This window comes from Furipterus horrens, unplaced genomic scaffold, assembly GCF_987537825.1.
Source record: "Furipterus horrens unplaced genomic scaffold, mFurHor1.1.pri manual_scaffold_7, whole genome shotgun sequence".
Classification (NCBI taxonomy): Eukaryota; Metazoa; Chordata; class Mammalia; order Chiroptera; family Furipteridae; genus Furipterus; species Furipterus horrens.
Window position 1 is genome coordinate 2798332 of NW_028327177.1, and position 70081 is coordinate 2868412.

At 55.2% G+C, this 70081-nt stretch overlaps 1 protein-coding gene across 1 annotated transcript; it reads left to right on the forward strand.

Moving 5' to 3' along the window:
* The first annotated feature begins 25096 nt into the window (after window positions 1-25096).
* Window positions 25097-58202, forward strand: FAM135B (family with sequence similarity 135 member B). The gene is made up of 14 exons (XM_090283113.1): window positions 25097-25228; window positions 32799-32955; window positions 33684-33766; window positions 35857-36012; window positions 36743-36816; window positions 42822-42976; window positions 47845-49753; window positions 51552-51763; window positions 52590-52681; window positions 55166-55263; window positions 56364-56515; window positions 56846-56956; window positions 57702-57815; window positions 57997-58202. Exons 1-14 carry the CDS (start codon window positions 25097-25099, stop codon window positions 58200-58202), a joined length of 3651 nt encoding a protein of 1216 aa, XP_090139239.1.
* Window positions 58203-70081: the final 11879 nt, after the last annotated feature.

The following is a 70081-nucleotide window of genomic DNA, read 5'->3' on the forward strand; positions in this document are numbered from 1 at the left end:
CTCTGTGGCTTGAGTTTTCTTGGGGCGTCGGTGAGGAGTGAGACACCCGGGGCTCTCCAACCACCCCTCACGTCGGGAAGCGTCCCCAAGCCCTCGCCCTCCTCCCTGCACTCATCCCTGCTTCATGAATGGCTGGGTGGAGTGAAGTCGGAGTGACCATAATATGCATAACCAGCTGAGTCATCATTCCAGAACTGAAGTTTTTTTTCCGTGGAACAGAAGTGATGGAGTCACATGGCAGCAGTGAGGAGGGGACCAAGGTGGGAACTACTGACTCCTTGTCACTGTCGTGCCACCACTGGGGACGAGCGTTGCGCCCGACCCGCTGCCGGTGCGGTTGTTTAGGGACATAATAACCGAGCAAACACACAGGCTGGGGGGTGAGAGGGTGAAGAGAGGGACACAGGCTCGAAGCCACCGTCCGGTCCCTGCCGTGTTTGACGCGGAAGCCGGGCCTCGCCTCGGCAGGTCCCGAGTTTCCTCGTGAGTGAGGTGAAGGCTCTTAAACCCAAGGCCAAGTGCAACGAGGAGTGGGAAGTACCAGCACTCAGGCTAGTTTCTGTAGAGCAGTTAGAGAAGGACAAAGCCGTTCTGTATGACTCCCATGTCACAGAGAGATGGGTTTTCTGCATCGTAGCGCTAACAAGTAACATCACCTGCGCGCAAACCCAGTTCGTGGGACGTGGTCTGCCACGCCAGTTACAACAGTTAAAGTAGGCCGCCTCGGGTGTAGCAAATGATGCAGCGGATTTAGAGGGAGGAGGGACTCGTTCATGCACGGACGTCTGTGGGGATAGAGAGCAGAGGGACCACCAGGCCGTGGACAGGTGTGGGGGACAGCCCCCACAGGGACCCCTGTGACCGTTCATTACTGAATCCCAGGCTTCTGCCCAGGACCAGATGCATAAGATGATTAATAAGAACTTAATAAATGTATTTTATGGCAAAAATCATAGAAACATATCCACGTGGGACTGTGGGCAAGGCATGAACTCATATCCGCAGGCATTACAGCGAAGCATTTAACATTCCGTGCGCCGCAGCGCGCTCCAAGTAGAAAGCGCCGGAACGTTTGATGTGCTTTCAAAAGACAATGAGAACGATGAGTAAAAGGCAGCCCCTTCCTGCCCAGTCACCCGCAGGATGTGTGTTCACCCCCTTCCCGATTCTCCCCGCCAGTGCTGGTGCATCGAACGGCCCCAGGGGGCAGAGAGGCTGCCCCGATTTCCCGTCAGGGGCATCTGAGAAGCTCGGAGGTTTCCCAGGGACGTGGGCTCCTCCAAATGCCACCGCGGAGGGAGCGCGGTCTGACCGCCCCCAGCCGTGGGGCCTCGGAGGGCCACCCAGGGCCACCCGGGTCCCTCATCCCGGCTCCACTTCCTGTGCTTTCCTTTGCCTGCAGCAACCAGGGCTCCACATATTGAATGGAGAGCTCCAGAAAGAGACAGTTCGCACCTTTTGAAGAAGGCGCCATTCTGCACAGCATGGTGAACGGCGCGCTATCGCCCGGGAGGGGACTCATCCCTTTGTCCAGTGTGTCTGCCCGCTGGTCACGCTGTGGCCTCTGGGTCATCGGATGGACTGTTGCAGCCCCACAGAGCTTATGTCCAGGTCACCCTTGGTTTAACTAAAAACGCCACCATCGGCTCTGGCCGGTGTGGCTCAGTGGCTTGGGGCATCGTGCCGTAATCGGAAGGTCGCGGGTTCGATTCCCATCAGGGCACGCTCCTAGGGTGCGGCTTCCATCCCTGGTCTGGGCACATATAGGAGACAACTGAGCGATGTTTTTTTCTCTCTGTCTCTCTCAAATCAATAAACATGTCCTCGGGGGAGGAGAAATAGGCCACAATCGTGTAACTTTTATTATAGTGCGCTGTCATGATTGTTCTGTTTTATTATTAGTTATTGTTGTTAGTCCCTTACTGTGACTAATTTATAAATTAAACTTTTTTATAGGAAAAAGCAGGATATACAGGTGTGGGCAAAAGTGGGCTTACGGTCGCATTGTGACATTCTTTTGACTTAATAAAGCTATTGTAATAAAATTATAACCTGCATGTTGTTTTCCATACAGGCAACTGTAGCCCTCCTTTTGCCCACCCTGTAGAGGATTAGGGATGACCCGAGGTTTCAGGCATCCACAGGGGTCTTGGAACACATGCCCCACAGGTCAGGGAGACCACTGTACCCTCCAGTGAACTCCCTGCTGGGCCAGGTGTCTGCACGGGCCTCGAGGGCCCACACCTTGGGGCCGCAGGCTTTAACTCGTTAGGCAACATTCACACTTCCCACCGCTGCTCTTCAAAGCTCTACCTTTGTGGCAGGTGAGACTTGTCCCGGCCACAGTGCAGCCCAACCAGTCTCTGACTCATGAACTCTCGGGCCGTTGGGAGCACCCAGCTTCGGTCAGGGCACCGTGCTGTTATTTCTGGAAACAGCTATCCGTGCCGGGGCCACACAGTATACTAACACCTGCTGAGCGGGAAAGTCAGTCCCAACTTCCGAACCCCAGACAGTCATCAGGAGGCTGTCCCCTTCTCTCCCAGGGGCCTCCTTTCTCCCTGTACTCCTTGTTCCACGGGCATTGCAGGGACGAGGTCTCCAGGAGAAGTGGCTGCCTTCTTGGAGTCACAGAAGGTTCTAGCTCTTGACCCTGGTGATGTGCTCACTGGCCCTGCCTGACATAAAACGCTTATATGTCAGAGGGAACCTTGCCGGTCACATCCTGGAGAAACTGTGAGCATCCCCTTCAAGGCCGCTTTCTCTCCTGCCTGTTCTCTGGAAGGCATAGAAAGAATGATAAAGCTCAGCTTCAAGGTGTCTTTCTGTTCTTCCTGTTCCTAGTAGTAGCCAGAAAACTGTCTGGTGTAAAGAGTCATTGTCGTTACCGTCTTCAGCTTACCAGGAAATGGTCAAAACCTCCTCAGGTTTTGAGAATTATACAGTTAAACACATACTTCTTTGCTCCTCATTTCATCGGACGCTCATGTTCATTATGAAAATCAGGTGGGGCATGACTCCTCCTCATCTAAGCTCAGACTTAATGGCCTGTCCAAGGCCACAGAGGGAGAAAGTGGGGGGCAAGACGAGAATGCATGCTTGCCTCACCGAGGGAGGTCCTGTTCTGAACCACAAGAAAGTCAAGGTCCTGGCCTTTGAGTTGCTTGTAATCTAACTTGGCTTTTCCACTTCTGTGCGCGCCAGCGTGTTGGAGGATTCTCCCATGTGAACGTGGCCTGGGGTGGGAGAAGTCGGGGCGGCTCCTCAGCGTTGCCTTTTGTGACAGCCCAGACCTCACCCGGCTGCCCTCACACCTGGAGGTTGGGGCTCGCCCAGAGCTCTGACTGTTGAGCACAACCCTGGTTCTCTGGGGAGCTCCTCTGTGCATGGTCGCGTCCTCAGAATGGGAGAGGGTTCCAGCCGAAATTCAAGGCCCACGGGAGCGCCGTGGGCTTGGCCCCTGGGGCAGAGAGTTCTTGTGCATGAAAAACACCTAAACTTTGTGACCGGCCCTCACGGAGACCTGGAGGGCTGGTGAGGACACTCCGCCAAGGGAAGGTCGTCATTCATTCAAGCTGCAAACACGTAGAGAGACATAAATATGCCAGGCATGGGTAGTACCCATTTTATTGTGAAAAGAACATGAGAACCAAAGGCTTTCCTCTCGCCTTCCGGCCTGAAATCCCAGATGCAGCCGTTCGAAGTGGGTTCTCTAGATGGTGGGAGCCATTGACTGGCTTCTCCTCCACCGCCTCGTTCTCTTTCCTCTACCCATCCCTCTCCTTTTCCTTTGTGCCCCCTCTCTTCCTCCTCTCACCTCCTGTCCAGCTGTCTGTCCCCCTGGTACGTGTGTGTGGTACCAACCCCGACACAAGAAGACAGGCATTTCGGAAGGTGATATTCTGTACCTTCCCATTGGACCACTTGAGTAGAAATCCGGTCGCTAAACAATAGATAAGGGGAAAAGTGGCCCTTTCCCACAGCTAGAAAGGGGCAGCCCCCCGAAGTATGAGTGAGGTGCTCTAGGGCGCAGGAAGCCGGCCCTTCCCGCATCTCTGGGTGCCCAGGCCTGGGGGTGACGGGAGGGTGAGCCGCACAGGAGCTGACTGGCGCCCTCCGTCTGCCAAGCCCAGCTCAGCAAAATGAGCAGGAGAGCCGGTCCAGAACATTCCAGGGAGTGGCTTGCCCAGGAGCAGAAAGTAGCATTTCCTTCCCAGTGTCAGGAAGGGGGCAGGGCAGGCTAGAGGGCACGGTGTCCCAAGGGTGTGTCATCATTTAAGAAGGGAGAGTTCCGTGGGAACAAAGCCGGCAGGTGCTGTCTCCGTAATGCCCACGGTCCCACGGGGCTTCTCATGATGAGCGAGCCTCCTCCTTTTAGAAGACGCCCGTTTATATCCTTAACAGTGATGAGAGAGTTCCATCAGGTGTACGTGATGCCTCTCCTGGGCTCCCTGGGGCACCCTGCGGTGTGGTGACCTTCTGCAGATGCTGCCGAGCCCTGTGGTCTAGTGTATCGATCTCCCAATCAGAGGAGTTGAATCCGCCATGGAAGTGCGGCCAGTGAAAGGCGGTCACCCGGAAGTCCTCGGGCCTTTGTCTAAATTGCATTAAAAAGTCATTCTGCTGCGCTCTCCATGTCCAGGACGTGCCTGGTCCGAGGATCTTGATTTATATCCTCCTCTTTGAGTCCACGCCGGTCACAAGAGGTCAATGGGGACATGCCCACTTGTCACAGGGAAAGCCGCTGTTACAGGGGTGATGTCACTTGCCCAAGAAGACAAGTGATCGGACGGTCGTGCCGGCTGTTGCTCCTGGTACCAGACGGCGCATGTTGCTCTGACCTTCTGTCTTTGGTCCCGGTGTCCGTCTGGCTGATGGATGAACTGGAGCTTGGCCGTGATAAAGGGCTGGTGCAGCCAATGAGAACAGAGAGGCGATTGCATGCCAGGGTCACGGCTACCTGAGGCCACGGCACTTTGAACCCAACGGGCCTAAATGGGCGGCAGGAGGCCGTTTGCTTCACGTCCTTTGTGATGAAATTCCAATCAGAGCAGCTACGTCTGAGCAGCCTTGGAAATGACCGGGGGTTGTACATGTTTCTGCTTCCTACTCTGCAGCTACAAGGCAGGTGTTGGTTTAGATGTCATTGTGCACTGGGAGGTGACAGGGACGTTTTGTCCTTGTTCCCAGGGACTCTAAGCCATCTGGGAACAGTACATAAGGCACCTGAGCAGTTTTTCCTTTGCTGTTTGGACTAATTTTTCTTATTCTCTTGGCTTCCTTAGCAACCATGCTATTTCATTTTCCAGTAGTGTTTTATAGCGTACCAGCCTTCTGCTAAGCGAGGGGTGCTTTCCATTTTATTTTATTTGTATTTATTGGAGACGGTTTTTTCGGGTGTGAAATAGATACAGGTGAGGATGAAGGCACATGGTGCCTTGTTGCACAGCAGATAGGACACCTGCCTCTTCTCAGAACCCGGGTCTTTCCATTTGTAGCCCAACTTTCTCCAGCGCTTTCCCGCGAGGATTAAAGCCGGTAGCACATCTGAAGGCACTTAGGACGCTGTGAAGTACCAGCAGGTGGTCATTCCGTGGGGTCACTGCCTTATATAAACATGAGCATTGATTCTTTTAGAGTCACCCTGTATTTTCCAGATGGTGCAGTGTCTGCGTTAGGTGATATGAAGGCGCCCGCCCTCTGCTCTCCACGACACCCCTGGCCAGTGGTTCAGATCCTTATCAGTTGGCTGTGTCGTCCGGAAGTTCTACTGAACTCTGAAATGGTCTTGAGGGATTAGGATAGATCTGGAACGTCCTGGAGAACATGAAGGCAAACAAGTTCCCTAAGAAAAACATTGGTCTCTGATGCAATTAGAATGAGCACACTTACCTAAAACTCAAGACAAAGTGCTCTTCATACTACAAATGCCACTTCCAAGAGGGTGCTTCTGCGGGGACTAGGATGTCCTTCTAGACAAAGGGCAGTTTCTGTCCTCAGCTCCCTGTTCTCCTCCATGTTTCTGGGGGAGGAGGTCACAGAGGGCTTCGCGGAGGAGGGGACTTGTCAGGAGGTAAGAAACTTGGCACGGCCGACAGCATAACAAGTGATTTGGCCAAGGTCATATGACTTGTCAGGGATTGAACCAGCTTCTCTGAGATGCCAGCCCATTCAGCGAACAGAAGTCATTATATGATGGGGTCTCCTTCTTCCATGGTTTTAACCTTTGGGCATGGAATGCAGTTTGGGGCCATTACTTTCCTTGAGCTGGACAGACACCTGAGGAGGCTGCAGGTCCGGGATGGTGCTGGAGTTCATGGGCGCCCTCGGATTCTTGTCTTGCAGACGGCAGCAGCCTGCACTCGGCCTGCATCCACGAGGGTGCCCTGCACAGCCGGGTCTTCCAGATCCTGTACAGGAACGAGGAGGTACCCATCGGCGACGCTGCCGTCTTCCAGGCCCATCTGCTCCTGGACGGCGAACGGGTGAGTTGTGGGAGCCACTGGCAGCCGCACGCTGTCCCCTCCCCGTGCCTTGCGTCTCCCTGGAGGGGTGAATGGTCACCGGAGCTGTCGACCGGCTGTGCAGGCTGACCCACGGGGCGTCGTGATGACGGGGCATGCCTGCACCTGCTCACCTCCCACGCCGACGCGTGCGCGTGTCCTGTTCCGGGAAGCTCCCGCTGACGGGCTTGCTGAGTTCCTTACGTTTCCGTGGCCACTCTGTGCGTCTGTCCGGGCACGCTGTCCGTGAGCCAGTCAGGGGAAGTGTGTGCGCCCCTGCTTTGTGCGGGGCGTGGGGCCCAGCCTCTGGGTGAGGGGCGATCCTGGCGTTGCTGGCGACCTGGAGAGCAGTGTGTAAACACATACGTGACCGATGGTGTCCGCTGTGTGGGCAAAGCAGCAGAGGGACCCCGAGGACGGGCAGGAGGGCTCTGGGTGGGGTTAGGGTTTCTGGAAGGAGCCGCTTTGAGATGCACACGCTAGAAGGTCATCAGACTGAGAGAGGGAGGAAGGGCGTCTCAGCAGCGGGAACAGTGGGAGCCTCATTCCTGGGGGCAGAGGCCTTGTTCACCAGATGAACGCCCTTCAGAGGAGCAGGTGACGTCTATACCACTGCAGCCGCCCCAGCCACACCTCCGCTCCCTGTTGCCACATTCCAGCACGGATTTCCCACTGGACCTCCTTGAATGAGGCGGAAGTGTGCTCCTAGTTGGGGACAGCTAGCGACAGGCATGCTTCCTGCTCACAGTCCCCGGGTGGTGCACACAAGGACGTGTCCTGGCCATTTGACATCCTCCTCTCGTCCCCGTGGCATCTGTGGTCTCAGTAGTGACCACATTCCCCTGTGTGGCTGGAAGTGGAATGTTCTCACTCAGGCTTCTTCCATTCACCCATCCTCCCATCAAAGATTTATTGAGCACCCGTTAAGCACCCCTATGATGGGCTAAAGATAAAACAGCAAACAAGAAAATGTCCCCGGTGCCTCGGGGCTGATAGTCCAGTGTTGGAGCGACATGTCACAGTGCAACCAGGTACAGAAATCACGGGCGCTCTGTCCCTGGGCCTAGCCTTCCCCTGCCGTGGGCTCCGCTCTCTTGTCTCTGAGATACACGAGCGGGGGCATTACAAGGAGGAGCCCGCTCCTCACTGGAGGGTCTGGGGGAGCAAACTCCCGGCCAGCCCACTCTGCAGGGCCCGCTGCTGCCTCGTGGGAGGTACTCCGATCATGAGATGGCCCAGCGTTCAGCTCCCACGCCACCTCCACAGGGGTGGAGGTCACTCCTCGGAGGACAGGTGACAGGCAGGAGGGGCCTCCCTGAGAGGCCAGCATCGGGCTGAGACCCGAACGCTGGGTAGGAGCCTGGCGTGCTGAGACCGCAGGGGGCGGGCCCCCCTGGAGGGGCCACAGCAGGGACAGGGGCCCTGAGGTGGGGATGAGGCTGGTGGTTGCAGGACAAGCCATAGAGCCAAGGCGACCTGCCCAGTGAGTGCGGGGACTAGAGCGGGAGATGAGGCTGGGAGGAAGCTGGGGCCCCGAGGCCGTGGGACGAGGAGGGAAGGCCACGGGAAGGAGTGTGGAGCATGTTCTCAGGCACGGGAAGGCCACCGATTTTGTCAGAAAGGTGCAGGGGCATGACATTTTTTTTTGAATGGGGCCACCCTCCTGCCATTCCACACGCCTGTCAAGGCTGGAGTCTCTGGTCTCTCTTTTCATCCCCATAGCCTGCCATAGGCCTGCACTGGAGAGTCTCAGCAAATAACGAGGGGATAACTTCGCTGGTAAAAGAAAAAATTAAATTTCGAGTCCCTTCTTTTGGGGCCTTTGTAAGCTCTTCTTTCCAAACAGAAAGGACTGTCCGCGGTGGGCCTGTTTGCCTGATCCCTGTCTGCCTCATGCCATAGCAGTGACCGCAGACACTTGGTCTGTCGTGGAAGCCGCAGGGCCAGAATGAACCCCGATTAGTGCTGCTCCCTGTCTTCTCACTGCTCTTCTGCCTCCCCGTGGACCTTCCCACCTGCTTCGGACCCTGCAGGCTGACTGCATGCTCTGGGCAGCGGTATCCTCACCTTCTGGGTTCTGTTTGGGCTCGGCCCGCGACAGACCCTGCAGGTGATTGGAGGAAGAGCGGAGAACGGGGCCAGGGTCTCCCTGCCGGGCGCCGTAAGTGTGGGGCGTTGCTGGTTTGTCTTCCCGGCCCCCAGGGTTGGCTCGTGCCTGCTGCCACCAGCCTGAGTTCTGAGGTTGAACAGGGCACCTGTCGGTCAGCGTGGATGGTTTTCTCCTGCAGATGGTCTCACATGTCACTCCAAGCTCATAACGTGTTCCTGTGTACATGTGTGACCCAAAGTACTGCTTATCGCCGGCCGGCCGGAGCGCACGGTCACACATGTACATGGGCATCGCTGTGGACAGACGCTGAGACACCCCCTGCGTCAAGCGTGCTGTTCCACGTGCCACAGGAAACGCAGGCGGGAAGATTCCGTCTGCTCAGTGAGGGCACATGTCAGTTAGGGCACGAGATGACCGGGGACAGGACCCATCAAAGCCAACGGCCTAGAGGGGGCCTCAGAGGGGGTGCTGCGGTGACGGCCCCGAGGAGCGGGAGTGAGGAGGGAGGGTGGGTGTTTTCCTTTAAACACTCCGTGTAGCCCCGCCCCCGCTGAAGATTTGGGAGAGCTTACAGGACACCTAGACTAGAAAAAGGAAATAAAACAGCAACAGGACGAGCCAGAGCACAGGAAAACCAGAGGAAGGTGACAAGCCCAGCGTCCATGTGGCAGGAATGCAGACAGGGCTGGGCGTTTGCTCGTGCGGGCCGGCACGCGCGGTGCTGAGCATCCCACAGCCGAGGCGGAGAGGGTACAGTCACTGACCCGCTGCTCCCAGGAGGAAGAGGGGCCGGTGACAGCGGACCCGCTGCGCTTTGGAGAGCGGCTTTACCACACCAGCCTCCATTTCCTTGTGTAAAAATGGGGACAACACTTCTTAATTCGTAGTTTTATCGTATTCAGTGAGATAGTATATGGAGGTGGGAGCTCCGTGCCCGCTACGGAGTGAGTCTTAAACACTGGATACTGTTATTTCCACTGCTACCTGCAAAACTGCTTCCTGAGGCTAAGAAAATGGCCCTTGAAGGCAGGTGATGTCTCTGACCAAGACCCATGTGCATGTACATGTGTGTGTGTGTGCACATGTGTGCGTGCACAAGTATGCATGCATTGTGCGTGTGCGAGCGTGTGCATTGTGCGTGTGCGAGCATGTGCGTGTGCGAGTGTGTGCATTGTGCATGTGCGAGCGTGTGCATTGTGCGTGTGCAAGTGTGTGCATTGTGCGTGTGCGAGTGTGTGCATTGTGCGTGTGCAAGTGTGTGCATTGTGCGTGTGCGAGTGTGTGCATTGTGCGTGTGCAAGTGTGTGCATTGTGCGTGTGCGAGTGTGTGCATTGTGCATGTGCGAGCGTGTGCATTGTGAGTGTGCGAGCGTGTGCATTGTGCGTGTGCGAGCGTGTGCATTGTGCGTGTGCGAGTGTGTGCATTTGCATGTGCGAGCGTGTGCATTGTGCGTGTGCGAGTGTGCATTGTGCGTGTGCATTGTGCGTGTGCGAGCATGTGCATTGTGCGTGTGCGAGCGTGTGCATTGTGAGTGTGCGAGCGTGTGCATTGTGCGTGTGCGAGCGTGTGCATTGTGCGTGTGCGAGTGTGTGCATTTGCATGTGCGAGCGTGTGCATTGTGCGTGTGCGAGTGTGCATTGTGCGTGTGCATTGTGCGTGTGCGAGCGTGTGCATTGTGCGTGTGCGAGCGTGTGCATTGTGCGTGTGCGAGTGTGTGCATTGTGCGTGTGCGAGCGTGTGCATTGTGCGTGTGTGAGCATGCGTGTTTGGAGGGTGGAGCAGGACGCCAACAGGCAACTAGGGAACGAATGTTCAGAGAAGCCGGTGACTTCATTCTGGAGCACCTTGAAGTGAAGTCTTTGGGGGGACATCGGTGATGTCATAGCCAGGCTCAGTGGAGCCCCAGGTCTTGCTGGCCCAGGACTTCTCCCTGGTCCCAGCGGAGGGCGGGCCCGTTTGGAGCTGGAGCGCACGTGCTCTGGGTCACCAGGCGAACGCGTGCTGGGCAGGCGGCGAGGAGGGCCCGCGCGGCCAGGCCTCTCCCCTGGAGGGTGCGTCGCCTGGGTTGTGTGTACAAAGCGCGGTTCCTGCTTATGCAAAGCAAAGCTGGGAGACACAGTTATTCGTAGCGCCTGGATCCCGCAAAATGTGAACTTCTAAATGCTTCTTATTTTTTTCAACAAGTTTTAAAACACCAGGGACCTAAAGATAAATTCCATCCATATGTCTCTGCCTGAGTTACACTTAACCAGGCCCTTGTTTCCAAAGCGGCCTTTGGGTGAGAGATTTCCATCCCTGTGGGTGAGGACATTCTGGCAAAGAAACAAACCCAGGAGGGGTGGCGGTAGAGAAGAGCTTATTTATTCCTCCAGATGCGTTAATACTTTCGGTGTGGCAGGCTCTATTCCTGGAGCTGGGGACCCAGAAGGAATTAGGATGAGCTTCTCCCTTAATGACTCCTGCTGGCTGGGGACGCTGGGCCGCAGGCTGAGTGGGTGTTGTCAGTGGCCCAGGACCACGGGGGGCCTGGCCGGCAAGGAGCTTCCCAGTGCAGGCCAGGTCCAGGAAGCTGTTGCTGTCCCCCGCCGTCCCCCTTCTGCTCCCCCCCCTTCCCCTCTCCTCCTCTTCCTTTTTTTCCACAAGCTGAAACCTAAGATAGAAATGTGAAATTGCTTGATTTTTAAATGTCTGCAATTTTGTAGGAACTAAAAAACACGTGTCTCCAGATGAAATTGGGCTCCCAGGCCTCCAGGTTATAAACCCGAAACAAACAAATTTAATAGGAAGCCCTGAATGCAAAGAATGAAACCCAATGGTTTTTCCCCTCGCAGGGGAGACAGTTCTGCCCGCCTGGGAGTCTGCGGAGGCAGCACTGAATGAACTGGGCTCCTGCTCCGCAGCGGCAGCTGAGAGGTCTGGCCTTCAGCAAGCAGCTCCCTTTGGGGGGGAGGGGGCAGTGATGGTGTTTCCGTGGGGGCCGGGGAGCACCTTTCGAAGGCGTGTGAGAATCTGACAGGTACAACAGACAGACAGATGGATTCCCGTGCTAATTAACGAAGACAGATTTTGTCAGAAGGTAAGAATGGGGGCAGCCATGGGCAGGATGTAAAAGGCTAAAGTGACTTAAAGAATAAGCGGTGACGCGGACTGGGTCGCAGGACCAAGGATGGGCTTTCTTAGGACGCGGAGCCGCCTTGGGAAATGACTGCCCTGTCCTGAGCATCCGCTCTCTGTGCCCCGGACAGCAGTGCCCATCGGGTGAGCGTGCCAGAGGGCAGAGGTGATCATGCCATCGATGTTACCACCACGGCCTGCCATCGATGTTACCACCATGGCCGACCGAGTGGGTTCCTCTGCTCCATTGTCCCCCCACGGGGCTGTGCTGGGACACTGTGCCCTGCTTGAAACAACTCCAGGTCCAATCTGTTTGCGAAGGAGGCTCTCAAAAGTCCTGCAACATCAAACATGCTTGAACTAGCGTTGTGTCGGCAAGTTGGTTTTCCCCCAAATTTGACTGCATCGGTAATATGCACAGACCCCATTTCAATTAGAATTCCATGCGACACATGTGGAAATTCTGCTTTAATCATAAGTCATCGGCTTCGTGGTGAGGTGCCTTTTCTGAAACGTGGGAAAGGGACCGGCTGGATTTTCCGTCCGGGCCGGACCTGACCCCTGACTTCCCTGCCCGTCGCGTCTCTCGTAGGTGGAAGAGGCACTAAGTGAGGCTGATTTTCAGCTCAAGGTGGACCTGCACTTTACGGACAGCGAACAACAGTGAGTGTCCTGAAAACCCTTGACTTGGGGTCCAGCACCCCGGCCCCAGCCCGTCCCTAGCCCTTGCCCACCCCGGCCATCCTCGTGGTCCTGAGCCTCAGGACGTCCTCAGAGATGTTCCCGTCAGCTGCCCTGCCCCTTCCGCGCTGACAGCTTCACCAGCAGCGTGCGCTCATGCGCCTGCGTGGTTGACCCAAACCCTGCACTTGAGGCACAGGACAGGCTGACTGCCCGGGCTCAGTGACCAGCGCCTTCTCCTGCCTGCCCCGCTGTGCGCTTTCAGTGTGGAATTCACTAGGTTTCTAGATTCAGGACTCTACGAGGTGGCAAACCTCAAGGCCTCTTCTGAATCAAAGGAGGGTCCCCTGGGATCCCACAGCATGTCACAAATCTCTGCTATTGGGTTCTAGCCGTCGGACACTGAATATTCATTAATGTGTAACCTGCTGATTGCATGTGCAGGAGGTGATCCTCCCCTTTCTCATAAATGCTTCCTCTAAGCTGCTTCCGTGGCCTCCTCCGGCCACCCCGGGATCCACTGGCATGTCACGGAGCCTCTCTGGGATATGGGGGGTGGGTAATACACAAATAGTCCTTATTTTCAGGCATTGAAAAACCTGGTCAAGTGTATGGCCAGATCTCTCACCTCTTATCAAGTTCATAGCTTCTTTTCTTTCTTTCCTTTTTCTTTTCTTTAAGTATAGGTTTTTCAAAAAGATTTAAAAAATTTATTTTTATAGAGAGGGGAAGGGATGGAGAAAGAGAGGGAAAGAAACATCAATGTGTGGTTGCCTCTCGTGGTCCCCTGACTGGGGACCTGGCCCGCAACCCGGGCCTGTGCCCTGACGGGGAATCCAACCGGTGACCCTTTGGTTCACAGGCTGGTGCTCAACCCACTGAATCATACCAGCCAGGCCTCATAGCTTCTTTTCATGGTCATTGTGCCCTTGCTTCGCCCACCCATCCCCAGGCTTTGTCAGAAGAGGGCGGGCCTTGCAGGCCGGGCACAGCAAGGGTAGGAGACCGCACAGGGGACAGCGTCAGGGCTGACAGGTGCCCTTGCAAACGGGCTCGTCACATGCTGCCTAGGGGATCGCCGCTTCCTGGGCACTTGTGGAATTCTTGGCCATGCCTTGGCGTCGTAACCGTCAGGCAGCCCCCCCACCCCATCCCCGCAGTTCTGTGATACGGCGAGGCCTCCGATGGTTGGCTCACTCACCCTGGCAGGAAGCTCTCAGAGGGCTCTTCTCAAGAGAACCCACATCTGCCCCTTGGGAAATGAACCCGGACACTTGAACCCTCGTCACACACCGGCGGGGACCCCTCCCTGGCTGTGGGGCTCAGTCGTCCTTTGGCCAGTCCAGCCGCCCTCAGCTTCTCTCCTGAGGACTTCTGCAGGATCAGCAGGCACCCAGGCTTATACCCCCCATTTCTAGGGGACACAGGCGAGCTCACATGAAGATCCCTCTCATTAGGCTTAAGGTTACGGGGGGAAGGGCACCCTTCTTCCCTCTGTTCTGGTGGCAGAGTCGCCCTGCTGACCTCTACAACACGGTTTATCCCGTGGGGAAGGGGGAGTCGGGGGGCCACTGGGCTGGAGCAGGGACAACAGTCCCCCAATCCCTGCCAAGTTCTGACTCCCTAGCAGAACTCCCCCCACTTCTCAAGGACTGTCCCAGACCTGAGATGAGTTGTTACAGGAGTGTCCAGGGACTTGAGTTAGGGGGTCTGAGTCCCAGGCCGGCCACTGCTGAGACATCAGAGACCCGATGGTGTTGCCCATTGAGGACAGACACCTGCGGTGCGGAGATGCCATGTCCCCTCTCTGGGCTGTCGGAGCATCTGTCTGTGGTCCTGCCGCGCTGTCTAGGCCTGAGGGCACAGGCTCCTGGGTCTTGTCTGGGCCCCAGGCCCCTCCGGCCCCCGGCTTTTCTCATCACTTCTGTTTGCCCCTTTGTGGGAGGGTGGCCACTTGGGAAATCTCACGTTTCTCACACTGGAGTTTGTCGTTCTAGCACCGGGTGGGGCTCAGAGGCCCTCCAAGATGGTGGCCTTGTTCCTAACCTATAAGCTCAGAAGCAAAGCCCCCGCCTCCATGGCAGTCATGTCCCCACTCAGCCCTCTGGGATTTCTACCTCTACGGACTGCATTCACTCTCCCCTGCGCTATCATATGCCCCTTCCTTCAGAGAGAGCCGTAGCTCCACGGAGACATTCCCAGCGGACCACAGAACCCGTGGCGCTGTTATACAGACGGAGGGACAAAGCACTGTCTTCAGCTCATTCTAAGGCCTCCATCACGGTTGTCAGGATTAAAGCGACTCTCAGTGTTAGTAGCTTTCTGAGACGGGGGGCCACAGTTCACTCCTGCTCCCCATCAGGTTTCTTCTTGGTAAGAGGAGGCCATTACTTGTGGTCTCTTGTTGGGGTCACACAGTCTCCAGTGACTTAGTTGGCTCTGTCATGGGCCAGCTCCAAGCAACCGGGATTTGCAGAAGCCAAGCTGTTGGGCTGCCCTCCCCACCTCTCTCTCTGTCCCACTGCCTCATCCGTGGAGGAGGAAGAGACCTGTCCCCTGATACTCTCTCTGAGCTCCCTGTCCCACTGATGGAAGACCCTCCATCCGGGTTTCCTGAGTGTCTGCCTCGGAGAAGCTTGGAGGCCTGAGGGGTTGGTTCCCAGAGCTGAGATTAGCACTGGGTGGCTTTATTTACAGGAAACTCAACCCCGTTTTTATAACCAAAGACATTTGGGCCCTGCCTCCTGGTTGGGCTGTCCCTTAGGAATCAGACTCATCCCAGTTACAAAATGTACAGGAGAAGGCAGGGGGCGGGGCTTCATGAAACTGGCAGACGCCCTGACCCTTGTGCTTGGGAGGCAGGCAGGCAGGCAGTCATTCCTTTGGCCTCTTTAAAAAAAATTTGTTTCAATTGCAGTTGCCATTCAGTGTAATTTTGTATTCGTTTCAGGTGTCCAGCCCAGTGGTTAGATAATCACGTGCTTTACAAAGTGTCCCCCCCAATGTTCCCGGTGCCCCCGTGGCCTCCCACATAGTTATCACGCTGTCACTGACTGTATTCCCCCCGCTGGGCTTTCCGAGCCATGACTGTTCTGTGGCTGCCCATTGGGGCTTCGTAACCCCGCCCCCTTCCTCCCCGCCCCCCCCCCCCCCCCGGCTGGCACCCGTCCGTCTGTCTCCGTATCTGCGAGTCTGTTTCTGCTTCATTTGTTGACTTCCATTGTTCGTAAGAGTTCACGGCTTTCCGTGGCCGAGCAGCGCTCTATGGCGCACGTGCGCCCCCGCGTGCTGCTCGGCTCCGCTACGGACTTAGGGTGCTTCCGCCCCGCGGCTACTGTACATAAGGCTGCAGGGAACCCAGGGGTGCATGCGGTCTTCCAGGCACCCCTTTTAGTAAGCAAACACCGGACCAGCTCCTGCAGTTTGCCGTGTGCTGTCCTGGGCGTTGGAACATGAAGATGAATTGGTCACCTTCCCTGATGTCAAGAGGTCAGAGGCGACCGGAAAGGACAGACTCCCGCAGGCAGCGCGGGCGGGGCCCCTGCCGGGAGAGACGACGCGTGCGGAAGGCGGACCCGGCAGGGGCGCTGCGGAGATGGGCCCCGAAGGGGTCTGGGCTCCCTCCCGTCGGTGCGGGGCTGCGGTGTCGCGGACTGGAGAGCCTGGGTCCCGGCCCTGCCAGGGAGCAGCTAGGATGTCTGTCTGCCCTTCTCCGAGTCTCAGTTTCTCCACCTGCCAGTCACGGCAAACACAGCTTCTGCCAGACTGTATTTCCAAGGGTTGGGGAGGGTGACGCGTGTGCAGCAGGTGGCCGGGGCGGGGCTGCCCTGCAGACCTGCCTGGATGGAGGCAGAAGGCGCCTGTTGTCACTCACGTGCGCCCCCTTGCTTGCCTTCCAGGCTGAGGGACGTGGCGGGGGCCCCCGTGATCAGCAGCCGGACGCTCGGCTTACACTTCCACCCCCTCAGAGGCTTGCACCACCAGGTCCCCGTCATGTTTGACTATTTCCACCTGTCGGTGATCTCCGTGACCGTCCACGCCGCGCTGGTGACTCTGCAGCAGCCCCTGATCAGGTATGACGTCATGGGCCCAGAGGTGGCCGGCGCTCGTCAGCACAGACCTGAGCAGCCTGTCCCGGGCTGAGGCTCCGGCTCTGAGCCTCAGTGAGCGCAGGGGGCAGGCGGGCGGGGGAGCTAAGCATCCCAGGAGCCGAGGGGTCACAGGCAGGTAGCCCAGGACTGTGACCAGCAAGTACAGATCCGCCCTGGAGAACTGGATTCTGTACCTGGCTTGGCTTTGTTCTCACCTGAGATGTCACCTAATGCCTGGGGACACCACCTTCCTCTCTAAGACGGGAAGGCTAATGGGTCCTGTCCACTTATGGTTTTAGTGGCCAGGCGGGGTCGGGCTTGCCTCCCTCCCCACCTGGCTGGGGATAGGAATTCACCATCAGCATTCAGCTCCTCCGGGAATGGGCTAAAAATAGAGCTGTCTTCTGTTCTCACCTCTTTGCAGGAAGCATTTCTGTTCGTCAGCTCACTGCGGCTGGGAACAAAGGGAAGCCTGCAAAGTTATGGGGAATACCTGTCAAATAGGAAAAGCGCTAGTTTTTCTAGAAAAGCCATTTTCAAGGCCTCAGTTAAACCCAACCAGAAGGAAGCAGGTGTGAAATTAAAACTTAACCTCGAAAGACCCTAACCTTCCCTGAAGCAGACTCAAGAGAAGAATCCAATTTTTAACCCCTCCGCCCCGGGCACAATTGGACTTCAGCTGAGGGACTCAGAGGCCCTGGAAAAGCTACTTCAAACCACACTTTGATCAAATAACGAGTCATTTTAGTTATTAATTTGCAGTCTGTCCTCCAGATGTGCCATGTGAATCGGTGCTCAAATAGATTCTATATTGCTTCTGGAATGTTCCTTCTAGCAAAGCTGGGCACTTGATTCAGATCTCAGAAACAAATCAGACTGCTTATTATATTCGACTTGATTAAATTTGTGGCATCATCAATAGCTATATAAATATAATAATGATTACATTAGGTTTTATGATGCTTGCAGTATTTTGACAACAAGTATCAGCATTTATTGAGTCATTGCTCTTTGCCAGACACAATACCTGAAGCCACCCTTCTCTGACCTCATGAAATCCTCACAGGAACCCCACAGAAACTGGGGCATCTAAAAACGATTCCAATGCCCCGGAGCTGACAGGGGCTGGTCCTGGGGTCCCGGCCTGGCTGAGGGGTGCACTGGCTGCCTCCTGACCCCAGGGCCTTACTCTCTCTGAGTAACAGCTCTGACTAGTCCTCCTTTTCATCCGGTTTGGCTCATAAAGCATTCTGTGCGCACTGGCCTGAGTTTACCTGCCTCGTGTTGCATCTGCCTCTCCCCAGGCCGAATGTGTTTGCGATGAGCGCCACGCCTCCTTCATCATCCTGCCCCTGATGCCTACTCCCTGCCTGGTGTGTGGCGTGAGCCTCATGAATATTTGAATAAATGAATTAAGCAGGAATATAATGAAGTAATCCGGTCAAGATGGGGACATGTTAGGCATGCTTCACCTCCTCGCACAACCAGAAAAAGAATTACAACTAAATCTCAAAACAACACGCTGAATTGTCAAAAAGTCAAACTGCATGGAAGTCTGACAACCAAGGATTTAACGAAGCCACATTCATCCAGATGGGGAGGAAGGGCAGATCCGCAGAGATGGGCAGAGAGGTGAGGGGATATGGGGTGGCGGAATGACATGGGTGGTCCCACATTCGTGTGTGGTAGATAAAAATTGGGAGGGATACCTTGGGAACGAGTGATCCCAGCCCCAGGTCAGACCTCACAGCCCAGAGTCCCAGGGCCGGGAAGATAAATTCCCATAACTCCTAGCTGTAAAAACCAGTGGGGGTTGGGGCAGCAAAAGAAACTGCCAGATTTCCAGGAGACTTTGCTTAAAGGGCCTGCACAGTCTTAGAACACATGCAAGTCCACCCACTCTGGGATTCAGCACCAGGGCAGCAGCTGGAAGAGCGCCTGTCACATCTGGGGAGTGGGTGAAGTGATTGGAACCAGGGCGAGTGCCAGGCAAACCTCCTGAAGCCAGACAGCGGCCCAGCCCCTCTCCGAGGCTCCCCCGACACAGGGCCACAAAGGGGTAAAGCAGATTGCCCCACCCTGGTGATGACTTAAGGCTCCACCCACACAATTTACAGGTGCCTTTTCTACAATCGGCCACGCTACAAAGGGAGTCAAAGCAGCTACTCCTAATACACAGAAACAGACACAGGGAGGCTCCCAAACTGAGGAGACAAAGAAGTATGGCCCAGATGAAAGAATAGAACAAAACCCCAGAAAAATAACTAAATGAAGTATAGACAGCCAACCTCTCAGATGCAGAGTTCAAAACACTGGTGATCAGGATGCTCAGAGAACTCAGTGAGTACAGCAACAACATAGGAAGAAATAAAAGCTACACTAAGTGAAATAAAGAAAAATCCACAGGGAACCAACAGTCATGGGAAGGAAGCTGAGATTCAAATCAATGAGTTGGAACATAAGGAAGAAATAAACATTCAACCAGAACAGAATGAAGAAACAAGAATTCAGAATAAATGAGGAAAGTATGAGAAGACTCAGGGACCTCTCCAAACGTACCAACATCTGAATCATAGGGGTGCCAGAAGGAGAAGAGGAAGAGCAAGAAATTTAAAACTTATTTGAAAAAATAACGAAAGACAACTTCCCTAATTTGACAAAGGAAATAGACATACAAGTCCAGGGAGCCTAGAGGCCCAACCAAGTTGGACTCAAAGAGGAGCACTCCAAGACACATCATAATTAAAATACCAAAGGTTAAAGATAAAGAGAGAATCTTAAAAGAAGCAAGAGAAAAGCAGAGAGTTGCCTACAAAGGTGTTCCCATAAGACTCTCAGCTGATTTCTCAAAAGAAGCTTTGCAGGCAGGAAGGGACTGGCAAGAAGTATTCAAGGTGATGAAAAGCAAGAACCTACAACCAAGAGTACTCTCTTCAGCAAAGCCATCATTTAGAATGGAAGGGCAGATGAAGTGCTTCCCAGACAAGGTAAAGCTAGAAGTATCATCACCCAGCCATTATTACATGAAATGTTGAAGGGACTTATTTAAGAAAAAGAAGATCAAAGCTATGAACAATAAAAAGGCAAATTCAGAACTATCAACAATCAAATCTAAACAAATAAACAAATTAAACAAACAAGCAGAACAGGAACAGAATCGTAGATACAGAGATCATTTGGAGGGTTATCAGCTGGGAGGGGGAGGGGGAGAAATGGGGAAATGGTGCAGGGACCAAGAAGCATAACTGGTTGGTCCAAAATAGACAGGGGGACGTTAAGAACAGTAAAGGAAATGGAGAAGCCAAAGAACTTACATGCACGACCCATGGACATGAACTAAGGGAGGGGATTGCTGGAGGGAAGGGGGGTAGCCAGTGGAGGGAGGCAAAGGAGAAAAAATCGGAACAACTGTAACAGCATAATCAATAAAACATACTTTAAAACAAAAGCTTCTGCTATAGAAAAAAATAATGGATCGAACCCTTCCACGAGAATTTCTTGGGCACCTCTGCTGGAGATGCTGCCCTCGGAGGCATTTCTTATTAAGGCCTCTTTGCCATTAGAGACTCGGAGTCCCTCTGGGGGAATGAGGCATGTCTATAAAGTAGTATTTACAATATAAAACAACGACCATCAGGGTATTTACTAGAAGAGATCGGAAGGAAAGAGGAACTGAGTACAAGCAGACTTTGTCAATGTATCGAAGGGCGAGAGTCAGAAAGGGAAAGGAGGCGGCCACGCACCCACAGGAGGTAACTTAAGGGCGTCACGCTGGCTTCCCGAACCTCCGTGGGTGCTACTTTTGATGGCTGCCATCCCGCCAGGCGAGCTGATCTCGGCGATGATTGCAGGACCGGGCGCGGGCTGTCCTGGCCTGTGGAACAGGTCACGGTACCTCCGGCCCCCGTGGACGTTGCGGACGGCAGGCTCTGACACCCGAGGTCCGCCCAGAACTACCCCCGCAAGGGCTTCTCCTGTCGGCTCCCCACCCCCGCCCCCAAGGGGCTGCCCTGGCGGTCGCATCGCTTTCTCTACACTCTCCTCCCCCCCCCTCCCGTTCTCTCCTCCCCAGTTTTACGCGTCCGGGAAGAGGCTCTTGGCTGGGGAAGGCCGGCGCAGACCCGGGAGCGGAGCAGTTTGGCCTTTCTCTGGAAAGCCTGGTCTTCGGAGCTGGATACTGCAGGCCGACCTCCTCAGAGGTAACGTCCGCGTGGGCGGGGCCGCGTCCCCACGACTCGCCAGCTCCGCGTTGCAGGCTGTGTGGGCTTCAGGAGGTGCCAACTTTTTCCCGATGTCCCACTGAGAGGTCCTTTGCTGTGTCCCTCCCGGTCATCGACCCGTCCCTCCCTTCTTGTAATCACTGCTGCGTTCTTCAGACGTAGTCCAAAGGCCAGGCCTTGGGGCAGACGCAGGGGCAGGGTCTTCTACGTGGCCCCTTGAGGGATATGGTTCTCTAAGGGTCACAGGCCTGTCCTGTGGGGCTTCCCCCTGACCATGTGGTCACCTTGAAAGCTGGTTGTACCTGTGCTGGTTTTAAAACCTGGCTCCGTGTCTTGTCTGCTGGCTTCTTAGAGCCTCAGTGTTCCCACCTGTGGAGTGGGGTTGCGGATACCCAATAGACTCATGGGGTCATGTGTGTATCCAGGGCTGTGGTGGGTGTGAAGTCTCTGTACCAGGACTCGGTACTCACTAGGTGCTCAGTAATTGCATGTCCTGTCCTTCCCCACGTTCCTTCTTCTGCAGAAACGCCCATGGCCACTCTTCTGTGAGCACAGGGCACTGGCCACACGTGGAGGCAATTTGTCCATGTTTGCCCTGAGCCAGTTGGGTGAACTTTAGTAGGGCCTTGCTCTGAAATAACTGGCCTGTATTAGTGTGGTCTCCAGAGGAGCAGAGCAAGAACACACGGGTGAATAGGTGATAGACAGTTAGATGTAGAATATATATGTAAAATATATAGAGAATATATGGATAGGAGCAGACTTTAGAGCCCAATAGAACTGCTTTGAAAGGAGACTCCAGCCCTGGCTGGTGTGGCTCAGTGGATTGAGTGCTGGCCTGCAAACCAAAGGGTCACCAGTTCGATTCCCAGTCAGGGCACAGGCCTGGGTTGCGGGCCAGGTCCCCCGTTGGGGGCACATGAGATGCAACCACACATTGATGTTTCTCTCCTTTCTTCTCCCTCCCTTCCCCTCTGCAAAAGTAAATAAATAAAATCTTAAAAAAAGAAAAAAAAACCTAAAAAAAAAAAAGAAAGTAAGAAAGGAAGAAAAATTAGACTCCAGCGACTTGTAGGTGCAGGACTGCCGGAGACCGCTGAGCCTCCAGCCACCAGTGTCCTCGGCGTGGGCACGGCACCAGGCAGACGGGAGCAGGAGTGCAGGGGGCCCGCGGGCACAGGTGCGTGTGTCTGTCCCCTCCTGTGCAGGGCAGGCCTCAGGCCTTCAGTTAGAAGGCAGGGGCTTCCTGCTTCCTCTGCTGCTCCTGAGCCAAGCACAGACCTGTCATCACGAGTGGGTGCCTGTGCACCCCTAATCGCTGCTGCCCCCCCTGCCTCCCTGCTCCAGACTCCCTGTGGTCGCGTCAGCGCCCAGCCTCCATGCCCCGCGCCCAGTCCTGCCTCTGCTGGCCCACACCTGCTGCCCCCCCGAGCCTCCCTGGTAGATCTCCCTGGAAATCTCCAGCTCAGACTCTGCTTACCAGGGAATGGGGCCTGGGACATGCGGGAATGTCAAAGTTGTAGAGCAAGTGAGAGCATTTGCAACACTTGTCCCAAGACAAGGGCCTTCGCTGGGGCCACAGGAGCATAAGCGGATAATGACACGGAGTCTGCCCCAAAGAAACTCTGACGCACAGCTCCCTGCACATCCCCAGAGGCTCGTTCATGTGACACCACCTCTGTGAAGCCCTCCCTGATTCCCTAGGCAGAAGTTCTCTCTCCAGCAGCTTCTTCTACAGTCACCTCTCGGCATCCCTGTCTCGGCCGCACTGGGCTCCGAGGAGCTGGGGGCAGAAGCCGCGGCACTTGGCTCCGCATCCCCAGGCCCCAGCCCCATGCCGGGCACGCATAGGCTGCGCTCTCGAAATGTGTGCAGAACTAATGACGGATACCGTGTCCGAGCGGTGTTCCTGCAGTAGACTGGGTGGTGACCGAGCTGAGCCACACGGACGTTCCGCTCTGTCCCCTAGACAGAAAGCGATGGAGGGACAGGACAGGGATCTCCAGTGACGTGGGGTGCTAAGGGGGGCTGCCGTTGGAGACTTTTCAGACCCCCTAGGCCTGGTGTGGGGTGGTGGGTGAGGAACCACGCCATCTCATGTGAGGCTGCTCTCATGGGGCAGAGAGAAGACCCTGCTCACAAATTCCTGCTGTGCTAAACCCTATGTGACTTGGGGGGACTTCTTCACCTTTGTCAAAACTCAGGTTCCTCAACTCTAACATGGGATAACACCTCTATTTCAGAGAGGATTTCAGGAGTTAATATGTGTAAAAACAGTACAAAAATAGACTCCTCGCAGGCATGTGAGGCAATATAGTTTTTTTAATAATTTTTTTCTAGGCTATTTTTGGGCTGTGTGCCGAAAAAGACACCCTTGCCTTTTACTGGAGTCAGATAAAAGAGCTTATTTGTGGGTGCTCAGCTGGGAACTTGCCCGCAGAGCTCAGCTCCACGGTGGATTTGCAGGATGCGGTTCTCTTCCTGCGCATCACCCACCTCACCCCATCCAGTCCTGCGGGCTCGGAGCAGCGCCCACCCCCCGCCTTCCTGCCCGGCAGGGGCTGCCAGGCAAAGAATGAAGCCCCTCCTCACTGCACCACCCCTGCCTACCCTGCAGGATGTGCCTCCAAATTCCCAAGGAGCCGCAGCATGAGCGAATCCAGCTGGGATCTGCACAGACTGCAGCCCCAGCCTGGGGGGGGATGAGCGAGCAGGCGTCCCCTGCCAAACCCGGCGCTCCATGCAGAGGCATCCACAGAAACGCGGGCGGCAGAGCCAGACGAGCTGACTGGCAAGACAAATTGCAGATCACGGGGACGGGAGGGCTGCTGTGACGTGCGTATCCCTTTGTCACTGGCCCCCCTCAGCCCGTCACCCCTCTTTCCCAGAGCTTTGCATTTAGAGTTGGAGGGGGGCCTTGTCCCCTCCTCCTCAGGGGCAGCAGTTTGGCCGCGGGGGAGTTATTCTCTCTCTCTGACTTGGGGCTTATCTGCCAGAATGGATACTAATGCCTGCCTGGCAGGCGGCTGAGATTAAGTGAGTGAGTGCATAAAAGCCCGGAGCTGAGAGCCGGGCATAAAGTGCTCCATAAAACGCGCTGCTGGTTTATATTTCTTTTTGTTTATCCACATACTTCAGTCGAATGATAATAAAATCGAATGTTACTCCGAGAGCCCCAGCGCGGTCTCGTGGGCGGGACGCTGAACCAAGGGACTCCAGTGTAGTCCTGTTCTCGGCTTCAGCACAGACCTGCTGTGTGACCCTGCGTCAGATGCTTGCCCTCTCTGGGTGTCAGTTTTGCATCAGGTCCAAAGAGGACTGGATGAGATTTTCCTGGGGGCCTTTCTGCTGTTTGCACTGGGATCTCTCTGCCTGGACAACGGGGGATACTCAGCACGTGCTGGGTTAGCCCAGAGTCTCCAGAGAATCAGACTCGGTGGCATGGGCGTGTGCACAGAGGGATTTATGGACTTGAAGGATCCGTCCCATGTGATAGTTGAGGCCGATAACTCCAAAGTCTGCAGGTTAGATCTGCAGGCAGGGGACCTAAGAAAGAGGTGCATATGGAGCCCAAAGACAGTCTGGTGCCTGAATGACCAGATTTCTTCTATTTATTTTTCTTGGGAGGAGTGGGGGATGGTCAGTCTTTTTCTCTAGAAGTCTTCAACTGATCGGACGGGCAGTCACTGTGCCACCTCTGTCAAGAAACCTGCCTGGGGCAGGTTCCAAGCTTAGCGATTCTAGCAACTACAGAGGAGCTGGCTACTGAGATCCGCCCCCCCCCCCCCAAATATCAGCCTGTCCTCCCGATCCCTGTCCTTTCCTCCCTGAAAAATGAGCAGGCACCAAGGAGCGTTCCGAACCCCACACTTCCTGACTCCCATGTTATGCATAATTGAATATATTTGATAGTTTCTATCGTCGTGAAAAATCACTTTACAAATATTGAAATAATAAAAGATCCATCAAAGCCCAGTGGTGTAATATTACCTCTGTTCCCATGGAAACCAAATCACTAGTGTTCAGCTGGCTGATTATTAATGGCGTTCGCCGAGGAACGCAGGTGGCGTTGGCTTGGTCGTAGGCACGCGGTATTTGTCATCCCCACAGTGTGTGCAGCGCATTGCAACTTACGTTTATCGAGGGGATTTTAGAAATGGTTGTATTTTCCGGTTTGGTTCCATGTAATTTTTCAAAGGGCCTGTTGCCAGTGTCCGTGAGAAGTTCATCGGCTCTGCTGCTTGGTCTGCTCCGTGTGTGTGTGTGCACGTGTGTGTGTGTGTGTGTGTGTGTGTGTGTGATTTCGGGAGGCAGGCCGTGGAACGGGGTGCACGGGATCTCTGGAGCGTCGATGGGTGGCTGTAGCCCCCGACAGGATGCAGAAACCCAGCCCCCGGGACACGGAAAGGAGGAGGGAGATGTACGGAGCAACTGCTCTGGGCCAGCGTGAGCTCTTCCGAGTCTCCCTACGTCCAGGAGCGTTTCCGAGTACGAGCCCCATTCTGCACGTGAGGAGACTAAGGCTCCGAGAGGCCGGGCGGCTTCCGTGATCACAATGACTCGCGCTGGCACTCTAACCGGCTCCGGGCAACTCGGGAGTGACTCTGCTCTCCGTGTGCTGTACTGGCGCCGACGTCAGCTGTGGTTCTGAGCGGGACACCTGCTGGCCTCACGGGGCGATCTCCTGGTTCATGTGGTTAGAGTGATCGGCACGGGGTTAGCACCGAGCTAATTTCTCCTTCTCCTGTGTTGATCAGTCTCGTTGATTTTGGTGCAGTTCCAACCAGAGGTCATGGAAGCAGGACGGTGGCTGGTGTCGCCTGCGTACTGGGTTGCTCACATCCATCAGCGACGCCTCTGCTTTGTGGTGCCCGTTCGGTGCGACCCGTCAGTGGGTCCCGGCCCCCAGGAGCATGTCTTCCTCTTTGAATCCATCCACCCCCACTCCCGCGCGCCCCCACAGCCCCCAGTTCACGCCCCTGTCTTCCTGCCTCTTGCCTTCACCCTTCCCTTGCTTATGCCCACAAGCAGCAATTTGCCAGGGAGAGACCCTTCCTCTGTATTTGAATCTCATGAGCTAGAATCCTGCCCTCCAGTGATGCTCCTGCTTGATTAGCGAGGCAGCTCCTAACGAATCCAAGTCCCGCAGAACAAAAAGCAGTGTCAGCAAAGTGACAGCAACGCACAGACTCAGAGCACCCTCCCTGCTCCTCCACGTCCCTGCCTCCCCCCACTCCTGAGCGGGGTCCCATCGTGAGGGGAAACGAGACGACCGTCCACTGACACTGGAGTGGCATCAATAAAAATGACAGAATTAGCTATAATAATGAGTATAATAATAATTATTATTTTATCCAGTGTAGCTGCTATTCATGCCATGGCCGTATGCTGCACCTGGTATCAAATAGGCATTTGATTTATTCCATAGCTTTGTCCTGTCAAGTGTCCCATATAGTAGGTGGCCTGTCACTCCAGAATTATTGTTCACAGGCAGCTTTGGCATTTTCCCACGCGGAGGGGCACCCTGTGGGGCGGGAAGTTCCCGCCCACTGTCCTGAGTCTGGGATCTGCAGAGCAGCCTTTGAGTCCCATGGATCCTGGCAGCGGGGCCCACTTCTCCCTGCACACTGTCCCGGGGGGTCTTACGGCCGCCCATGTAGCGATGACGTGGTAGTTTCTACAGAACGTGCTCACCCGATCGCACTGGAGAATAGCTGTGCGTCCCCTTAAATCAGGGCCTTCCTTCCAGTGAGGCCGTGCCAAGAAGGACGTCCAGCAGGGACGTGCCCGGGTTTCATGATGGCCCGACCGCGGCGTTTGCCGGCTCCGTCTGAGTTGTGGGGTGCTCTTCGTTAAATACGAAGGGTCCAGTTTGCCACCTGCTCGCAAACCTGCCGACATGCTGCACAGTCTGGGGTTTACCTTTAACGAGGAACCCCTGAGGTGTGGTGCTGGGAAATGCAAGAGCTGACGCTGTAAACGGAGCAGAGAGGCCCAGCCTTTCCGCGGGCTCAGTGCGTTCCACTCTGGCGACGGGCACTTTGGTTGAAGGATCTACTGTCTGCGGAGTCCTTGGTAATAGCACACGTGTGAACTGGCCTGTTCATAGCATCTGAGGGCTTGGCCACAACATGGGGGGGGCACCCGTGCCAGGAAGACTGCAGGGAAGTGGGGCGCTGGTCCCCCTATGTCTTCCTCCTACACTGTGATCTCTGCAGCTCAGAGAAACAGGGAGCGGTGTTGGTGTAGTGTGGGCGTCAGTGTGGTGGCCACGTAGTCACTCACTGGCTGGGCCCTCGGACAGAAGCAGTCTGTGCATTTCAGGGGTCTGTCACCTCTGCGCTCCCACACCTGCAAACTGTGTTCCCCTAGCACAGCTTCCGGCCTTTGTCAGGCGCTCACGCTTGGCCAGATGCTCTGCTAAATACCTTCCTTGCATTACCTGTGCAGCTGCCCCTTAGCATGTCGCTCGGGGTCATTGCTGTTATACTTCCTGTTTTATAAGTGATCACAAACCCACCACAGGCTGGAGGTCATGGGGATGGCGCTCCCGTACCCAACAGAGCACTACCAGATGACAAGCAGTCAATAGGTGGAGACCAGCGCTGAAATCCAGCTGATGCCCGAGCCTCAATGAAAAATAGAAATGCTGTCACCTTGTGGCCATAGTCTAGCACTTGATCTTGAACCCTGAGGCAAACACGGCTACAGAAGTGCACCACGATATTTGGTCACAATGTGGCCATCGAGAGAATCCAAATTTTACTTAAAATGTGTTCAGATTATTTTTGTTCTATTAATTTTGATAAATATTTTTTCGTGGGAAACGCTCAATTCTTGACCCTGAGAGATCCACCACTCTGTCTCTGTCCGTAAAATAAGGTGAATAATGACACACACTTTACACGAGTTGATTTAAAAGTTGACAGTAAACAATGATTTATTATGCAAGTACTTTTATTTTGGTTTTGCAATTGCTATGATCATGCCAATAACAACCAGACCTACTTTAGGCTGGTTTCTTAGAGAACCAGACATTCTAACATGGCCGTATCAATGCAGTGGGCTCCCACTTGCCCTAATGGTCTCTTGGAACAGTCTGGTCTGCAGGGGTCACGAGAGAACCAGGGTTCCCTGAGGGTCTTCTAAAGGGAGGCAGGAATGGCAGCGGTTAGAAGTGCGGGCTCTGGAGTCAGGCACGTCTCATTCAAGTCACAGCTCTGCCCTGGATGGACCATCTGACTTTGAAATTGACAGCACCCCTAATCCCGCCCCCCACTCTTGGACGTGATCCTGGGTGCTCTGGGCCTCTCAGATAGAGACTCCTCTGGGGAGCCACCTGGGTGTGTGCGTGTGTGTCATCAGAGCATGACATCTGTGTCCAGGGCTTGCTGGTCTGCTCTGGTCTGCCTTCAGGGTCCCTGCGGAATAAGCCGTGTGTTGAGAGCGCGCTAGAAGTCCGGAGGGGAGGGACAAGGGCCGCAGTCACAGGGCAGACTTCAGGACTCGTCACAGGAGAGGAGTCGCAGAGGCTACCTCTACGCCTTCCTCAGCGGCCGTGGAAAGAATGCCATACCTTTCATAATTAAAATCACGACGGCATAGAATTATCTTAATCTTCAGCACACTACAGGGAACCTCTCTGCCTTCCAGAGTGGGAGCAGTCACGATGGGGGCCATGTCCCGGGGGAGTCGGCCCAGAAACTGACAGCTCACTTACTCTGCTGATGCATCTGAGTCTCTGATCTGGGAACTGGCCTTTCGGGGACAGGAGTGATGATCGCTTGACCCTTCACACGCCGCATGATTAATCGGTTTGTGTGATGGCCAGTCCTCTGCACTGCTGCCATTTCCGTCATCGCTCTGCTCCCTGGCCCTTGGCTGAGAGCAGGGCCCCGTGGGATGAGCGAGCAGGGCCGCGCTGCTTGGGGACTCTGGACTTGTCTCTGAATCACTATGGCACCAGGGGCCATTGACTCAACTTCTCAGGGCCTGGCCTGCTTCGGTGAAGTTCCTCCGTGGAGCTCAGCTTTCCTGAAGGTTTGGAGACCAGAGGTGAGGACTCTCGAGACCCTGGAGCCAGAGAACACACGCCTTCCCAGCCCCTGGGACGGGGGCACCAGCACGTGTTCTGTCCGTATCTTAGGTGTCTCTGGGTGCCTGGGAGCTGATGCTTGATCAGTGGGCGATGTCGGGCCATCCAGGGCAGGGCTGCGGCCGGTCTGTCTGCATCCTCTCCCGCCGTTCTCTCCTCAGATGCACACCAGGGACCCTGTCTCCCTGCTCGTGATTCGTCTGTACACTCCGAGCCTTTGGTTAGGAAAGCACCGATGCTTGGCCCGCCCCCTCTCCACCCCTTCTTTACAGATCCCACTGCAGCGCCGGCCGTTCCAGGAAGCCCGCCCTGCCCGCCCCTCATGCGTTCCTAGCATCCTACGGTGCTTCCGGAGTGACACCACATTTTACCACAATGATGCGCTTGTGTCCCTAAGAACGTTTCCCTCTAGGGGCAGGGGTTGGGGAGGGGGAAAGTGTATGTTTCTCTCTGGAGCTCACGCATTTAGCACACAGGAGGCACCTTAGGGTCATGATGATAAATGGAACTGAACTGACCCCACACCGTGCTGAAGAATGGAAAGAAACCCAATGGAACTCCCAGTCATACTTGTCCTATGAAAATTGAATTTTCTAGAGCCAAATAGATCAATAGCAGCAAAGTGTGCATTCACCCAAAATGCATCACGGGCAACAAGGTGTTACGATACCAACTTATCTAATTACTGATGGGCTGTTGCTTCTAAAGGGTTACCTCGGTCAGAACCTCTCGGTGATGATGTCCCAGGCTACAGAGTGGGATAAATGATTGTACTTACTTCCTAGGTTTAGCATTAGGACAAATGATGATTACTGACAACCTGACATTTAATAGGGTCAGCTAATAAATATTAGCTGTTTATTATGCTATTGTGGTTATTATTATTGTTTTTTTTATTGCCAAAAATGGGGCAATAATGCAAAACTCACTGAATCACCGAGAGGAGGAACCCAGGGACCAAAAAATAGGACCAGGCACACAGCAGGCATATCACGAACAGGAGCTGCTATTGATAGAATTCTAGAATTTGAGGTCTGATAGCGCTCGCATTCCTTTTTCAAATAAACATTCAGAATATTAAAACCAATTGAATTTTGGCATGCCTCCAAAACTGTATCACACAAGATAATAGACTGATATTTCTATACAAAAACATATCTCGCTTTAACAGCCATGTCGGAATTCAATGAAAAGCTACCAGTGTTTGCTACTTGCCGAATAAAAATCAGGTTGTGTACACATTTCATAAAAAAGCGTGAGTAAACGTAGTTCCATCGGTCACCGATATCTATAGCGTGACCCCTGCAGTGACCTAGCAAATACCCGCCCCAGCCCCCACACTGAGAAAGCACCCCCGTTTCGAAGGAGGGGCAGGCGGGCTGAGTGAGACCTTGAGTCCAGTTCTGTGTTCATGGAGTCCCTGGTGTCTTGATGTTGTTGAGGCCTGCAGAGGACGCTGTGATTCATTCATGCCTTCATGCATGCATTGGATTTCTACATGCCGGGTGTTTCAGGTTCAAAGGCAAATTCAGCAGCTTGGACTAGAGAGCTGGAACCCAGGCAGGACGAGATTGGAGATGTAGATTCAAGAGGGGTTTACGTGAAGTTCTGAGTGGAGCGCAGGCCCAGCTGTCTCTGTCGTCAGCGGAGTAGAAAGCAAACCTTTCCAGCAAATGCTTGGTATGTCCTTCAGGTAAACCAGGCGCTCAAGTGCATGCTTTGCCTTGTCCCTGCTGCCCACGTGAGACGCTGTGGGATGGGCTGAGTCACCCCGATAGTGGCCCGTCCAAGAGACGCTAGGGTCAGTGTCTTACCAAATCACACCCCGTCAGAGCTCCCAAAGGACTTCTGTTAACTTCAAGTTCATTCCCAGATTTCTCAGTTGGTGCATGAGCGGCACAAGCCATCACCGTGTGCCAGAGGCCGTCAGCGGGTAAACAAGGGTCACCTGCCCCGCTCGCTGGCAGGGTCCGGGCATCGCGCAAGTCCACATCATGCCCACATAGTCTTGCTTACTCCTTGACAGCACCCCTAAATCCCATCCCCCCTTTACAGATGACGCACCTGGGGTGGGGAAGGCCCTGGCCGGCAGCCCTCGTACCGCTGCAAGTTCACGGGTGGCCTCAGGTGCTTGCCTTGCGGGTCCTGTTATTTCGGGGTTCTGCTCCAGGCTGTTGGAAAGGGGGTTGGCTGACGTGTTCTCTCGTTGTGCTGGGGCGACCGTACAAAGCTTTTCATCGTCTTCACGCCGTCCTCCCGGGGGAGCACCGGCCTTTCCTCGCAGCCCTGGCTCTGCCGCCCAGAGGGCCCGGGAGTAGGATTTCCTGCGTGTGTCAGTCACTTCCAAGGACGGGTGCTGGGAGTAATTTACGGAGAACGAGGTCTGTTCTGTTTTGTTCTGTATATAATAATCTTCAGCCACATGCTTTTTTTCCCAGAGTTCCTTTTTGGATTAACATTCTGGCTTCAGACAATCTCAGTAACCATATTGAATAAGCCATATGAAGATTCCTCAATGTATTCTTTAAGTCTCTCTTGAAAATTCCATAATATGGGTGTTTAATCTTAAAAGACAGACCCGATTGCAGACATCACAGTTCCTGGGCCTCCTTGATGGGCCCAGGGCACTTTGCAAAGGAGACGCTGGCAGTGAGAAGATGCAGGGCCGAGCAGGTGGCAGGGCCAGGCGCCGGGGTCCGCGGCTGCTCGACCTGGTTTGGGACCCGTAACTGCTGGAGCAGATGGCTTCATTAACCCCCTGTCTGCTCTTATTTGCTCTAGGCGACAGCTAACGGCGGTGCCACAGGGCTTAAATTAATGCCACCGTCAAAGCCCCCAGACCTCGCCAGATGTCTGTCTGCCACCGCTCCTGGTTCTGAGGCCCGTGCCACCCACCGAGGAAGGACGGCCTCTGTTTAGCACCTGAACTTGGGAGTCATTTCCCCTGCATGCAGAGCAGAGCGACCTTGTATAAGTCGTTAGATTCCTTGAGCCGTGGTCTTTTGATCTAGGGAAGGGAAAAGGTGTTCCTACCGTTTCTTATTTGTTCCGATAAGAAAGAACTTGAAGGCATAAGTGATCGAAGCAAGGGACAGAGAACTGTCCAGTGTGCTTGCCAACGCGTGTGTCTGTGTGTGCCTGCAGGACATGCCTGCATATATCAAGGGCATGTGTGCACATATGTGCACGTATGCATATGGATCTCCAAGAAAGTGTGGATTCTGGGGAATGCGGCGTTTGGTACTGCATTTCCTTGGTAATGTGGGGGCTGCACATACTTCTACTTCATTTTGAAATCCCGAGTTGGAGTGTCTGCCCTGGTCAGTGCTTGTTGACGGTCAGATGAGAGGAAGCAGGGTGGGCACCTAGATGTTACGTCAACAGCAGGTCCTTCTCGATCCGGGGCCCCGAGGAGTTGCCCCACAGCGTGCTCTGCAGCAGCCCTCTTAGCTCATTCTGGTCTCGTGCCCCAGGGAAGGCCGGACGGGGACGGGAGTGCCCGGGAGCACAGGTGTCCCAGCGGTAAATATTTCTGCTCATGAGATGGGAAAGTCTTTCCATTCCAGACCTTGTGGAATGTGTCTCTGAAGGTCAAACCAGAAGGGACCTCGGAGCGCAAAGGCGGGCTTCACGCGAGGCCCTGCGTGTTCACGCCCAGAACCCACCCCCGTCTGTCCGCATGCCCTCTTCTTGTAGGGACAAGGGAAAGAGGTCTGTAAGTGGGTGCCGTTCCGTTTTCCCAAACCTGAGGTCAGTGCTGCATCATCATCATCTTCATCACCATCCTCTGTTCTTCCGATTATTAGTAGGACCGCTATTATTATTGCTGTTATTACGTTCACTGAATGTGGTAAGGCAGAGATGTGGCCGATTTCCGTGTGTTTCCCGCACCCCAGGGTAGGGGAGAGACTCAAACCCTTTCCCCACTTTCCTCAGGACCAGGCCGTGCGCCCTGGCCCTCAGCGTTGGTTTCTGTCCCGCAGCAGGGGAGCTTCTACGCACCCTCGGAGAGCTGCATACGGCGCGCCCACAGGTGCCACCGGGGGCTGAGCCTCCTGCTTCTCCGCGCCCACCGGGGACTCCGCGCCTACTTCCTGGGCATCATGAGGGATGTCCCTGAGCTGCCACACATGGAGCTGGGTAAGGCCCGGGCCCAGGGCCCCCCGCCTCTCCTGACCGGGCGTGAGCAAAGCCGGCAGGCCTCTGTAACCCTCAGAGCGAGGCACCCTGTTTCAGGCCATTGCTTCTGTGGCACGCGTCCTGGCGTTACTTTGTACCAAGAATGCGTGGTGACCTCAGGGAGGGTGGAGTCCCAGGGCTCTGTGGCCGGTGTACCCACCTGACCAACGAGACCCCCGTGGGCAGGAGGGCCAGGCAGAGGGGTTCTTCCTGCACCGTGTTTTTTCTGTGACTTCAGTGACCACATGACACTGTGCTTCTCATACAATGAGCAGCAGCTGCGTTTCCGGGCCTGTGCGTTTCATTGTGTGCTGTTGTTTCTTTTCCCAGAGTCCCTTGCTGTTGAAGAAACGCTGTCTCAGCTGTGCGCAGAGCTCCAGGTACCTGCAGAGCTGCCCCCTCGGGTCTGGATGGCTGTCGTTACGCAGGGCTGTGCCGGAGAAAGAAACCAGAGAGGAAGGCAGGGCTGTCACCCCACTCTCGGCTGAAGAATACACTAACACCCCACGACCCCGAGTCGTTACGTGCCTATTAGACACCGACTGTGTGCCCAGCTCTGCGCTAGATATTTTGGAGAAACAAACCAGGTTAACAGGGCTCTGGGTCATGGAGCCCAGGCCACGCTCACCTGTCCATGACCTGTCCCCTCAACAAGCTTTGACTGATGACCCCCTGCATGCCCCTCGCAGAGGGCATGGAGACGGTGCCCGTGCTCAGAGGACCGCAGGCCCAGCAGGGGGTCAGCTCCCAGCACAGGGCAGTGCAGACAGGAGTGAGTGTTTGCTAGACGTGCCTCAGGGATGCATTGAGAACACGTGCTTAGTAGACGCTGGGCAGGTGCATGCCGTTAGTGACCGCCTCTCGAGCAGCACCCGCCCCTGCTGCCCACTCGTGGCCCCTGCGGACGGAGGCACGAGGGTGAAATGTGGGCAGATGTGCACAGAGCCGGTGCGTCGCCCCGCTGGGCCTCGTGGGCCATGGGGGTTGCAGACGTGGGCACAGGTACCCGCGTGGCCTGAGACCTCAGGAGGACGCGTCTCGTGCTATGAGGAGGCAGGAGCTGGCGGACCCTGGAGAGGAGACCGCACCGGAGCGGAGCCTGGAGGGACAGAGGGAGGGAGCTCTGTCTTTTGTGCAAGGGCGGCCCAGGCCCTACGGGCTGGGGGCGGGTGCAGGGCTGTGCTTGGGGAGCCGTGAGCCGGGCTCCTGGGAAGGAGCCCGTGCGGTGACTGAGGCCCCTGGGGGAGCCCGAGCGGCCCAGGAAGGGGCCTGAGTGACCAGCACAGGGCACAGCTGGGACTAACCCCCAGGTCCCAGGGCGCACGCAGGGGAGTGACAGGTCCAGTGGGGGCTGGGAAAGGGGGGTGGGGGGTGAGTGTGTCTCTAGGCAGGAGACAGCAGATGACCCCATTTACAGCCCACGCCCTGGGTGCCGGCCCCTGCCCCGGTGCGGATGCTGCCCTCACGGCAGCCCTGCCAGGACCGGGAGGCACTTCCCACGAGTGGACATAGATGACCGTAGCTTCCTGCAAGTCCCTGAGTCACTAGGCTGAGGGCCAAGGGCCTGAACCCAAGACCATGTGGGAGTCCCGGGAATACGGTCGTATCTGGTCCCTGCAGCCGCGCAGGTGAGAACGCAGACCACCAGTGGGTCTACCAGACGTGTTTCATGAGGGACCCATGGCTGGCTTTCCTCTTTGGGTCCCGGCCCCAGGCTTTATTCGGCACAAAGAAACCGGATTAACCAACTGCTGCAGTGGTGTGGCTGGTGACAGGGAGGGAGGGGATGTGGGGGTGGTTTGCTAAAGCCCTGGCCTGGTGCTTGGAGGGGAAGAAACAGAGGACCCTCCCCAGCGCCCCTAAAAGATGTGCTCAGAGTCCTGAGAGTTTTAGAGGCGGGACATCGCCACCTCGTGGCCGCACACAGTCTTGACCGCATCCGTCCCGCGAGGATGGGGGTGGGGGTGGGAGCTGCTTCAGGTGACCTGAGACAGGTTGCTAACAGCTCTGCAGCCAGGCCCGTGTGTCCTTCCTCCCTGTGACCGTTATACACCGTTATTAAGCATCTACTCTGTGCCAGCCCCTGCCCTTTGTTGGGAATATAGAGATGGAAGAGACCTTCCCGGGACTAGATGTCTCCGGGGAAATGGACGGTTCACACCTCTGGCAGAAGCTGCCAGAAGGGCCGCCAGGGGCGTAAGAGGAGGGGCTCTCAGGGGACCCGAGTGCTTGCTGAATAAGTGGTGAAGCCTAAGAGTCAGGGTCAGGCCTCAGAGACTTGACCTCTCTCTCACCGCTCCCGCATTCAAGTTACCCCCAAGCAGGGAGTTGGTAGGTTGGCTCCTGCAGGTATCAGGGGAGGTGACCGGGGACCCCCTGGAGGAATCGGAGGGGCAGGAGAGGGTGCTGCTAGGCTGTGGAGCGCCTGCCAAGTGGAAACCCTACCTGCCTTGGGGACGGGGGCTTATAAGGGCCTCACTGTTTCCCAGGAGACGTGGCAACACCTGCCGTGTGGGGGCCCCGAGGCGCCGTGGCTTTGTGGTTAGGCCGTCCTGCCGTTGAACCCCACTGCTGTCTCCTTGGCCGTCTCTTTAATCCCTCTGGGTCTCATGTGGCTTTTCTGTAACATGACGGTTAGTCAGTCCACCCCAGGGTAACTGTAGGAATGAAATGCAGACTACACGTGACCCGCCTAGACCTCCTCTGGCCAAAGAGCCGAGCCTCACACGAGGAAGCTGTGACGTCCTCCGAGTGCTGAGTTCAGGGTGAAAGGGGACAGGGGACGGGGGTCTGGGAAAAACAGAGACGTCAGCGGAGGGATCAGCGAGAGGGCCCTTCACCCCCACCTTTCGCCCCCCCCAGGTGTTGGACAACCCAGAGAAGATTGCTGAGCAGATCAGTAAGGATCTGGCCTGGCTCACCTCCCACATGACGGCCCTTTGGACCCAGTTCCTGGACACGGTGACTCTGCACCCCCACGTGACCACCCACCTCACACAGGAGCACCACACCCTCAGGGTAAGGTGTCACACGGTGTGACTGCCACGCCGGTGACCTCTCGTGGAACCTTCACAGCAGCACATTTATGGGGCGGGATACACCGAGGGCCAGTCCTGGCTCCACCGTGCGCTGGTCCTGAGACGCCCTTGACCGTGCTCAGCCTCTCAGACCTTGGCTCTGCCACTCCCAGAACCCCTCCCTTGGCTACCAGCTGATAACAGAGTCCGCCTCAAGCGGGATCACAAGTCTCTGAAAGTGTTTTCGAAAACTATTTTGAAATGTAAGCCATCCCTCCGGGTGTGTTTCCAGGCTCCCAGCTTGGACAGGTACTGGGACCTAATAAAAGGTGGGGAAGGGACCCCATATCTGGGTCCACAGAGTGCACAGGGGACACCTGTGTGTGACTGGCTTCGCAAATTCGGTTTCATCTGCGTTTCTTCATGGTCCCTGTTTTTAAGCATCTTACATTCTAGTGGGAAAAATAAGACCTAGATATAAAAATGATGGAAAGCAGGCAAGAGCCGATTCATGAACATGCATGAAACCGTGTCCATGAACCAGGCTCGGGCCAGAGCGGTGACAAGGCCCCGGCGCGGGAGACAAAAGCCATTTTCTCAGAACCGCTGGGGGTGGGCACAGCCCCGCCAATGAGGCCCTGCCTCCTGGGACCTCAATGTCCTTATGAAAATCGAGGTAATGCCTCTCCCCCCAAAATGAACGAAACTATTTCCATGACTTTATTCCTCAGGTCCGAAGGTTCTCCGAGGCCTTCTTTTATACAGAGCACCGAAAACCGGCCATCCTGACGTTTCAGGAAAACCTGTGAGTAGCCCAGGACGTGGCCATGCCACACCCTAACGTGGCTGCGTCCCTTCCTCTCCCACTGCAGGAGGGACAGCGCCTGCCCCTGCTCCCTGGGGCCACGTCTGCTCTGCAGGCAGAGGGCTCAGATAAATTGCTGAGGCAGGAGCCGGCGGGGGGCAGGGGTCAACGGCCAAGTGTTCTTTCACTGAGCGCCATGATGGTGCTATGGGCAGAGTCCAGGCTTCCTGGGCCCCCAAAGACATCTGGACAGAGCCCTCTTTGCAAAATGAATTAGAAGCAGATGGTGAGGCTACAAACTATGTCAGAAAAAAAAGAAAAGAAAAGAAAAGAAAAACAGACTTTGCCAGAGACCTTGCAGTGGCCGTGAAATGCATTTAGCATAAGGTTTAGGACTGAACTCTCCCCTCATTAGGGGGACTGACGAATTTCTAAGCTCACCTCCCGCCAACATCCAAGGAAGCATGAACCGTACTCTGCGAGGTCAGAGGGCTGACAAAAGCTGAGGTCCTCCTCGCTCAGGTGGTCAGGCGGGCAGGAGCGGGGCCCCTCCAAGGGGCACTGGCCTTTGCCACGCAGGTCCACGGGCTCCTTTTGTTTCTGAATGATATGTTCCCCGTGAAAGCTTAACTGTGGACGGAGCAATGTTTGAGATGCCACAGGGGACACACCCGCGGTTCCTCGGCCGCTCAGGACCGGCCTGAAGGCCTTTGCCCTGGTGTTTGGGACTCTGTGTCCTCCCCACCCTTCCCTGTGTTTGGAAAGCACACTGACCGTTAAAGTCTGCCTCGTGGGTTGTGGATGTGAGCGAGGCACCGAGGAGAAACGCACCTGCGTGTTAAAATAGCTTCTCAGGCAATCTCGGGCCGACCGCTCGTTTTTTCGTGCCTTCGCCCCGGCCCCCACCGAGAGCAGCCGGAACGTATTTTCTAAAACTGCAGTCAGCAGAGCTGAGGAAAATGCTGCACGTCAGGAAATCTGCTTCCTGAGGGACCCCAGCAACAGGCTGACCTCGGCCTGGCAGGCACGGCTGTGTTCCCAGGAGCGTGAGCACACCGGAGGGGTGGCAGGACAGGCAGGCAGCTGTCCCCCTGCGAGGTGTTTGTCGAAATGCCAACCACTCGTACAAAGGACGGCTGATGCAGCATCCAGCCGACCTGGGATCAAAATCCTGTCCCTCCATTTACCTCCAGTGGGTCCTTGAGAGGGTTACTTTAATGTCACTCTTGTTTCTTTCTTTCTTTTTTTTAAAGTTTTTTTCTAAAGCTCGCCTAACCTCATTTTCCTTAAAATGGGTCAGACACTAACTGTGGGGACGGAATGAGGACATCCACGTGCAGGGAGCGCTCAGTGGCAGCCACAGGGACTGTTAGACAGCGGCCAGTGAGTGGCACCGATGTTCACCGCACACTCGGGCGCTGAGGACGCAGCAGGGGACAAAGTAAAGACACTGGTCCCATGAGTTGCCCACTTTAATGGAGGAGCAGACAGAGTATCAGTTCTAAGGGGGAGTGGGGAGCGGCCAGTGTCCTCACAGTGTTTAGCAACGAGCGCTCAGAGGGGCAGGCTTGTCAGCCCTGGCCCACGTGTGTGCTGTCCCGGCCGTGTGAGTGCCCCCCTCCGCGGACAGTTGCAGTGGTCACTGAACGTGGACGTGGGGAGACGCACGTACAGCGGACTGTGCAGGCCAGCGTAAGCCCCGCTTTGGTAGTGACGAAGACGGTCCAGGCAGAGGGGGTCACCGGCAGGGAGGTGCTTAGGTGGGGACACCAAATGTTTGCAGAGCAGCAGGAGGGAGCAGGGAGGGGGCAGGACCCGGTGCGTAGGTAGGGACCAGCCCATGCGCGACCCTGTTGACCAGGATAAAGACTTTGTGCCGTGACAGTTAGGATTAATGGCTTTCTTCTCTTTATTGTCCAGTGAGCATGGTAGAAAGACCTTGATGTTCAGATCTCATATACGTGGTCTGAAATCCTGATTCTGTAACTTGTAACTCTCGGGACATCAGACGAGTTACTGAACCTCCCTTAACGGGCCGCTGAGGAGTAAAAGGGAGATTCCTTCAGGCAGCGCGTTCCTGTTTACTGTTGCCTGCGACGCAGACACCGTTTGGGGTGCTGACTGTCTAGGAGTGAACAGAACACATTTCCTGTCTCACGGACGTTACATGTCGGTCGTGGAGGTGAACAAATACATACGAAATGCCAAATGTCACAAGCATGATGGAAAAATGTACATCCACGTGAGAGGAGATTGTAATGTTTGTCCCATAGTATAACTTCAGAGAAAAGAGACCTTTGCCATCGTTCAGTTAAGAGTAGGTATGACCCCATAACCTAAAGCGTGGGCTAGGGTGGAAACTACATTGTTCAAGAGGAAGTAAACTTCTAATGAGAGCATTAAGAACGAGAACTGTTGAACAGAGGGACATTTGTTTCAGACTGAGCCATGACTACGTGACAGGTACGGAGTGCCATGCACAGCTGTGAGCCCTACATGGGGGGGGGGGGGGCACGGTGAGGCCCCCTGCCCCGCTGGCCCTGAGGGAGACAGGGGTGAGCTCCTCCGGGGATTTGGCCACGGCCGGGAGCACAGCCCATTCACGTCGGACGCAAAAGCCACCTGCAAAATGCAGATGGACAAGTGGAAAGACGGTGGCCCAGGTGAATGTCACCTGTCCAGACCCATCTTGTTCAAGTGCAAACTAGAGTGGGCTGCTCACACAGCCATTCGGTGCGCCGTGCGGTCAACTGAGTGGATTTGGAGGAGCCCTCCTTAGATGTAAAAGGACAGGGGAGGGGAGGGAAGGAGAGGGGAGGACCGCCCGGGAGAGGACTTGGGGGAGGTTAGTAAGACTAAGACGTGGCCCTGAGACTCCTGTCTCGGCGTGTGGCTCAGGGACGGTGCGCGCGTGCGCTGTGACGCCTCGTGGCACGGAGGCCGTGTCCTGCGCTGTTTAAAAAGTGTTCAGTGACTTAGAACCTGCCGGCAGCAGGGGTGTCTTTTACTGCCCCTCCCTGTCCTGCCCGTGTCTGGCCAGGGCCGCTGTTCCGCAGAGGTGGTTGAATGAATGCCCGTGGGACCGTCAGTGGGTCTCAAGGCCTAGGCTGAGGATTTAAGGTCCGCCGGGCAGGTGTTACACCTCAGTCCTCCTGCAAGACGCTGTTCTGTGTGTGGCTCTGCAAACAGCGGGCACGGGACCCGCCGTCCTGGTGCGGAGGCTGGCAGGATGGCTCCGGCAGAGGCTCTGCCCGTGTCAGCTCACGTACCGCTCCCGTTCGCCCCTGGAGGGAGGGACTGGCACCGTTCCTGCTTTTCAGAGGAAGGAGTCCCGGGGACGCCTGGGTGGCCCGATGAGGTGAAGCAGTTTGTCGTGGACCACAGGGGGAGCCCGCCGCCTGACCGTGGACTTGTGGGAATCCGGGCCCCGCCCCCAGCCGACTCGCTCTGACTCCTGTGTATAGTATTGAGCCGTTATCCTAAGGAAGACACCTAAAAAGTTACATGTGGATTCTTCAGCCTCTGAACTAGAAGGCTCTGTGTGCTATTGGGCTGTGCTCTGGAGTCAGGGGAGACCTGATGCTGAAGGGAAGAGGCGATAAGCCAGGCCCTGCAGGCTCCATACGGCCGCTCTCTAGGACTTGCTCATCTTGCATGGTGGAAACTAGCTGCCTGTTGATTAGAAGCTCCCCCCACCCCTGGCTGGGACCCCCCCCCCCCCAACGCACTCGTTGATGCTATGGGTTTTACTGTTTTCGCCTCCCCGGATAAGTGGGATCACACAGGGTTCGTCCTTCTGTGACTGGCTCCTTTCATTTAGCGTCATGTTCTGAAAGCTCACCCACACGGCCCCATATTACAGAATTTCCTTTTATTTTACTTATTATTTATTTTTTAAAAGAGTTTATTTATTTTTAGAGAGAGGGTAAGGGACTAAGAAAGAGGGAGAGAAACTCCAATGTGTGTGGTTGCCTCTCGAGTGCCCCTAACTGGGGACCTGGCCCGCAACCCAGGCCTGTGCCCTGACTGGGAATCTTTCCAGTGACCCTCTGGTTCACAGGCCGGGGCTCAATCCACTGAGCCCCCCAGCCACGGCCAGGATTTCCTCTTTTGAAAGGCTGAGTAACATCCCATTGTATTGCTCTTCGTTCGTTCATTCACCCGCCCACGGCACTCAGCTTCTTTCCGGCTCTTGGGGATTGTGATCAAACTGCCATGCCCGCGGGGGTGCTACTGTCTCTTAGAATCCTGATTGCCACTCTTTAGGGTACATGCCCAGAAGTGGGGTTGCTGGAATACATGGTGTTTCTCCTTTTAAACTGTCCCGGAACGTCTGCGGTGTTATCCACAGCGGGTGCACCCTTCTTCACTCCCACAAAGGCTCTCGCTTCCTCGCATCCGCACCATCACTTGGGTCTTTTTGTTCTAGTGACGGCCACTTACTAGGCGGGAGGTGGCATCTTATCGTGGATCTGCCCCTGGAATTTTGAGTTATTTTTAAAAACACGTCCTAAGCACTGTTTTAGGTACATACGGGGTTGCATCCACGAGGTCCCTGTGGCAAGGGGTTACCTTCCGGCAGGAGGACACTCCCGGCATGAGCTGATTGATTCTCTGAGACCTGCCTGCTCTGCTATAATTACTTGATTGATTACCTGATTTAGTCAAGACTCCATAAGCTCTTTAGGTCTAGACTCCAGTTTCAGTCCCCTGGCTCTACGCCTTCCTTAGCCTGCTCACGCATCCTGTGGATGTTGCTGTTCAATAAATACACTTTCAGGAAACTGGAAACGACCAGGAGTTCCAGGCTGCAGTGGGGACTAAGAGGTGCAGAATTATTGGCCACCAAAGTCTGTTTGCATTTTCAGGGAGAGGGTCAGAGAATTACGAAGCTGCAGAGGCTTCAGGGCCCCGAGGAGAGGAAGAAGCTGCGTACCCTTCTCTCCCACAGGTTAAGCTCCCGCTGGGAAGTAAGAATGAAATGTGCATAGTTCGTATGTATATTACACACATAGACACAAAGTGTCATACATGCACACATGTTCCTCTTCGTTTGTTACTGAGAACGCTGAGTTAGGGACGTGGCTTGGGACTTGGGCAAAGCTCTGCAGCCACGGCTGCTCTGCGGTGGCCCGTGGTTGACACAGCCAGGGACGGAGGTGGGGCTCCCAGAGGCCAGGCAGCTCCCCAAAGGGCTGCAGACAGACAGACAGACAGACGGACAGGAGCTATGCATGTTCAATTCTTCTCCCAGACTCACAACCCGGCAGCACCCTCTTCTTCCCGTGTGAAACAGCGAGTTGGCATAGAGAAGGATGATGGAATGTTTCTGTTTTCCCTTCCGGAAGGGGAAGTGGACATGAGCTCTCCCCCTCCTGCAGGAAGCTGAGGAGAAGGGAATGAACGTTTGCTACCACCCCAGCCTTTGACTTAGGGATTCTGATCATTTCAAATTCTCGAACCCGATTCCTGCTGGTGGAGGGATATTTGGGTCACGGAGGAAGAAGAACGCTGTACGAGGGGACTAAAAACATGGTTCCTAACTTACCCCCCAGTCCAGGGTGCCGGGGTCCACACAGGGAGCAAGGAAAAAGCAGTTGGGGGAGGTTCTTAATTCCAGTGCCACAGATGTGCACCAGACCTGAGTGCTGGGGGGTGGGGTGGGGTCAGAGAAGGATGAGGATACATATGGGGGTTTCCGTTTGTCCTCCGAGGGGAAGATTCCCAGCCATTTGGAACTCAGCCCCTGTCCCACTCGGTTGGCATGTATTCCGTCCCACTGAGCGGTGCCGGGCGGCTGCCCCGTGTTTCACTCGTCTCAGGGCCCAGACCAGTTCCACTGCAAAGCAGACTGGGGCGGGGGGCTGGCTGGGGAGACAGGAAGGGTGGGTGATGGCCAGAGTCTGCTGACATTTCCTGAATGTTCTCTCGGGGTAAGGGGATGTGGCAGCGGTTTTACCGCAGTGAACGCTTCCTTGGTGCTCACCCGGCCGTGTGTTCCCCAGGGTGCAGTCCCACAGCCAGCTGTCTCTGGACATCCGGAACTCCGAGTACCTCGCCACCATGCCCCCGCTGCCCGCGGAGTGCCTGGACATCGATGGGGACTGGAGCACCCTGCCGGTTATCTTCGAGGACAGATACGTGGACGGCCCCGTGACAGGTGTGCCTTCTTTGTCCTGGAAAGACGCGAGGACGGGGCTGACCAGTGGGGTCCTGTCAGTCACTCCATCCCTGTCCCCAGGGCAGGGGGACCAAGTGCACGAAGAAGGCGTTTCTTAGTTCATTGAGGAGAAGCAGAGACTAAGCTTAAGTTAGTTATTGGGGATGCCTTCTTTTTCCGTGAAATCAACAAGTCCACGTACCAATGGGACACTTGTAGTCAAGTTCCCTTGCCCCCTCCTCTGGGGGAAGAGTGGTACCCAGTGCCTAAATGTTTTTTACCTGCAAAGCAACCAGATTCCCCCTGTTCTCAGAGTGCGGTGAGCGTGGGTGGGCGATCCTTTCTGACCTTGAATGTGTGATTAAGAGGTGAGGTCATTTCTTGTTGGACGGTAATGGAATATTCATCCGCTAATCCAGACCAGCTCATTGCAGGGAGGAAAGATGACATGTCTGTGTGTGTGTGTGTGTGTGTTTACACACACGCTGTGTTTGGCTGGTGTTGCACAGTTTGTAAATGAGCCAGTCAGTCGCCGGGACAGAGCCCGGTGCAAACGGGCCATGCAGTGAAGGCCAGTCTCTGTCCCCTCCCACTGCCCTGCTCAGGGAAACCAGCCGCTGAAATACGCCCGTGATCCCTTCAAGGACCAGAAAAGGCAGAGCCCTCTGCTGGAGGCTTTACGTGTCTTAGCATTTTAGTCCTGTCGCAGAGACCCTCCAGGCCCTGTTTCACAGAGAGACTGAGGCCCAAGGAGTCTAAGTATCTGCTAAAGGGCAGGCAGCACCAAGAGCCGTCCCTCAAAGCCACGTTCACTCTGATTCCAAAGCCCATGGTGCCGGCCTCACCACCTCGGTGCGTAGTTCTGACCCGTGAGGCTCGGGTGCCCACTCACCCTTCAGGGGGCCCGCAAGCTGAGGGTGGCAGACTGTTTAAAAGTCCGGGCGACTTCCGAGGACAGTGCCGCCTTGCAGAGGAAGGACGCTGTTTGGCTCCCAGTGGTACCCTGACACCTGGTGTCCACACGGGGTATGACACCCCGAATATGGCTCCAGGGATGGCAGCCCGCTGGGCTGGGGGAGGAAGTTCAACTTTGCATCGGGACTGTGTGTGTGTGTGTGTGTGTAAGGGTGTGTGTGTGTGTGTGTGTGTAAGGGTGTGTGTGTGAGTGAGTGTGTGAGTGTGTGAGTGAGTGAGTGTGTGAGTGTGTGTGAGTGTGTGTGAGTGTGTGTGAGGGTGTGTGAGTGTGTGTGTGTGTAAGGGTGTGTGTGTGAGTGAGTGTGTGTGTGAGTGAGTGTGTGAGTGTGTGTGAGTGAGTGCGTGTGAGTGTGTGTGAGGGTGTGTGAGAGTGTGTGTGTGTGTGTAAGGGTGTGTGTGTGAGTGTGTGAGTGTGTGTGAGTGAGTGTGTGAGTGTGTGTGAGTGAGTGTGTGTGAGGGTGTGAGTGTGTGTGTGTGAGTGTGTGAGTGTGTGTGTGTGTAAGGGTGTGTGTGTGTGAGTGTGTGTGTGAGTGAGTGCGTGTGAGTGTGTGAGTGTGAGTGAGTGCATGTGAGTGTGTGAGTGTGTGTGAGGGTGTGTGTGTGTGTGTGAGGGTGTGAGTGTGTGTGTGTGTGTAAGGGTGTGTGTGTGAGTGTGTGAGTGTGTGTGAGTGTGTGTGAGTGAATGCGTGTGTGTGTGAGTGTGTGAGTGTGTGTGTGTAAGGGTGTGTGTGTGAGTGTGTGTGAGTGAGTGCGTGTGAGTGTGTGAGTGCGTGTGAGTGTGTGAGTGTGTGTGAGGGTGTGTGAGTGTGTGTGTGTGTGAGGGTGTGAGTGTGTATGTGTGTGAGTGTGTGTGAGTGAGTGTGTGAGGGTGTGTGAGTGTGTGTGAGTGAGTGTGTGAGGGTGTGAGTGTGTGTGTGAGTGTGTGTGTGTGTGTGTGTGTGTAAGGGTGTGTGTGTGAGTGTGTGAGTGTGTGTGTAAGGGTGTGTGTGTGAGTGTGTGAGTGTGTGAGTGTGTGTGAGTGAGTGCGTGTGAGTGTGTGAGTGTGTGTGTGAGTGTGTGTGAGTGTGTGTGTGTGTGAGTGTGTGTGCGCATGCATGTCTGTGTTCCTCTCCCTTAGAGCTTTATAACTGAGCTACAGACAGTGTGAAGAGTTTGAGAAGACATTTGGAAGCAGCCCTCGCTCTCAGACCCTGGGCTGGGCTGCAGGTGCCTTCCAGTCTTTTTCCTGCGCGTGTCCGGTGGGTACGGTATGCCGTCAGCTCGCGCGGACAGTCACAAGGCCCGGCTTTGTTTTCGTAAACCAGCTGCACTTCAGCAGGGCCCCGCTCCGCAGCATGAGCTGGAAAGTCACCCTTGGTCCACCTGGGGCTCCCGGGCCCCTCCTCCCACCCCAGGCCAGCACCCTGGAGCCACACATCTGCCCGTGCAGGTCCTCTGGGCCATGCGTTGCCCACGTCTACTGAGTGTTGTAGGGCCAGCACCCCTTGGCGGCTTCCGTTGTGCGCTTGGGACGTGGGGCTCAGCTGAGCCGAGGCCTCCAGCACTGCCGGGCCATCTGCCCCATGGCGACGGCTCTCGCAGGCCTGGCCCCCTCCCCAGCACCTTGCGCCGGGCCCCTCCCCCTCCCCATCCCCAGAACGACCCGTACACAGTAATTCATGCCCCCATTCAAAGTCCGAAGCTTCCCTTGGCCCCTCACTCTTACGATGTGCTCGAGTCATTCTTCTATCCCAGAGCAAAAGTATCAGCAAATCGAGAACGGAGTTTCATTTCCTCAAGGGCCTGGTGGCCTTAATACTGATAACTCCAAATGACGTCGTCACATTTGTGCTCCATTCTTTCCGTGGAGCGAAAAGGGAAACAAGAGTTGCATTTGCCCGTTAACGTAATAACATGTGTTCATGGCCTGCAGCCTCGCCGTGGCTAGAATACCCGCTGTGTGCGGGGCACTTGCACATTCTGCCCATGTTTTCGGTGTCCCTCCTCCCACCCACCGTCACGCCCCTGTCCCCAGGCGACTGAGCCTTCACACTTGGCCGGACTCCCTGGACTTGCATCTTCGTTCCAGCCGTTAGGAACTGTGCGGAGCTGGGCCGGAGGTTTCGCTTTCTGTCTGCAGGGCTGCCGCGGGCCCTGGAAAGACCCGTCCAGGGGACGCTTAAGAGTGACCAGCACAAAGAACACGGGTCAATGGCCAGCACCCCCATTAGCTAACGCCTGACCCCCCTTTGCCTTGGCTGTAGCAGCGGAAGTGGACTGCTGCTCACTGACAGCGCCGAGCCTCCTGCCTTCCCCCCGAGTCCCGGCTCCACTGTCGGGGAGAGAGCTGATCCGTCTTTCATTTCTGTTCCAAGAGCCACGTAATGCAAAGGCCAGATGCCCCATGTATACAGGGTGTTCAAGTTCATCCAGACTGGGCCCCCCACCCCCGCCTCACCTCACCCCAGCCTTCCGCTGGTCACTTGCTTCATCCACAGGGGAGTTAACGGACCCCTGGCCAGACCGTGCACCCCAGACCTTGAGGCCTTTGCCCACATGGTCCCCCTTCCTAGCAGGGCTCATTAGCTCCTTCTCGGAAGACGGTTAATTCATGTTCTCCAGGATGCAGCCCCCATTCTTTTGACAGGAGACCTGACCCCTGTACTTGCATATGCGTCTCTCCTTGAAAGGCAGAGTCTGGGTCACTGTTATCACTGATCCCCCTCCCCCTCCCCCTAATCCCTCCCTAATCCACGGCCCAGTGCAGGGCTTTGCCTGCGGATACGTTAAGGTATCGTCTGTGGGACTAAATGAAACGGAAGTCGCACCTTTCTTCACACCAGTAAAGGCAGGGCATGAGAGGTGTTGGCTCGGTGGTGCTGGCGTTTCTCAACTTGTTTTATGAGCGCAGTGTGCTGACTACGTGCTGGCCACAGTGCTAGCCTTGGGGCTCCGGATGTCCCTAAAGCACAAACGCCACTCTCCGGTGGGATCCAGAAGTGCCCCGTGGGTTACAGCGTGGAGGTGGACGTGTCATGCTGCCTGTGTGCGGAGGGGGTGCTGGGACTTCGCCGCAGAGGGGGTCCGGCTTTGCCGTAGAGCGTGGGGCGATTCCCCCCGAGGGAGGGACCGGAGCTCAGTCTCTCATGATGCAAAGGACACGTCCAGGGAAGGAGGAGATCCATTCCTTTACAATCTTTGTTCTAATCCTGACCCGGCCGCACATTTCATTTAAAGGTGTGAGGTGGTGACGTTTGAAAGTCCTGTGCAGTTTTCAGATAAGTATGTCAATGGTTTACTTCCCATTAACAGTCAATGGTGATTATAATCGTGTAACGTCTATTAAAACCCTAAAGAGAATTTAAACTTTGTAAGGAACATAGAAGACCAGCCCCACCCCCTCCACTTTTTTTTTTTTTTTTTTGGTGTACGTGGAAATTGAAGCCTCAGTGTCCAGTGTTTGTATTGGGGTTTCCTTAGGCAGGTGTTGGGGATCAAAGTGCTGGCCACGGTGCTGAACTCACCCCCAGCCCACCTCCCCGTCTGAGGTCACCCTTGGCGTCACCTGGCACGCAGCCCCAGCCAGCTGGTCACATGGCCGGCCTTCCTGGCATGGCCACCCCCATCCTGAGCTGCATCCTTAGCATAACCTCTCGAAGGACTCACTGTGGGTCACGTGACCACCGTAAGCTCTCAGGGCCCATGGATGCAAAGGTGTCCCTGTCACTTGGGAAGTGGTAAGAATTCAGAATTTACCCCCAAGGAACCAGGCACAGAGTTCAGCCAAATTCTTTATGATACAGTCAGGCATTTGGATAATGTGTGAACATAGATTCTGAAACTATAGCATCTGTTTTTCTTTTTTCTTTTCGTAGGGCGTAATTTGAATGTTCACTCTAATTTCTATGTTCCAGCAACAAGCCCTGCAAAGACAAGTCTAAAAGACAGAGAAGAGAACCATATGGAAAATAGAAAGTCACCTTTTGGGGAACACGTCATCTTGCCGACCCTGCATCCAGCCCAAGAGGCAGCTGGTGGTCCCGCGTCAGATGAGACTGTGACCACACCAGACCGTGCGGACTTGCGTTCTGAATCTCAGGTGTATCTGACAATTGGCGAGTTCCAGAACGAAGCAGGCCTGCCTGAAGATGAGTGTCGGGCCGGCCACAGGCCTGATGTCGGAGAGAATTCGCTGGCCGATGACAGCCTGCCGAGAAGGAGCCCAGGCCCAGAGGACGGCCTGGACTACCTTGATGTGCAGTCTGTCAACAAGCGCCCTGGCAGAGCTGAGCCCGCCGTGGGCATTAGTGGTCAGTGCGGGAGTGGCCACTTCCGAGACAACGATGAGCCAGACAACAAAGGGGTGGCAGGTGGCAGTCACCCAAATGCCGTCTCTTCAGAGAAAACCGCAGCCCATGAGTTAAGGACTCTGGGAAAGGCGGCGGCCCCAGACGGTACGACGGTGCCGCTAAGTGTGAAGGTCTTCGCCGGTGAGTCTGGCAACCCAGGGAACTCGACTTCGAGGGCTTCCCCGAAGGACCCGCCCCCAGAGGACCAGGAGGGAGTGTCCGTGCTCTCTGGGGTCATCAAGCGGTCGTCCTCAGATTCAGGCATCGAGAGCGAGCCAAGCTCCGTGGCTTGGTCCGAGGCGCGGAGCAGGGCCCTGGAGGTGCCCAGTGACCGGGAGGCCTTGCACCAGCTGGTCCGAAGGCACGCCCTGCACAGGAACTCCCTGGAGGGCGGGCGCACAGAGAGCAACCTGAGTTTGCCCAGCGGGATCCAGGCGTCCCTCACCTCCATCAGCTCTTTGCCTTTCGAGGAGGAGGAGCGGGAGTTGGCGCTCACCAAACTGACCAAGTCGGTATCGGCACCCCAAATCAGTAGCCCGGAGGGGTCTGCCGAAGACACGGACGCCGTGCGGCAAAGGGGAGGGCCCCCTGAAACTTCCGCCGGGCACATGGAGAACGGAGGCCCGCCAGGGTCCCGCAGCCAACCCTGTGGGGGCTCCAGAACCCAGGACACTGGTGCGGGCCGTTCTCTCGTGGGGGCGGCTTCAGATGCGGACAGCCAGCCGGGCCGTGGTGCCAGAGACGTCCCCAGGGAGATCCACTTGGACCCCGAAGGACCCTGTCGTCTCGAGGGCAGGACTGAGAACCCGCCAGGAGTTGAAACCAAAGGTCTTCACTTAAAAATGCCACGTATCGTAGCTCTTGAGAACCCGCAGGACAGATCTTCTCCTGGGGCACACGCGGAGACCCCAAAGGGCGTGCCCATGCACCCCAACGTGGGGGGCAGAGCTCTGTCGGACAGCGGCAGCCCGGACGTGGGGAGCCTCACTTACCACCAGGTGCCTGAACTGAGCTCTGCATCGACTGCTGGTGCCGTGGGCCTGGGCTCCGCGGGCAAGCCCGGCAGCTCACCCCGCATCGCCGAGGAGGCGGCCCCTGGCAGAGGAGCCGACGCCCCCCCGGAGGTGGGACGCCAGGCAGGCGCTGTGTGCTCCCCTGAGACTCACTCCGTTCACTCCCAGGTTGTGGGTCCCCCAGAGCCCAGGGCTGGCTCTTCCAGCGGGGGGCCCCACCTGGCCCCCGCAGAGACCTTCTCCCTGGACAGCCTGAAAACTGCGGAGGTGGTCAGCTTATCGGCGTCCTGCACGGCCACCTGCCTCCCGTTCTCCTCTGTGCCCAAGGAGACCCCTGCCAGGGCTGGACTCTCTTCCAGACAGACCCCGTTTCCCATCACGCACCAGCCTCTGGGGTCCTTTGGGGTGGTTTCTGCCCACTCCAGCCGGCTGGAGGAGGACGCCCGGGAGAGGATGTTCAGGTAAGCTGGCCCGCGCCTCGCCTGCCACAGCGCCGCCTGGTCCATGTCTCCACACATTTGTCAGTTTCACAGACACATGTCAAAGCTGTGATCACAGCTGCTTCCGCGTTTAAAGAAAGTAACACATTTATACCTTACGAGTCAGAAATGCAAGTGCCGAACAGGACAAAGAAGTAAAAAGGATCCATAAGCCCATTTCTCACCTATAGCCACTATGGAAGTTCTCCCACACTTTTTTTCTGTCTGCAACTATCTCTAGATATTCTTTTAATGCAAAAATAGGATAATTCTGTACACACGAGGTTTTTTTTTTCCGACCTACTATATTGGAAACAGCTTTCTATGTTTATCGATCTAGTTTTGCAATATCGTTTCTCATTTCAGCAATATCCCATTGCATAGATCTACCATGGTTTACTAACCAGATGTTTCGGAGACGGGCATCTAAGTCTCTTTTCTTGGTTTCTATTATGATGGACAAGCCCGTGAGTGTCACTGCACCTCTGTGTTTGCACAGTTTGAGAGGACGGTTCCTTAGGGGCCTTCGGGCGTCATGGGGCTCCATCCGGTTTCCCCCCTCAGCCCTGGGCGTGTGTTTTCTTTGTCATCACTGCTCTTGCAAAAAGTCCAGATCCACCCCTCAGCCTCGTGCTGGCTTTGTGGCCCTGTGGCCACCTCACCTGCAAACTCTGTGTTTGATTAAGCCTACTATGGAATCACTTTATCAAAGCATGCCATCGCATGCCATCTTACAAAATGCTGAAGTCACATAGTCACGCTGTTTCCCAAAGAAAGGGCACAGGCAGGCACCCACTGGACCGCTGTTTCACAAAGGCTGTTCAGTATCCATACGCGCCCCTGTCGTCAGTTTCTCAGACACGTGGCGGGCAGGTTCCAGTCCCCGGCCAGTGTCGTCCTGGCTGTGACTGTGCCCACCGTCTAGCGGCGCCATGAGGATGGATGTGCATGAGGGGACCTTTTATGTGAGCACAGCTGAGCTGAGGTGGGAGAGGGACATGACCGGGCTGGGGACGGGGAGTGTGGCTAGGCAGGCTGGCCAGGAGAAGCTTTTGTGGACGAAGACAGCTCAGCTGATGATGATGATGATGGTGATGATAATATGGCTGCTAATAGATATCCTTTTTCCATGTGATCTGTTTCCAATATGTTCTAAGTATTTTGCATAGATTGCATCACTTAATACGCACAGCAACTGTGTTGACTAGACAGTCATGTCATTCCCCTTTTACACATGGAGAGACGGGACGCAGAGAGGTCCAGTGATGGGCCCTCCGCGTACGTGTGCCCGCTGGGACTCTGACCTTGGCAGTGTGTCCCCGAGTCTGTGCTCTCAGCCAGGTCTCTCAGATAGGCAGGCCCGAGGGCACAGACGCACGGAGACCAGGAGACATAACGCACGCGGGGAATTATGAGAAACGTGTGCGTTTTGGAGCCTGGGAGACCCCACGGGAGAAGCAGGTGGAAGCCGAGCCATGGTGGCCTTGGTCGAGGTCAAGAAGCTTTCAGTCTGGGGAGCTCTTTTTAAAGACGATGTGGATCCTTGGAGCTGGGTGGGACCTGAGCAGTCCCGCTCGGTGCAGGAACCACACAGAACTCCGCAGAACCCAAACCAGGGCCGCCTGTGGTTTCCCCGGGTGCTTTCCCACCTCTCTGCTCAGGGCAAAGCTCCCTCCCCGGGGTTTGCCCTGAGGTCCCATTTCCAGCCTCAGCCCCGGGGCGGGACTTCTGTCAGATGTCCATCACGTCTACATCCCCGCCCCCCCCATCTCCCGTTCAGCGGGCAGCGCGCGGCGCGGCGTGTGATTAATTGTGTGTTCTCCAGTTTCTATCAGGCCAAAGAGAAATTTAAAAAAGAACTGAAGATTGATGGATTTCTGTACAGTGACTTATCCGTGCTAGCTTCTGACATGCCGTATTTCCCACCAGAGGAAGCGGAGGAAAATTTGGAAGTTGGGATTCACCTGGTTGTCTGTGTCCACGGCCTGGACGGTGAGTTCCGGAGAGGGCCCCCTCCCAGGGCTGTGCTGTAAGCCGTGTGTGGGCGTGAGTTCCTTTGGATCGGGCGCTCCTTCAGCAGACGGGCAGTTGGTGAGCATGGGGTGGCAGGAGGGATGTTGGGCAGGGGGAAGCGGCCTTGCCCCCAAAGGGAAGATGTGTCTGGCACTGAACCCTGTTGAGAAAATGAAGTACGCACCTGCATGGAATGAGGGAGTGGATGGAATACATGCATGGATACGTGGAATGAGTGCAGCAAGAACTGGACTCTGTTCTGCTCTCAGCAGTAGCCCCAGATTCTAAGTCCCCCCCCCACCCCCGGCGGGACCCACGGTACTTACACCTTCAAGACGTCTGTTCCCAGGGCGACCGATAACTATACCCTGACTGGCCCGTTTGGGAGACTAGATAGTCTCTGTATTAAACAAGAAATTTAGGAGGGGACCTGTAGATGTCACATCGTGCATGCCAACCACTGAGTGGCACGCCTTGCAGACTGTCCTGAGCAAACGGACCTGGCTGTGGGCGGAGGGGCAGGAGGTGTGCCCCCTGACGCTCCCATGTGTGGAATGCTCACAGCCTCGTCTATGTAGGTCAGGCGGTCAGTCCACTGAGCGGGGACTCTTCCAGAAAGGCCCGGAGGCTGTGGGTGGGGTGGGGTGGAGGGGTGGCTGCCTGGGACCAGTGGGTTGGACTTGTCTTAGCTGTTCTGGGGTCTGCCTAAGAAAACAATGGTGACTTTGGGGAGCGGAGGGGAGGAGAGCTAAACCCTGGTGCGTCAGCTGTGGTGTGACTCTGGGCGGGTTCTCTGCTGTTGTAGGGAACAGTGCGGACCTCCGGCTGGTAAAGACGTTCATAGAGCTGGGGCTCCCTGGAGGCAAACTGGACTTCCTGATGTCTGAAAAGAATCAGGTACGATGCCCCGGCGCGTCAGGCTGAGAGACTCCCAGAGCCATGTCCACCACGGGCCTCCTGACGTCACCAGGACAGCTGTGGACATGCAAACAGGAGGGGACACGGGCCAGGCCCTTCAGGGGATTGGAGCGGGAGGGGACACTGTTCTCTCTGAGGGGGGTGGTGAGGAAGGAGTCCGAAGCAGGAGCACGTGAGGCCGGTGACTGCGATCTCTTCACGACCCTCGGCGTTCAGGGCGGTGGTGACAGCCCAGAGCATGCGTGCCTTGTGTATCCGTGGGACACACCGGGGGGCTGTCACTGGTGTCTGTGTGACCATCGGAGCTGGCTTATGACCCCTTTGGGGTCCCAGCTAAGCTGTGGGGCCATTGTCATTTCCAGGCAGGTGGAGCCCTAATGCAGTGTCGAAGTAGGTGAGAACTTGGAGATCCCGTGACGGAGAGGCAGGGCTGGGGGGAGGGCTATGGATCCCCACCCCACGGGGCCTGAGGCAGAGGAGGGCCAGGTGTGCTTTGGAGGCAGAGACTGCTCAGAACGAAGGGGTCGCGTGACCCCTGAAGGCGGGAGTTGTCCAGAGTCCTCAACAAGCCCGCGCTGGAGGGCTCAGTCTGTTCCCCCGGGGTGAGCGCGCCGTTCCGCGGGCTCAGGTCCTGGGCAGCGGACGGAGGTGTTGGTGGGAGGAGGAGGAGCATCCCTTGAGCCCCAGCCACGTGCCGAGCACCTCCTTCCGTTTTCTTCATTCAGTCTTCGCCAGCCTTCTGCCAAGTGTTGAAACCGTTGTGTCCTTTTCTCATGGACAAGGGGCCAGAGGCTCTGAGACGTATCCCGGGCTCCAGAGTCAGCGTGGCCTGGAGAGGAGCACACCACCCGTGCCCTCCAGGGAGACAATCGTGGGCACCCCGTGCTGTATCCTGTGCCCAGAGGGACCCCTGTCCTAAGGGAGGAGGAGACTCAGGATGCCCGGGATGCGCAGAGGACGGGAGGGGAAGGGGCAAGCAGTCCCCACCGTTTGGTGACTCTGTGCTTGTGACTTGTGCCGGCGAGGTGCTGAGAGCGGGGACAGGGGCGTTGTTAGCAGGTGCAGCTGCTCAGGAGGCCGCCTCTGGGTGCGCGCACGCGGCCCCGCGGGCATAGCCTTCTGGGCGGCGGGACGGGGCTCGGGTACTGCGGGGACTCTCGCGCTGGGGCCACCGACGGGGAGGAGGGGTCCCTCAGGAAAGATTGTGTCCCACAACACCTGTTGTCAGCACCTGCTGAAAACCGTGACACTTAGAAGCACGTAGACTTTCAGTCTATCCCTTTAGGAACACGCTGACCGGGGGGCTCCTGGTATCCATTTGTTTATAACCTCTTGTGACTTCCAGAGCCTTTGTCATCTGGTCAGTCAGGCCTCAGAATGCCAACCATTCATGTCATAGGTCATGATAGATTATTGATAAGCAGATGAGGAAACAGGGTCTGGAAGCTAGCAGGTAATAGACGTGGCAGCATCGGTGTTAGGTGTGTTGCGAATATTTTGCCTGATTTGTAAACTGATGCTTAGAATAGGCTTCAAGGCTTAGGTTCAGAGTGGGGAGATCGGATCCCAGGTGCAGAGCCGCTGAGCAGGAGCATCGGCCGCAAACATTGTCCTGTTTTAGTCCCCGGACACTAAGACATGAACCAGTGGGCTTTGCCTCTCTAGCATCTCAGGGTTCATGGAGGGCAGGTGATGAGGGGCCCCATAGGTCTCGTCACTCCCCCTCCGTCCCCACTCGGACGGACACTCAGGAGACCTCTTGACCCCAGCGCCCCGCTCCAGGTAGCCCGTGACGTGAGACAGCTCCACTTACGAGAAACAGCTTTTTCATGTTGGCTGCAAGCCTCCCTCCCTGTTCCCGCCTGTATTTCCAAAAGCTAGTCCCTGAAGTTACATGAATCCTTCTAGAATGTCCTCCCCATGTCTGCGCTCGCCAACCCTTGGGCACGTGGGATGTTTCTCCCCTGCGTGTCATGCTCTCGCGTCCTCTGACCATCCTTGCTAAGATGCAGGGCTTGGGGGTCCTTCTCCAACCAGACGTGGGCCCCCTGGACATGGCCGGGCGCTGCGTCTAAAGGCTGAGCTGGGGGAGAGCAGGCGCTCTGGAGTCAGGCGGGCTGGGGTGTGAGTCCTGGCTCAGGACGGCGTGACCCCTCGGAGCGTAGTTCCTCCTCTGTGATGTGGTGGCAGCAGGACCAGGGCACGGCTGACATGCCGGTCTCCATTTCTTCTGTTTCTCCCGCCTAACGGAGGGATCTCGGTGTCCCCAAGTTCCTCCGTTAGGGCCCCACCATGTGATCCTGTTTCTCAATGTTGAGGTGCAGTGTGTAGCCCCGGCCTGAGGCTGACGCTCCCTCCCAGAAGGTGCCGTGGAGTTGGGGGGATGAAAGCGGTCATGGTCCGCGGAAGGGCCTGGCCTCGCTGCGACCCCAGCCGACCCCTATTCCCTCCTTCTTCTTGCAGATGGACACGTTTGCAGATTTTGACACCATGACGGACCGGTTATTGGATGAAATCATTCAGCACATCCAGCTGTACAACCTCTCCATATCCCGAATCAGGTAAGAGGGAACCCCCGGGCAGAGGGGGTGCTGCCGAGTGTCCGCTGTCTGCCAGAGCAACACGATGCCTTCCGTGCGCCCCTGGGACAAACGGACTTGTGGCTTTAATGGCGCAGATGACTTTCCGAGCAGAAGGGACACTCCCGCAGCGACCCCCGTTTGTACGCAGGAGAATAAGCATTTGAGGCTCGGCAGAAGGAGACTTGGACAGAGTCAGATATTCCTGGGTTTGAATTTTTGTCCTCCTGACACCCACACGTCTGAATGGCGACTGTAACCTTTCCAAGCGTTTAAATCTCAGAGGCTTTATTTCTATGAAGTGAGACCAGCGTGCTGAGATTCTGCGCTCAGAGCTGAGCAGACCGCCTGCCCGAGAAGAGGGTGCCCGTCAGGGCTGTGTCCTCCCACTGTGACAGGTGACTTGGTTTACACGTCACATGATGAGGGTGATAGTCTCTCGCTTGCCCTTGTGACGCGTGGGCACAGTGGTGAGTCATTCAATGTGCGTTGGCCCGCGTGGGCCTCAGAGCTAAAATGTCCCTTCCTCCTTATCTCACCCATGAGCAGGCAGAGGCCTCCAGAGGCGAGCTGACAGCCAGGGGACCCAGCACTGGGTTTCCACAGTAATTGTTTAATTTGAAAATGATGTGGTGTTGGGTCCCTGTACGTGTGAGGACAATGGCACTGGAGCAGGGCATGGAGGACGGATGTCATTGGCGAGGACAGAGAGCCAGCAGGGGCACAAGGGCATCATGGCGGATGAGTGATGAATGAATGACATGGCGAGGTGGTCCCATGTCAGGTCACGAATGGCCTCCTGAGGAGCTGGCGTTGCAGCCTGTGAATGACCAGGGCGGTTTGACGCTCAGCCCGGGCCCCCAGGTGGACTGAGAGGAGCCATGGAGACCCAGACGGGGGGACAGGGGCTGCTCTCATAACGTGAGACCTGAGGGGGCGCATTGGTGGCCCCATTCTCGTGGCCAGTGCCCCTCACCAGGTGGCAGGTGCAGGGCATGGGCCCCTGCACTCCCAGGCGGGCCCCTCGGGCAGCTGGCCTGCCGCCGGTCACGCTCGCCGTCACTGCTTCTGTCTCTGAGCAGCTTCATCGGCCACTCTCTCGGCAACATCATCATCCGGTCGGTGCTGACCAGGCCCCGGTTCCGGTGTTACCTCAACAAGCTGCACACGTTCCTGTCGCTGTCCGGGCCCCACCTGGGGACCCTCTACAACAGCAGCACCCTGGTTAGTACAGGTGAGGTGTTGCCAGGCCTGTCGCTGGTCATCATTCATTCCGGGCGGAGGGAGGGGACGCCAGAGGCAGATGTGGGTTCCTCTCCACGGCCCCTGGGACTGGGGAGCCTCTGCCGAGCGGGGAGAGGGATGGCCTCTGGGTCACGCTAAGTGAGGTCAGACTAGGGCTCCCAGCTTTCCCTTCTGCTTCCAGCTTTCTGTGGGCAAAAAGGGGATGCCCACTGCTCTCTCCTAAGACATGAACTAAAGATCACAGTTCCATGTCGTCCTTTCCCCGGTCATTTGTGCTTTGTTTTACGTGTTTGGTTTTGGCTGGGTTTGGTGTCCCCAGGCCTGTGGCTGATGCAGAAACTGAAGAAATCCGGGTCCCTCCTGCAGCTGACGTTCAGGGACAACGCGGACCTGCGCAAGTGCTTCCTCTACCAGCTCAGCCAGAAGACAGGTGCGTGGCCTCCCCCGTGTGCTGTGCCCTGAGTCTGGCTCGCAGGAGGCCTCCCGAGAACTCAGCCACCCCAGGCCTGTCTCCCCGATGGCGTGGGAAAGGCATCCCTGACAGGAGCTGGGGTGCCTGTGAGGGGCTGTCTCTACAGGAGAGCTGTAGCCTCTCACTCCCACCCGTCCCTAGACCTCCTGCTCACTCAGGCCCCGGGCCCGGGGGCCAGCTCACTGCCCTGTCACCCAGGTGCAGACCCGCCTACCAACGGGCAGACAAATGCCGTCCATTCCTGCTGACGGGGACAGGAGAGGGGTCCTTCCCAGGCAGGCCCGAGGGCGCACCTCCCCCGCCGTCTGCAATGAGGAAGGGCGCAGAGGTGTCGGGGGTCCCCTTGTCGTGGCAGCGAGCAGAGGACAGCAGGAGGTGGCACCCCTGAGTGCTCCTGGCCCATAAAACGCTGCTGCCCCTCCACCCTGCTCCCGCCCGGTCCCGGGCAGCCTGCTCTGTGCCGCCTCAGCTTCCCTGCCCGAGGGACACAAAGCCCTCGTCTTCCTTCCGTGGCACGAGCGCTCCCGTGCGGCCAGTTCTTCCCGCAGCCTCTCAGACCGAGGTCCCTGGGCCCCGACACAGGGTGTGCCAAGTGTCTGCTTGCTCGCCCCCTCTCGGGCCAGGCGGGCACAGGGCGTGCAAAGTGGAGGGAGGGTGTGCGTGGAAACTGGGGGACGAAAGGCGCCCGCCTGGCTTGTTGCAGGTCTGCAGTATTTTAAAAATGTCGTGCTAGTGGCTTCGCCCCAAGACCGCTACGTGCCGTTCCACTCCGCCAGGATCGAAATGTGCAGAACCGCCCTCAAGGACAGACACACAGGTAGGCCGCGCTTCGTTGTCACGATTTGAAAAGCAAACGTGCATTGCAGAACGGGGCTCTGCCTAGCGGGGCACCTCTGATGTCCTGCGCAGGGACGGGAACCCGGCACACTCCCGGCGCTGGCCTGCAGCTCCCTCTGCTGACCTTGGCCCTGCGCGCTCTGCTTGCTCCGCCCCTGCAGGGCCCGTGTACGTGGAGATGATCAACAACCTGCTGGGCCCCCTGGTGGGCGCCGAGGGCTGCACCCTGGTCCGGTACAACGTGTCCCACGCCCTGCCCAACACGGCCAACGCACTGATCGGCCGGGCCGCGCACATCGCGGTGCTGGACTCGGAACTCTTCCTGGAGAAGTTCTTCCTGGTGGTGGGACTCAACTACTTCAAGTAACGGCCCGGGGGAGCCTGCGGAGCCGCCGAGGGCCCGGGAGAGCATCACCAAGTCACCCTTGTGTGGATCGCAGCCATGCTGGGGTGGGGCGCAGAGGGCGGGGTGCTGAGGGAGGCACAGGGGCGGGGCCGGAGAGCGGGGTGCTTCCATGTCAGAGCCCTGGGGTTAATGAAAGATAGCAGACTTTCCCCAGACGGATGGCTCCGTTGGTGTCTCGCCCGAGATGCTTTCTGGGGGAAATACAAGAAAATAAAACAAGCGGCCCTTGGAGTTGGGGAGCCCACCTTTGTAACCCCCGGTGGCTCACAGAGACAGCACCTCAGTTTCACTAGGTGCATCCAGAATGTTCCTAGCTCACAGCTTTATCATTTTTGATCCTACTAAGCGCGCACACGCATTTCAGAACTCAGGTTAACCTCTGTATGTAGGGAGCGAACATAGCTGTGTAAATATGATCCTCAGCAGACTCAGCGTGCCCCTTGTTCACGAGAATGTGAGGCTGCGGGGTCACTTCCCTCCTGTTCCCTCAGCCAGGGGCAAGGGCATGCCTTCTACACGCCAAGTTCACGCTCTCACAGCGGCGGGCGGGGCAATGGGAGGTGTGGGGGGGGATAGAGGTGACGCCACGAAGGACCTAGATAGCACGTGGGGAACTAGGCACCTCGCCCACTTCTCCAGACTTTCTATGCACAGCCCTGCTCCGTAACTTATTTCTGTGATGGCTTCTGTCCCTGTCTGTGGCAGGGAAAATGGACTTTGACAGATGCTGGCGGAAGAGGGCACCGAGGTTAATGCACACGTGTGTGACGCTCCTGCTGGTACACTTCCAAAGAAATGCTACGTTAGCATTTGATGCAATTGCAAAAAAATTAAAACCATTCCCGTGGCCAGCGGCTCCTCCTGTCCACGGAAGGACAAAACGTCTAAATGGAGGGGGCGTGCTGGGCTCAAAGCCTCAGGGGGGCTCTAAGAAGGGCGCCGGGGATCTTTCAATAGAAATGTCTTCTTGCCTTAGGAATATAAAGGGCTAGGAAAGGTTACCGTTGATTAAAAGAAAACCCCAAGTGGGCAGGAACAAGAGAGACCAGAGGGGACTGCACAGCTGGGGGAGGATGCGACTTACATTGTTACGTGACTGAAGGGAAGGCTTGGAAGCTTATCAGGATGTTTAATATGGTCCCAGAGACTGAGTCCACGCCGTGCGTGGAAGGAGGCGTAGAGAGTCACCAAGCTGTGCGGAGGAGCACAGGAGCCGGGATCGCAGAGGGAGCAACGCGGAGACCCACCTGCCGGGGGCGTGAGGGCCGACGGGACACACGGGCACCGTCATCATCCCAGACCCCTTGCCCCGCTTCTGCAAAATTCCCCCCCAAAGTGCGAAAGCCTGTCTGGGACCCGATTCCTGGACCCCGCGCCTAGACCGTGACCTCAGGTCACCAACGTCGTGCAGATAAACTCAGATTCCTCACATGTTCACCGTGTGGCCTTGGGAAACCAGGGCAGATGCTGGGGAACAGGTCCAGAGGGGCACGTTGGCCGGAGAGACTGTGGGTTCCTTAAGCGAGGACAGAAGCGGGCAGGGTTTGCATGTTCTACAAAGACAGACAGGCTTCCCTGTGGGTCTTCTTCAGACTCGCGTCGGGTCCTGGTCCTAACAAGCACGGGGTCAGGGCATCCTTGGGTCACTTTCCCGCTGGGTACTTCCCCAAGTTCCCAATGGGTGCAGACTCTGTTACCGGTGCCAGCCCACTGTCTAACCCCGGAGGGCCTGGGTGCCTGCAGACCGTCCCGGTGTTGTGTGTCCGGCGTGGACGGGCACCACGCTCAGTGTGGGACCCTGTTTGTGGCCGCTGCTCCTTCCCGGCCCCGCGAGGAGCGCTGCCCGTCTGAGGAGTGCTTTTCACTGTGTGTTTCTGCTTCCCATCAGCCATGCTTGTCATTCCCCGGTCCCCTGAAAGACCACGGAGCCGGCGGTTTGGGAGCCAGGGCGAAGCCGATGACCGCTGACTTTTCCCAAAACCAGATGCCATTTTTAACTTCAATATGCTGTCTGGACATGGTGAGAACTCATGGCAATAAATGTCCAGCTGCACGGTGCACCTGTTTTCTGGGGCTGCTCTGCTGTCTTTGTAAACACTCTCCGGCCTCCGTGCACCTGTTGTAACCGTGTGGAACGTACAGCTCCGTATTGTACATAAGGGTGTTATGCGTCCTGCCTCATTTCGAAAGGGTTTTTTATGTCTCTTTCTATTGAAGTATAGATATCTAATATATATATATATATATACATAATATATATAATGTAAAACAGGGACATTCTATTATTGATAAAAATTATAAACAAAATGCCTGCCAAGATAATGGTCTAGTACGTCTTCATTCTCAACATCACTTCTGTTTTTTTATTTTCACAATTTGTTATGTTTCTCAGAACTACTTAGAAATAAAAACTGCTCACGTTGAGGTTAATTGGGGCAAACCGAAGACCTTCATGGCCGGTTGGAAGCAGCTGGAGAGCTATGTCCCCAGGGAGAAGGTGGAGGGCCCCACCCCTTTCTAATTCCACATCACCGCGTCATCTGCGTCCCGGCCGGTCTCCTTCATGTGAGTTTACATGACCTCAAAGTGGTTCACGCATGAAGGGGTGAGGGGAGATCACCTTTTGGAAATGTTAGGCTTACGCTTCCAGCACTCAGAACATTTTATTATGATCCCAGGAGCCTCCAAAGTGGAGTTTTGGGCTCATTTCCATGCATGCTTGGGTGATCTATGGAGTAAAACTCTTTTCCTGCTCAGGGTCCAGTGTAAGCCATTGTTAAGTTGAGAGCGGGGGGGGGAGACTAAGACTGGACACAGCGTGAGAACAGTATTACGTCTAATTTAAGGTGTTTGGAAGTTTGAACCTGTAAATGCCACTCAGCAACTTTTTACTGCAACAAACTGACATGTGTTGTCACAAGTTGGGCTGAAAAGTTTCCATTATTGCATATGACAGAATCCCCGCGCCATTAATTTCTTGCTCTGTGGAAAATCACTAATAATTCAGGTATGTCCAATAACCTAGGCCAATGTCTTTGCTGGTTTTGTATTGTTTCCTTTAAGGAGAGCCCTTCATTCTGTCCCACAGACTGAATGGGGCACAGGCGAGGTCAGGTCTTCTCTGTACGGAACTTAATACGAAAGTCTGTGGCTTTGACCATCACCATTTCCTCAACTTACACTGGAAGGCATTTCTTTTTAGATAGTATTCATTTAGCCTCTGCCTGGTGGCTACAGAAATTAATCAGATGGGACCCTGCCCTTTAAGAATTTATAATCTAGGGGGAGCAGAGGCCCATAAACACAGAAGACACACTAGATAGGTAGAATAATGGGGCAAGAGAACGGGGCAACATTGAGAATATCATCATCCCAGGGCCCTTTCAAACAAGCCACCCTCCTGGTATTGAGGCTGGACATCACCTCAGGGTGTGGAAGCAGGAAACTGCCCGGAGGAGGTGCCACATTGACAACAGCCAGGTCACCCCAGGTGGCTTCTCTGGGGTGACCATCCCGCTCCGTGTCAAATTAGGAAACTGGCAAACGGCCAAGCTGACTGGTGCCTTTTACGGCCCGGTCTGTCCCAAAGCAGCTCCTCCCACGCAGATGCTGCCTGTCTGTAGGACAAAGTCTTTGAACGCCCTGCGACTTGGTACTTCTGTTCAAGTGAACAGACCACAGCAGGTTATCAGACAAGGCAGACCATGCGTACGGCCACACTCAGGCTTGACCGGGAGCCCAGGGCTGTGGTTTGTGTTTAACTGATCCCACGCTGCAGGGCCCTGGGGTGTCTTTCATTGTTTGATTGGTTTGGGTTTATTTGAGGTTCCTTTCATTTTCAAATGTGACCTCCTACCTTGGGGAAGGTAAAGTGAGGCAGGCTCTTCAGCCTGGCCCCTTTCTCTGAAGAAGAACCCGAGTGTATCGCTTGATGCCGGTGTGAACTCCTACGACGTCTTTTTCCCGGCGACCCTTTCTGTGTGCCATGAGCACAGTCTCCCGCACACGCCGGCGCAGTCTGGAAGCCGACGGCAGCAGGAATGACCAAGGCGTTCCTGCCGACGGGATCTCCTGTTTGCTACATTGGCTCTTGGTTGGCGTTTCGTGTAGCTCATGATCTGTATGACTGGTACACCACAACATTATTAATAAAAAACCTTTTGGCTTTCTTTTGCCAGGACTTGGTGTTTATGAAATGTACAATGAACGCGGTTTAGAAATGTGGATGGGGCTGAAGGAATCACGTCTGTGTTTCCTCGGAGGACGTCCACTGTTTGGTGGTTATTTCTGGGGTGCCCAGGTATCCGGGGTGCTGAGCGGAGCAGAGAGGGAACTCAAACGGGCCTCTAGGAGGAGGGTCAGGTCAGGGAACGCCAGGTGCCCTCACACCTGTAGGACTTAAATGCAAATGTGTTGAATGAATGAACGAATCAGTTATATTTGACTCACAGCAGGTTCTAAATGGATATCAACAAATTGCTAAGCTAGAAGCCCTCCCGCCCCAGCAGGGCAGGCTTTTTCCCTGGGGCGTCTCTAACAGCTCTGCCCAGGGCAGGCGTCCCCTCCGCAGGGGACTCAGACAGCAAACGCATTCTGTGGCAGAAATTCACGTGGCCCGCAGAGGGCGCCCAGAGCCCGGCCAGTAGCTCAAGGCTCGCTGGGGCTGCGAGGTTCCTTCCTGCCTCCGAAAGTTGGCTTGGAGTCTGCGCAGGAGGAAGTAAAGGTGGGACTGGTTTTTGTAAATAAGAGACAAGAAGAAGGTGGAATTAGGGAAGGGGAGCTTGACTTTTTAGGATGTCCAGCTGGGAGTCACTTGGTGAGCGAATGTACTCCCATTCAACCCTCAAGCCCTAATGGAGGTGGGCAGCGAGCAGAACTCAGTGCCAGGAAAAGAAATTATGCGAGGAAAGGCGGCTTCCTCCACCGCAGCTGCTTCTCACTCAATCGTCACCGCGGGAGTCGCTGTCTCAGACGGGGCCACCGGGATCCCATCCGAAGGACTGTGCTGGCTAGTTTCCCTTCGAAGCAACGCACTCTCTTGCTACCTGCAGAGTAAAGAGAATCCTTGCCTTTCTTCATTTTATGAGAATCTGCCACCCAGAGAGGGAACTTGCCAGAAGTCACACAGCTCCCTGAAGGGCCACCAAGGGAGGCTAAGGTTCTCTTTCCTCCAGGGCGGGGACTTCCTGATTTACCAGCTGCCTCACACGGAGCACCTTCTTCTGGTACCTGCAGAAGTGTCATCCTGTAGCAGAAACGTCCCATTTCATAGTTGGGGGAAATAAAGCCCAGAGAGGCTAGGACTTGTCCAGGGCAACAGAGCTGATTCAGCATTGTCCCTACAGCTGTTCCCTGTCACCGTTCTTTTGAGCTCCTAGGAGCTGTTTTTCAAAGCAAAGCCGGGTTCTACAGACCATGGCACCCTGGGGTGTCAATCCTGACATTTGGTTTTCTGGTTTTTGTAATGCATGTGCCCAAGGTAAGCTCTGATGGCTGAGGCATGCACTTCAAAGATGCTGTCTGGAACACACACACACAGACACACACACACTTGCCAGTCAGGACTAGATAAAGAACCAGGCTCCCTCCCCACCCCCCATCCCCCCACTGCTTTGTTTTGGAGATCTTGGTGGGTTCAATAACTGACCATTTACGCAACTTGTTTTTTTTCTTTTTCTCTTTCTGCCCTTTAAATTCCCGCTCTTAGGTTTAATCACCAATAAAGAGTGAGACCTAGATCCTAGACCCCCACCCTCAACCCCAGTAAGAGCAGAACCCCAAGCCCCTTGACCCTCTCTACCTGGACTTGCTACATGGCTACAGGTACCTGTGAGCAATACATTTCCCCCCCTGCAAATTTCCTGATGACTATTGCTGAGGTGCGTCTTGCAATTATAGGAACCACGAGGGCCGGGCCGGCCACAACACTGGCTGTCTATAGGCTGAAACCTCAGAGCTCACCCTCCTCCTTAACACCCTCAAATGGCTTTCCGTTTTAGCTGGAATAAAGCTCCCATGGCTCAGCTTCACCTGATCAGGCAGCCTCCTTGCTCACACCCCAGCATCAGCCTGTCCCTCTGTGATTTTCTGCCGGCATTGATTTATTAAGGTATAACTAACAAAATCATAAGGTATTTAAAGTGTACAATATGACGATTTGATATTTATATACACTGGGAAAGTATTGCCCCCATCTGATTAATTATCATATTACCTTATATATTTATCTTTTTTTTTTTTTAATGGTAAGAACATTTAAGTTTTACTCTTAGCAAATTTCAGTTATACAAGAGTGGCACCAACTTTAGCCACATGATTACATCAGATGCCCAAACGTATGGTCCTATGCCAATGAGTCTGTATGCACTTTTCCCAACCATCCCCGATTTCCCCCAACCCTGGCTCTGGACACCACGTTTCTGTTTTCCGGTTCTGAGTTTGGCCCCTTCCTTCCTTCCTTCCTTCCTTTTCGACTCCACATATTAAGTGACAAAGGCCCTAATACAATATTTGTCTTTCTCTGGCGTATTGCACTCGGAATTTAGCCTAATAGCATAACGTCCTTCAGGCTCATTGACGTTGTGGCAAATGACAGGATCTTCTTTTTTATGAAGATTGAAAAGTGCTCCATCGTATATAAAATCACATTTGTTTCATCCATCCATTCCCTGAGGAACACCTGAGTTGCTTCTATACCTTGGCATTGTGAGTATGCTGCAGGGAAACCGGAGTGCAGCTGTCTCCTTGAGGCAATAATTGTATTTCCCGTGGATACAGTCTAGAAGGGGAATTGCTGGATCGGGTGGTAGTTGTATTTTTAATTTTTTGAGGAACCCCCGCACTATTTCCCACAGTGGCTGCATCTGTCTGCGTTCCCACCAGCATCGCACGAGGGGCCCTTTTCTCCTTTACCTTCCGGTGTTCTTTCTTCTTTTCTTTTTAAAAATAACAGCTGTCAATAAGTCCAAAAGGAGTTAGAACAGAAAAGGAGAGGCTTTATTGAGGCCCACAGTTTGCAAACTGGGGAGAAGCAGCTTCCTGCAAAACAAAAACAGAACCCAGAACCAAAACCCAACCAGACCCGGGAGTGGGCTCCTCCGACTCCGAGACCAACGGGAGGACGTTTGCACAGAAAGCTTCCTCCCGGGTTCCTAACCAGGTGCCTCTATGTAAATGAGGCATCGTAGTTCCCACGGTGCTGATTGGTTGGTATTGCTGCCTCCTGGTTGGAGCAGCTCTGATTGGCTGAGGCGGGACTCAGTCCCTTGGTTGAAAGGCAGTCGGGACGCGCCCGGCCCAGCGCGGGGAGCCGGGAGTCGGGTCTGAAGCGCACGGGGATCCCCAAAGCCCAGCAAGCGGGTGGCTGCTGGGGTGTCATTGCCGACAAACGTTGGGGAGCCCGGCCCAGCAGGTAAAGCCCATCCCGGGGTCCCCAGAGCCGTTCTAACAGGTGTGAATGATACCCTCCTTTTCGTTCTGGTTTGCGTTTTCCTGAAGATCAGGGGTGTTTCCTCTGTATACCTTCAGGTAAATGTCTGTTCTGGTCCTTTGCTCGTTTTTTAATATGAATTTCTTTTTAAAAAAATGTTGTTCCCTGTTTCTCTCCCAACTAGAATGTAAATTTTCTGAAAGCCAGGAACGCGTCTGTTTGTGTGTCTCTACCCAAGGCATTTAGGGCGCCCCGAGGCGGACTGCCTCCTTTTCTCGTGGACGGAGGTAGCTGTGGCCGAGGCCCGTCTCTGAGATTCCTGATCGGTGCGTTCCTGCATCTAGAACCGGCCGCACTAGAGGGCAGAGCTCCCCGCTTGTTTCTGTGTCTCCTTCCGAGAGCCCCCCAGCCCCGCGCCGGAGGGCGGCGTTCGCACCTCTCTGCACGCAGTAACGCCGGGGGGCTCTCGATACCCACGGGATAGATCGTTTAATATAACTTGACGTCACACGTGCCAAAGTTGAAAATTTAAATGATTCAAAACAAGCCAAAAACAGAACACACTCTATTAAACGATTTTTCTTCGTACAAAACCCTGGCACAGCAATAAAATGTGCAAACCAAATAAACACATTGCAGTGCCCACATTTTACATTAATAGCCAATCAATCACCCCGAGACCCCACTAAGTAAATGTTATACCAACACTTAGAGACTGTCAGTTTGATGAGTACCAAGTGACTGGCCTATTGGTAAGGAGAGCATCTTCTGTGCTCCAGCTGCCTTGGTCCATCACTGGGTGGGGCCCCGGGGCTCTTCTCTCCCCTGACCCCCTCGAAAAATCAGGCCAATTGCCCCGCCCAGGTCAGGAGCTACTCAAGCAGCTGCCTCCTGTTCAGCACAATGGCGCCCACACTCACTAGAAGATAAGAATCACCTGCTAGGAACGTTAAACATACTCTCGGCCGCCCACATAAGCCCATAGCTCTGTCTCTTTGATCAAACAACGAGGCCCAGTGAAAAATGTCCTTTTCTCTCGCCAAGTGGCTATCACACTGGAGCGTGCATTAATATTACTTAGGAGCTTTCAAGAAGCTGCCTGCGCTCCTGTCACCCCAGATCCATCAGAGTCCCTGGGGTGGAGCCCACGTACGGTGTATTAAAATCCCTGCAGTTACTCTTACGGTGCAGCCTTGTTGGGCGTCACATCACCTGCCTGACAGATGGGCTCTTCATTCATGTACTCACTCAGTCCCTGATTGGCCCATTCCTTCTGTCACTCATTCCTCAGAAGGGCTGTGGAGTCAGGTAGTTTTGAAAGCCCACCTGTGAGACCTCCCACGGGGATGGAACCGCCGTATGCTTCAGTTTCCTTGTGTGTGCTTTGGGAACAGGGACCCCCACGTTGGTCGATTTTTGTCATGGTTGATTGAGGTTATCTATGGAAAGCAGCTGGTAAATAATAAATGTCCAGTACATGGTGGGTGTTCAATTACTCATTTATTCTGCAGGACATATGTTGTCAGGGGCGGGGCTGGGCTCTGTGCTATGACGGGCCTGTCACTCACAGGGAATGCTCCCCACAATCTTTGGATTCCCCAAATTAGCAGGTATTAAGACCACATATTATGTCGCTGCAGAATGTTGTAAAGTGAAGCTGAAAGTGAGTAATCTATTCAAACCCTCGGATGGTCCTGTTATTTGTGGGTTAAGGGAGTAAGCCTGCTGGTGTTTGAGGTCCTTCTAGGTGGGCAGGGTCCATGAGTGGGCATCATGGTGGGATTTAATGGGATTAAGAGATTTTTAAAAGAGCGTAACTCTGGGAAGCTGCACTCCAGGCAAGCCCAGAGCCCTCCCCAATCATCCATCGGCGAGAACTGGGCCAAGGTGGGGATGGGCACGTGGGAGGTCAGCCAGAGTCCTCCAGACCCCCCGAAAAGCTTCACCATGGGGGCCAAGAAGGGTCTGGGAGAGGGGCCACCGGCCAATGGTCGCTCTGAGGAAGGGACGGTCCAGTGTAACCAAGTCTTCAGATTTTATTTAAAATGTTAAGTACACAATTTTATGAGGGCTCTTGGGTATTGGCTTCTGCTCCAAAAGTGATACTGTTGGTTGAGGTGTGAGGTGTTCAGGGCTGGAGGGGGAAGGAGTGCTGACTGAGGCCCACTGCTGCGGCCCCCGGTGAGGGTGGGTATGCAGGGCCCGGGGCTTGTGTGCAGGGCCTTGTCCCTTGTGGCCTTTGGGTGGCATTTCACAAGTGAAAGCAAAAATAGAGGCGAGGCATGCAAAGCGGAAACTTCGCAGACACTTTCATGGGACTGGCAAACCCTACGCTCCGTCACGATGCTTTCAAAGGTCTTTAAAAGCCAAGCAATCGCTCATCATGAGGGCTTCCACTCCACAAAAGGGCAAGTTATAACATCAGTCTGCTGGGCGGAAAAGTAGATTTTTAAAAATAATACAAAATTCCTTGTGGATTTCAAGTTCCCTTAACTGATACGATGAGTGATGGACGGGACTTCCTGGGGGGCTTTTTCTCCCTGATATCAGTGAATGCCAATTGCCCAACAGTTCCATTTAATGTCCCCTTACTTTCTGCTGGTGGCCTGCATAGTGTTCACATCCTTCACAACCTGGGCAGATGAATCCAGTTGGAAAGCAGGCAGTCCAAGCTCAGCCAGCCTCCCATTCCCACCCCAGCTCCGTTACTCCCTCTTAGAACTTCCTTCCTCCAGGAACCCGCTCCTCGTGGTTGAGGAAGATGCTCAGGAAAGCCACACTCTGTGGGGGAGGCCCCAGTGGGTCTCCAGTTAAGTCACAGCTGACAGGTTCCTGTGTTATTCCTACAGGCACAGCAAAAAGGGGCCATTAATTGAGCAAAGACCTGGAGGGTAGAGAGTTTATATTGGGAGGTCCCTTGGAGTCTGGCGTGGCTGGACCGGGGTTGTGTTTCAATGGGGGAAGTTTCTTGGGTCCATGAAGAAGTAGAAAAGCAAAATTGATGGTGACCTTAGATTCCATTCAGTCCTCAGAACTGGCCAGATAGCAATTTCTGTTGTGCTCTTTTCCCCGAAAAGTAAACTGAGGCAGGTAGCGGCTAAGCGGCTATCCCAGGCAATGCACGTGGTTATGGATTCTCTCTGTCTCTTCTGTCCGGGGCTAAAGTGATTGTATTCACCTGAAGCCTCTGGGGTCTGCGACCCTGTGACTGCCTGGGAAAGGGAGGGACGCGCCTAGAGCCAAGTCACGCAGGGCACGATGGCATGGCAAACGCCTACCACGTTTTTCGCCCACATGTAAATTTAGAGAAAGGAATTTTGTGGGATGGCTCAGAGGTGGGAGGTCTCTGTCCGGAAGCACCTGCAGGACAGACCTGGCAGAGCGGGGACGGCTGGGAGAGAGGAGGAGGGCCGCATGCTGTGCCATGGCTTATTCTCCGAATGCCACCGGCGGGTGCCCGAGCTGCCGGCTCTCTAACGAGGCCCAGATTGGAAATGGCTCATGACCCTTGTAGTGAAACCGGGCTGATGGGACCCAGAGGCCCTGTGAGGAGGTTCCAATGACTGCCATTTTTAGTTATCCTCAACACGGTCCCCATGCTTCAGGGACAACTGCCAGGAAGGGGTGTTCTCTTGTCTCCACCGTCGCCGGGGCTGTTGGAAACCTGGGCGATTTGGAACAATGGCTGATGCAGGACCACGGAGGAGCCGGTTTGTCATCAGATGTTGTTCTTGAACATCCACGCACAAACCTTTCATCGTGTTCTGTTTTATTAAGTTGTTTTCTTATAGAGACCTTCCCTTTTGCCCACTTCCTTTGGATTTAATCTGTTTTTCTTTTTCCCCCCTAGATTCTGCAAACAGATATTTAGATGATTGATTTGTAATATTTCTTCTTTCATTTTGTATGGACATATTTAACTATGACTTCAATTGTTTTAGCAGATGAAGGGCTATTCAGTAATGGGTCTCTTTCTGATTGAGCCTTTGTGTTTATGGCTTTTGAGTCAGCTGTTTCACTGAGATCGTTTGATGTCCAGGTTTGATGTGATTCCTGTTTGCTCTTATCCTGCTGATGTCAAAGGATCTGTAGTGAAGTCCCCTCCTTCACTTTTGATATTGGAATTTGTGTCTTCTTTTCTCTGTCCTTATTCAGGCTGGCTGGTGGCTTTTCATTTTTATTGATCTTCTCAAAGAACCATTTTTCTATTGATTTTCTAATTTTTTTTCTCTTTGTCATTTCATTGCTTCTTGCTTCTTTTTTTTTTTTTTTGCTTGTTTCAGTTTCATTTGCTTTTTATCTAGTTTCTTAAGGTGTGCATGTAGGTCGCCGATATGAGAACGTCCTTCCTGTGTCCTATAAACATTCTATGTTATCACTCTCTCTTTAAGCCCTGCAGTAACTGTGTCCA

Coding starts and splice junctions, on each gene's coding strand:
- FAM135B (XM_090283113.1), top strand. CDS start 25,097: ATGCAGAAACCCAGCCCCCGGGACACGGAAAGGAGGAGGGAGATGTAC. Junction 51,764..52,589: donor CTGTGTCCACGGCCTGGACG/GTGAGTTCCGGA, acceptor CTGCTGTTGTAG/GGAACAGTGCGGACCTCCGG. Junction 55,264..56,363: donor CTCTCCATATCCCGAATCAG/GTAAGAGGGAAC, acceptor GTCTCTGAGCAG/CTTCATCGGCCACTCTCTCG.